The sequence below is a fragment of the Triturus cristatus genome, chromosome 1_2 (assembly GCF_964204655.1).
Source record: "Triturus cristatus chromosome 1_2, aTriCri1.1, whole genome shotgun sequence".
NCBI lineage: Eukaryota > Metazoa > Chordata > Amphibia > Caudata > Salamandridae > Triturus > Triturus cristatus.
Genome location: NC_140580.1, coordinates 711,394,058 through 711,466,146, shown reverse-complemented (window position 1 = coordinate 711,466,146; position 72,089 = coordinate 711,394,058). Strand labels below are relative to the sequence as shown.

The window sequence follows — 72,089 nt, the reverse complement described above, 5'->3', positions numbered from 1 at the left end:
AACCCGCAACCAGTCCTAGGATGATTGTTTCCAGTCCAGGGAAGACCTGGCCCGGCAGTTCGGGCTGGACCGTTCCCATTGGATGCAGGGTCAAGACTGATTTGCATATGGCTGGATTCAAACTGGAATGGCATGGGGAGCAAAAGAACGATGGATTCAGGCCCAGATCTCTGTACTGGGGTAAATATATGACATTGTTCTGCATTATGTCCATCAATTATTTGTTTTGCTCAGTCGTGGGTCCCGTAGTCTCCATGCCACTGGAGTCAAGCTATCCTGGCTGATGAGGCTTGAAACCCCGAAATCGGTCCTAGGATGCTTTATTTCAGTCGAGGAAGGTCCTGGCCTGGCAGTTCGGTCTGGACTGTTCTCATTGGGTGCAGGGTCAAGACTGATTTGCATATGGCTTGGTTCAAACTGGAATGACATGGGGAGCAAACAAAACAATGGATTTAGACCCATATCTAAGTCCTGGGGGGAATGTATGACATTGTTCTGCATTTTGTCCATCAATTGTTCTTTTTGCATTTGTCACCCCGAGTGGGACGGGTATGCCCAGATGTGGGTCCCGTGTGCTCCATGCCACTGGAGTCAAGCTATCCTGGCTGAGGAGGGGTGAAACCTCGAAACCGCTCCTTGGATGCTTGTTTCAAGGGAGGACCTGTCCTGGCAGTTCAAGTTGGACTGTTCCCATTGGGTGCAGGGTCAAGACGATTTTCATATGGCTGGGTTCAAACTGGAATGGCATGGGGAGCAAAAAAAAAGTGATGGATTTAGGCCCAGATCTCTGTACTGGGGTGAATGTATGAGATCATTCTGCATTCTGTCCATCAGTTGTTCTTTTTGCATTTGTCACCCCGAGTGAGACGGGTATGCTCAGATATGGATCCCGTGCACTCCATGCCACTGGTGTCAAGCTATCCTGGCTGATGAGGGGTGAAACCCCGCAACCGGTCCTAGGATGCTTGTTTCCAGTCCAGGGTAGACCTGGCCTTCCAGTTTGGGCTGGACTGTTCCCATTGGGTACAGGGCCAAGTCTGATTTGCATATTGCTGGGTTCAAACTGGCATGGGGAGCAAAAAAATGATTAAGGCCCTGATCTCTGTATTGGTTTGACTTTATGACATTGTTCTGCATTCTGTCCGTCAATTGTTCTTTTTGCTACTTGAGGTAGACATGGTGTAGTACAAATAATCACCAGAGTGCCTGACTGATGCACATTGTGAGGGTATCAGTCTTCACATCTCTGTGCAGTGGGTATATTGGAGCACATTGTGTTAATATAATTGGTGTTAAACCTATGGAGCTCCAGTAGTCCTCAATGCATGGATTCAGTCTAATTACCATGGTGTGGGCAGGTGGACAAATGCACTAGTCTGCATATGTATTGGCTTTGACATGTCAGCATCATGCCCCGTATAGCCCCTATGTTCCATTTCTGGGGTGCATTCATAGAATGCAAGGTATAAAGTCATATTGCTGCACTGTGTGAAAGTTCACATGCAGGAATGCACGTTGTTAGCAGCATACAGCCTATTACACTGCTCACCTACTGGTGGGCTAAGTTAGAATGGCTGGCACCAACGCTGTCAAACTGTAAACATGGTTCAAGTGTTCCTGCGTTATATGCCACAAAGTTTTTATACAGATGAGTACTTCAACATGCATACACTACTGAGATGCAGTGTCTCATTTTAAAATGTGCGCTGACAAATGCAGCCCTGGGATAGTGAGTGTACAGAAATATGTTTAAGTAAAAGTCAACATGGCATTGCTGCAAGTGTATACCAGAAGTTATATGTCAGATTTCTGAGAATTTATATGAGGGTAAATTGGTGAAATGAATACCAGTATTGTTTTGCAGGAGGTGGTTAACTGCCCTCCATCCATTTATTGGTTACCTGATACTGAGTAAGTTAAATCATCAATGTGTGCTGCCTTGTGTAACTCCAGATGGGTTATGCAATGCTGAGGCTACCTATCTGGACTGGCTTACCTTATCAAGTTTCAATATATGGAACATGTGTCCAATTTCCAATCAACACATCATCATGAGTGGTGTGACTCACTGTTCTCAATGATATGGTTGTAATCATATTGTGACTATATTTCCATATTGTACCTCTACACTGGCCACACTCAAATCTGTTTGCCGTGTTTGAGTTGGAGATGTCTTTGTATAGAAGGTATGGTGTCCATATCTCTATCTCACAATTTGGGGTTGGTCCGGACAGTCATATATGATCGTATAGCAATGTTAGTCTATTTTAGCGCATATCATGCACATTTGCAACTTGAGCTAATATGTATTTCCTTTACCTCCTTAGATAACATGAAAGATGACAAGGAGAAAACAATTACAATATGGAAAGAATGCTACGACCACATATCAAAGGCGTACAGAGAGATGGGCATTCTATATGAAAGGGTCACAACAGAAGTGTGGAGAAGTGTGGCTCAATGGTTAGAGCGGCAGACCCTGATGCAGAGTTCTAGCCCGGGACCAGAGTTCAATCCCCTGCCTCGGCGGGTCTTGGATTCAATTTCCTCTGACCTGATAATTCTCGCCTCGGTGCCTATACTAATCATGGGTCCCACGCTGCAACTCTGGGCAATAGCTTGCTTAATCTCCACAACGGCCCCAGCAGCGCTGGGATGCCTGTCTTCACCATGGGGGTGCCCAGGAGTGGACATTTCACAGGGAAAGGCCAGGAAGGGTTCCACAGCGGTATGAGTAAAAGCGCCAGGATACCCCCGTTGGGGGTGGCAGTGCGCTATACAAGTACATACACACAGAACAAGTACATACACACAGAACAGTGGGGTCCTGGAATTCTGGAAAGCCGCATGGCACAACAACATCTGGCGTTGAGAAATTTCCAAAGGGTGTCTAACAACAGCAGCAGCTGCCCCAACCACAGGCCACAGCTGGACCTTTTATTACCTCCCAGCAGCTACTCACATGGCCCAGGGGGCCCAGATGTCCGAGGGGATCACTTTTCAAGTCCTGCATTTTAAGGGACTTGAAGAAGATTCATTTGAGGGTGCATGATATCAGGCAAGAGCAGGCCAGCCTGCGTAAACTGATGGAAACTATGCAGGAGGTCATGGTGCAGATGTCAGTTACTATTATAAGACTCTCCTTCTGGACATTCCCCTTCCCATTTCTCTAAACTATATTTGTTTTATACTGTTATTAGACATAGTGTTAGTTAGGGTTAAGTATAGGTATAGTGAAGTTAGGTATTAGATGTTAGGAATTTTAGTAGGTAGCTGTTTTTATACTCTTAAGTTTTTATGTGGGTGGGGGTTTGATGTTTAGTGTTTTAAAAAAAGAAGAAAAAGTACCAAAACAAATATTTGTTTAAGTTTATATGTATAGTTAGTATTTGTTTAGGTGTAGTTGCAGTTTGTATTGTGCCAATCCATGTGTATTAAGGGGTTGGGGTTGATGTGTAACTTGTCATTTATGTGTAGTAGTTATGATAGTTTAAGATAAGTTTAAATAGCGTAGGCTTGAGTTAAGGTTAGTATAGGCTAGGTAGGTGTATGTAGTTTAAGTTAAGCTAGTGTAAGGTAGTGGTATGGTAAGGTAGTGTATACTAGGTAGGTGTAGGTTGTTTTGATAGATTTAATAGGAATACATATTTTCTACTTTCACTAGGTCATCTTCATTTCATTAATAAGAGTTGGTAGCCTTGAGTAAGTTGTGTTGAGTCTACAGTGTAGCTATTGACCTGCAGTCTTTGAAGGCAAATGTGCTTAGTCAAAGGCCTATGGACAACTGTTAGTCTACCTCACATTTTAGTCAAGTATGGAGCCTTTTCCAGTTTAGGCACTGTAAGTGGGCCTCCTTTGCTGATTTCACTCACATCATAACACAGGATGTCTCCTACTGTTGCACTATGTGTGAAAGTTATAGGGCAGGTATAGTTAAGATACTTTTGTCACTACAGGTAGCAGATCCCTGGCTGCGCTGGGACACACACTGGTACCTGCCACTACCACGCACACCCATGCATCATTGTGCAAGTGTGTCATTGTTATTGGTTAGTTACTAATTGTTAATGTATCCACACCTGCCGAGAGAACCTCCATCATCATTGGCATTGCCTGCTTGCTAAGTGTGGCACTTCATGCAGCTCATTTTGGGTAACTTTTTTCTAAGTTTCATGCCTAAAAGCCTCCCATGTCCTCTTCCCCTGGGGAGGTGTTGCATTGTATCTGGTTCTGTGATCTGACTCTTATGGAAATATATGTGTGTACAATGTACAATAAATGTAATGTGTGGTCGCACTAACACTCAACACATATGAGGCCTCTCAGGGGCAGAGGGCCACACTTACTCAATTTATCGCAGTGTAGTATTATTCACCATTTACCAGATTACACAGGGCCCCAAAAGAAAGCCCTTGCAATTCTTGCTTACTGACAATCAATGTATTGGATAGGCCTTCTGCATTCTTGTGGGGCACATGTGTGATGCTAAATCCTGAGGAATATGGACAAAAGTTTCTGGCTATTAATACATCCATGTACATTTATGTACTGTAGAATCTTTTCATTGTGAGCATTGAGGTTATCATATTAGGGTGATCATGCTGGCATGTTCTCTGAGCTAGATATATGTGGATGAGTGGAACAGTGATATGGCCTCACATGACTCACACAGCCCATGTATACCAGTAATTGTATGTGTGTTTAGAAAGAGTTTCTCACTGTATCTTTCAAGTAACTACAGCTTGTTGTCATACCCTGACATTCCATTGGGAAACAGCATACCCCTCTTGATGTCATTGCAGTGGATGTACCTCTTGTAGCTGCATCTCCAAAGGCAGCATGTGCTAGTGTATTTATCTCACTCTTCTTGAGATGCAAGTAAGTTGGTTATGATTACGCACTTCGACCATAGTATATGTAGTCCTTTCTTCAAATGCACATACAATACTCTGTGGTTTTGGACGAATTGGTGGTTAAGAGTGAATTTTATAAGAGATTGTAGGTTCCACACATTGTTTAAGGGGCATATAGATGTTTAATTTTGGGGAATACCAACACTTACTGAGGGCTTGGATAACCAGACAGAGTTTTGTCCTCTTCTCTGAACATGTCCTTAACATTATATGTTGTTATGGTTACTCTCAGTTTGTATTATATTGTTAAAAAAAACTCTTTTTAATTGTTTTATGTTTGGAAAAGATATGTTCAGTCAAGTTTATGTTAGTTCTGTAAATTATGTAATTGTCCGTCATTTTAATGTATCTTATATAAATGTTTTTATGTTTGTTACAGCCCTGAAGAAGTTCCGTTAATTATTTATATAGGAATGAAACGCGTTAGCTGTCGTTGTGTACAACTATGAAATAAAATTCAAAAAAAGAAAAGAAATATTTTGGACTTTTGTGTCTCACGTTCAGTGCACCTCCGTTTTGAAAAATCGTTTGAATCTGTCTACAGAGGCACCATTAGGTGACGGGTGCTGGAGTTTTTGTGCACTAACGGCCTGATAAGGCGGCATTTGAAGAGTGAGATGCCACCAATTATGTCCGTCACCTGTTAGCTTTTCTTGTTGTTAAAATTACCAGGCATGGTTAAAGCGTATTTACCTCATTCTGAACTAAAATATGAAAAGCTAAACAAGTAAATGTACACCACTGTGCAAATAAAACATATTTATTATGTACTATCTTGTGTTTTTGGTAAAAACTGTTAATCTGCATTAGTTTAAGCACAATCTACTCATAGATGTAATGCTGGATTTAAAAAAAACAAAAAATAAATGACAAAAAACATGTTCTCCATGCACACCAAAATTGAAATCTCTTCCCTTTTAGTAGTAATGGCTGTGAAAAGGTTGAGAGCTCTCTGAAGAGCAGAAGGCAGCCTGAGTGCATTTGTGCCATTTGGCGTTGCAGCGTGCGCAATGTAATTCATTTTATTTATTTATTTATGTACTTACCTCGCTGCGGCCGTATGCCAGAGTTTACTACCCCCCACCCTGCCCCTCCCCTGCCCCGGCCCACCGCCCCGCAGCACTCCCTTCAGGAGCCGCTACTGTCCATGTCGCAAAAAAATGGTGCTATGAAGTGCTAGGTTGTTTTTACGAAATGCTACAGCAATGCAGCACTGCGTCAAAATTCTTAAATATGCCCCTCAGACTTTTATTGCCATATGCTTGTCAATTTTCAGACATAAAGGATGGGATAGCACTTCAGATTAATTTATAGCCTAACTTGTAATATGTCTGCTGATATTTTTGGGGATGGCACTATTCATCGCAGCCAATTTTAACTAAAGCTTTCCATGCGTTATTTAAAGAATATTTTTTATTTATTTATTTATTTATTTATTTATAAGCTTTTATCCATACATACATTTGTTATCCGTGTTTGCCGCCGTTGGTCTGACATGGCATAAAAATAGTATAAGTACATTCACGGTCGGTTCCCCCATTGATGGCTATATGTTTATGAAGGGAAAAGGTCTAAAGTAGGAAAATAGAGCCAGATTGGAATATTTATAATAAAAGATTTAAGGGATCAGATAAAACAAAATTACCAGGCGTGGTTAAAGCGTATTTACCTCCTTATGCACTAAAATATGCAAAGCTAAACAAGTAAATGCACACCACTGTGCAAATGAAACGTATTTATCATGTACTATCGTGCGTTGTTGGTAAAAACTGTTAATCTGCGTTAGTTTAAATACAATCTACTCATAGATGTAATCCTGGATCCAAAAAAACAAAACAATAAAGGACAAAAAACATGTTCTCCATGCACACCAAAATTTAAATCGCTTCCCTTTTAGTCGAAATGGCTGTGAAAAGGTAGAGAGCTCTCAGAAGAGCAGAAGGCAGCCTGAGTGCATTTGTGAAACCCCTGGCTGTTTTCTCTGTTGTGCCAACAGTAGCGTGTAAAGTGCTGTCCACGCAAGAGGAATAGCGTGTCAAGTGTTCCCTACGGACCTGATATCATGGCCCTCCAACCACCCGCCCGCCTTCCTCCAGCTCTCAGGCACAGAAAGCCTGCTGCTCTTAAAGGAGCCGTGCCCCAACGAACACTAGAAGCAACATTTGAAAGGCAAGACGGCCTGAGCTTTGAAGAAGCAATATTTATTTAAATGGCTTCGTTCTTTGGAAACATGCTGCTTGCTTAATCGCAAAAGAAGGTTGTGACCTCCCTCAAGGTGATCTGGCAGTCACACATACTGTGAAAACAGTATTGTTACACCTACAAACTACAAAGTAGGAGATTCATAAAGAAATAAAAACAGTTCGTTAAACAATAAATGCTTATATAGATGGACAGACGGATAGCTGATAAATGGCTGGATGGATGGATTGGGTGGGTGGGGAGGTAGGTAGGTAGGTAGGTAGGTAGGTAGGTAGGTGGGTAGGTGGGTAGATAGATAGATAGATAGATAGATAGATAGATAGATAGATAGATAGATAGATAGATAGATAGATAGATAGATAGATGGATGGATGGATGGATGGATGGATGGATGGATGGATGGATGGATGGATGGATGGATGGATGGATGGATGGATGGATGGATGGATGGATGGATGGATGGATGGATGGATGGATGGATGGATGGATGGATGGATGGATGGATGGATGGATGGATGGATGGATGGATCGACCTGGGAAAGCATCACAAAAAAGGCAAATAAGCGCCCATAAAATGATCTAGCTGGCAAGAAGGCTCATTGAGTTAAATCCCCACTGCTAGCATCTGCTATGGTCATCTATGTCACATGCAAGAGCAAAACCAACCCAACTTTTCATCCTTCTCAGGTCAGTGAAAGCACCATTAGGTTGGGTAACAGAGACTGCTGTTGTTTGAAGAGTTTTGAAATAGCAAATGTCCTGGAGAGGTGCTCCATAAAAAAAAAGTCACTGTAATTAGGCACTGGGATAGAGTTGGGTACTTTTTCGATTCACCCATTAGACCACTTGGACAATCCCAGTGTGGTAGTAAAGCTTTGGTGATGAAGGGACCCCAGCATCGTTTGCAAGACTGCTCTGCTGCCAGCCTGGATTTCTATCTGGCCCCTTCAATGCAACAGCTATAAATGTAGTCACACTTGTGCACATTCTTAAAGAACAGTATGGGCGCATAATCCATGAATCTTCACTCTTACAAAAACTGAAGCAGATCAAGTTTGTGCTGTTTTTGCATTTGTATAGGGAGTGTAGGAAAGAGACTGTTAGAGAGTTGAAGGAGAAAAGTGAGTGGCAGGTTCACAAAGACCTGTACATTACTGCACAGAGCAGATTTGCAGCATTCAACACAGAGAACCTAGATCATTTTAAGGGTGCTTATTGGCCTTTTTTGTGATGCTCTCCCAGATCGATCGATCGATCGATCGATCTATCTATCTATCTATCTATCTATCTATCTATCTATCTATCTATCTATCTATCTATCTATCTATCTATCTATCTATCTATCTATCTATCTATCTATCTATCTATCTATCTATCTATCTATCTGTCTGTCTGTCTACCTACCTACCTACCTACCTACCTACCTACCTACGAATAATAATAATAACCTGGTATTTGTAAAGCGCGAAATAATCACCTCTAAGGGTCTCAAGGCGCTGGGGGCCATTGGGAAGATTAAGCAGTCAGCCGCCCTGGCCGCTGCGCCACACCTCTCCCCTAATACATGCTCATCTTAGAAATGTGGCCAATGAATAGGCAGAAATGGCCAAGCGGATATGAGAGTCACTTCTGCCGTGTTTACATGAATGTGGCCACCATGAAGTGTTAACGCTTTAAAGGCCGGCAAAGCTGAACCAGTTTTACTAATGAGGTGGTGTTGAAAAATGCCCAATTGCAGGATATTTGGTCACCGCGCTTTTTGTTTCTTGGGTGACATAAAGGAGTAAGAGGGGAAGAAAGAATGTAAGGATGGTGAGATAGAAGAGATGAGAGGCTTGTTGACTTTAAATGGCAAAAGAGGAAGTATAACATACATTTAATTACAGATTATTTGGTAAATCAAATTGGGGTCTTGAGGTAGTTCTTACAATCCTTTTTGTGTAGTATCTTTTTTTTGGTCAAATGCAATTAATTCGAGGGGGATTTTCTGCTGAACTATACAGGAAGAGAGACGCATGAGGACGGCTACCGTTCAAGCAGCAGGCAGCGTGAAGGTTAACCGGGCCTCTGCTTCCGTGACTAAACTCGGCTTTTCGCAAAGGAAAAAAAAAAGCTAGAGAGGAGAAATCCTTTATTCTCATGAAAGAAACATCAGTGCGAATCGAATCAGAATCCACCCTGGCCGCACGCGACACGCCATCGCACCACATCCATTTTTTATATCTCAGGCGGCGCAACAAAAAAAAAAAAAGACAGAAAAAATCGAGAGGAAACAGAGGCGGAGATTACAAAGGAAGAAGCAGCTTCAGAGATTAAGAGATAAGAGAATTCAAGAAATTGGCATATTAGGGTTAGACGTGGAGAGTGACAAAGGGAAAGAAGAAATAAAAGGAAGTGAGGGGACACAAAGAGGGAACAGGTGTGGATGAGGGAGTAGGAAGGAAAAGAGGAATAATGGATAGAGGGAAGTAGTTAAAGGAAACAATTGTAGATGCTTGCTGCGTACCACAAGGATCATTAACATGAAAGGGTTCCAAGTGTATCATACACTCCGAAAGCGGAGCCCGAGTTCTTTACAAAAGCCTCTACGGGATAAGGGCACACAGGTAGGAGATACCTTTGATGGAAAATGCGCTGACTGTGCAGTAACCCGACTGCTGCACACTTACAGCGCTCAGTGGATGTAGAGATGATTTTTGCAGGGCATAGCGCCGCACAAATAAATTAAGATAACATTTTCGCAGGATATTTCCCATTTAATATCCTACAAATCACTAAGGGTCTCATTTATGAAAACTGTTGCATCGCTGCGTGAAATTAGCGATGCATCAGTTTTCACTGCGCCCTCCTTGCGACAGGATGGATGCACCGTATTTAATGTACAGTACTCCATGTTGCAAGGAGATACAGACACGTCTGTATTTCTGATGTATCTGTAGGCGCAAAAGTGGCGCATTGATGGGGTGTGTCTGAAAACAGACACAACCTGCGTCAGTCTTACGCCGTAAGTTATTGACGCAGTAGCGTTCTAGAAGTGGTGCAGTGAAATCTGACAGCTTTCACTACGCCACTTCTACGAGGCTTTTTGTGGGGAACGCCCACCCTGCACACATTATACCTGATGCAGGTATAATGTAGCGCAGGGCTTTACAAAGTGACACATCTGCCTAGATGTGTCACTTTATATATAGGGCCCAATATGGCACATTTTTTACCCTGCCGTGTATCTCAAAAAGTGACACAACAGCGGCGCAAACGTGTCGCAAGGCCTCATAAATAAGACCCTGGTGCTCTAAAATGCTCTTGTGTGATGCACACCCTCACTGAGGTCAGTGAGCAATGTCTAGCACAGGATTTGTACTGCAACCACCCTTGAAAGACAAATTCCTATGTCTTGACAAATATAGAAGGTTGCTACATACTGGATGAGTGATACACTTCAGCACACGTGCAATGTGTGGGATTTTTTGAGAAAATATAATATTCTTCTTGTTACTATTTGCTTTAAGGAGGCATTATTTTATGACAGGAAGTCCAGCCTAGCCTTCTTGGGAAATTGAGATTTGCATCAAAACATTTAGGTGTTTGTACTTATCCGCCCAAGTGACACCACAGTAACGCTCCCTGAGTCCAAGCGCCACAAATCAGCACAATGTGCTTTTCGTGCTCAGCAAAGGGCACATGTCCAGCCCAAATTGCTGTGTGAGCTGGAAGGTAAATGCCATGCAGCAAATGTATACCGCCTTGCGTTGTTGTCGTTTTGCACTGGTGCAGGGTCTTAGTAAATCTGGGCCTTTGTTTTGATCATGTTTCCCATGGATATGTAATTTCTATTCTAAATAATTGTAATTCCCTAGAATTAAATGCTTTCCAACACTGACAACTGAAATAATTTCTAAAAAGACGTGGCAGGAATTAAATAAAGTTGATTATAAAAGAAAAGATATGTGGCATGAATACAGACCTCATATATTTGTGAAAATGTGGCCAATAGTGCATTAGACTGCACTATTTTGTCAATATTTTAGTTACAGAGACGCACGTTTTGCTGGGACACTCGTAAACGTTTCTAATTTCTTTTTGGAGGGCCAAGAATAGCTAACCTTCCCCGGGGATGTTGGATGTTCACCTACCTTAAGAATGTGTTGATTGAAAGGTGACTAAACTTTGAAATTTTCAGCATAATTTACCTTAAAATATCCAATCATTTCTATATTTTACTTTCTTTTATTTCACAATCCTGATAATTACACAGAGATTCATAGTCATGTGGAGCAGTGTCACACAGAAAGGGTATAATATTCAATATCATACACCTACTTAACTCACATGTGCCTCATGGCAATGACAACTACCTCAGGACATATGGAACCCCAAGCAAGACATTGCTAGAAGAGTCAATGTGCTTTGTACACACCCACCCACCCAAATGCACACAAAACCTCTTGTCAGTGAGAATGAACTCACAAAACACTGAAAGACAACTTAAGGATAAGCTACTCAGGGCTCTGAAGCATCCTCTTTCAGACTGAGGACTCAGATGTCCTCCCACAACTTTTTAGCCTCATGTGAGACCTCACCCTCGCACGTTATTGGGCAGCCATCTCTGTAGAATGGTGGTACATCCATGAGGCCAACAAGGAATACATGGCTTCAGACCTACATGTGTAGCCTGACAGCTGCAGCTTTTAACCTGCAGACAGGCCTGTTAAAATAAACCCCTTTTGAACATGAGAAACCTACTTATACATGTTAAGTAAGCCACCCATACGTTGGTCATGCAGTCCACGAGATAGGGTATTTTTTTTTGTATTTGAAAGAAGAATACTCAAAAACCTAAGATTAGCATGTTTCTGCAATGACTAGCCACAAAAAACAATTTTCCCTGCTTACGCACTGTGGCTTTCCTGCAAGACAATCTAAGGTACAGTTTAAATGCTAACTTTGTATCTTTAGTTTAGAATTAGCCACAAAGTCCATTTAAGCACTCTTTTGAATATTTGTTAAAATTCAAATTCAATGGTTAAGTTGGATTTTTTTATAAATATTCAGGAAAATGGCTTTAAGGAAGTCACAATTTTCCCACCTGAAGCTCCTTTAGACTGAACAGCATTAGTCTGCCTACAGATGGCACATCAATGTTTCATTTAATGAGGTGTCACAAATAAGGGTGGGCGTAGTTCGCGAAGTAGCACTTCGCGAAGCTACGCAAAGTGAAGTTCGCACTACGCGAGCTACGCGTAGCACTTCGCGAACTGCGAAGTAACATGTTCGCACTGTGCAAGATGTTGTTTTCAATGATTGCACAGTGCGGACAAGCAACCGGCACTGTGCAATCATTGAAAATGGCATCTTGCACAGTGCGAGCTGTAGTTTTCTGCTGCTCGAGTAGATTTTTACTCGAGCTGCAGCTTTCTCAACGCGAACTGGTAGTTTCTCATCGCGAGCGGTCGCGAGCATACGCGACCCCTCGCAATGAGAAACCTGACCTTCTCGCGTTGGGAATCTCGCCGGGAGGTTTATTTGCCATGCTCGCGATCGCGAACAAGGAAAAAGTCTCGCCAGGATGTCATTTTGCTTGCTCGCGGTCGCCAACTTGACGTTGAGGACCGCGAGCAAGCAAAAAATGACCGCAGCACTACGCAACACTACGCTACGCGTGTTCGCACTGTGCTACGTGCAGTTCGCGTAGCGCGAAGTAGCGCGAACTTCGCAAACTACGCGAGCGTAGCGTAGTGCTTCGCCCAGGCCTAGTCACAAACTGCTCTCAGAGCAGAGACCATGACCTGGGCCCAGCAGGATGGCTTGGGGGAGGAATGTGACCCAGCTTAACATAAGCATGGAAGCTAAGGAGGTTCTAGGAACATTGCTAACTTGAAAGGGATCGGGGGAGACCTTCACTTTTATAGCTCAGTGATAAGGGAATCCTATAGAAAAGGGGACTTCTGATCTCAGGATACAAATTATCCTCCTGGCCTAAGTCTCAGTGGAGGAGGGGTTTGGCCCCAGAATCAGTTTATACTAGTTGAGAGCAAGTGGACTGGTCATTATCCTGGATGCCCCTCCTAGATATGCCCCAGAATCCCCACGGGGGCACAAAGGCACTGACATGTTGTATTTGTACTGAGAATGTCATTGTTGGATGGTTTCAAACTAGGCAAACAATGTTCTGCAAAGGTTTGCCCGTGGGAACCTTTTAACCATTGGTCAGAGAGTGTCCAAGAGTCACCTCACCAACTGACTAGTGAATTGAACAAAAGCATCACCACACCTCAGCTCCTCAGAACACGTTTTGGGTCTGTGGCAGAACTGAAGAAGCTTGGACCTGATGTCTGTGACCTGTGTGATGAACTAAATGACTGGACCCACTCCCATGTATACTCCGAGAGTGAGAAGTGGACTGCAAACGTCAAATATTTGAACTCCTGTGTGGCTACTTTAACACAAATAGCAGCAGTAGGCTTTTTCCTGGAGTGGGTAGTTGACTAGGTGCAAGTGGGCCTAGACTGAACTGTGCTGGCGGCCCCTGATGAAGTGTGTCCTGTCTCTGAATGCAGTCCCTCAGGTCCTAGGAGCATCAGAAGTTACTAAGTGGAGCTCCTCCAAAAAGTTCGAAAAATTAGGACTTAGAAATGCTTTGACCTCTAGAGGATTAGGACAAACCACCGAAGACTGTCTGTTCAAGGTGCAACCTCATTAGGTAAGAAAATCCGATTGTGTCCCATAGGAGATGTTTGCCGCCTGAAAGAAGACTTTAACAGACCCTCATGGCTAAAGTATCTAGCTTCAGTGGAACCTGCCTAGCTACACCATCCAGGCTTGTCCCTCTTGAGGTGTTTAGAGCTCCACAAAGGTAGAAATCGTGACTGTGCGCAGGTGCGAAAAGTATCTGTCTGATGAAAGCACATCAGTGGGTATGAAATTTGAATTTTCCTGCTCAGAACCTTTCATGCCAAAACCAGTGGTTTCAGTGGGAACTCATCAAATGGCTATTTGACTTTGAGAGGACTTTTTTGGATAGCGGTAGAACCTCCATAAAACTCAGAAGGTAAAAACTTTCAATGAGATGATCCACTTGGTGGAGCCAACCACCACTGCATCACAGTCAGCTTTAAAATGTGACTATGTCCGGATCAACAGCAAACATTGACTTCTGGTGGGGGATTTAGCTTATCTTGGTGTTTTTGACTTTAGTCTTAAAATAATCATGATGGTGGATCTCATTATTGGATTTTAGTTGTTTTGGTGTTATTGTTCTTGTACATTTCTTTTTACTTGTGTGTATGGGACCCCTTGAACTGAATCAGACCAATGGTACCTTGACAGATTAGACCTGTGTATTCATCAGGGCTCTTTAGCATTTGTGCTGACTGAAGCGGTTGTTTCTCATTTTTACTGCATTGAGACAGAGAGAATTGGTTAAATTGAGGGCTTGGGATAATGGGATTGTGATGGAAGATAGGGAGAACATTTTGTGAGGGATTATGGGAAAGTGGGATACATGTGAGAAGAAGTTAGTGAAAAGTGAGGGCCCAATTTAGTAGCCATTTGATCTCATGTCGTGGTTTGAGAAGAACAAATCACAAGATTTACCACTGCTAAGAATTCACTAATGGTGACCTGACATCACTAAATCCTCTGACTCTCTGGTAGTATTCACCAACAACAACCTAAGACTATGTGGGAGAAACCAACACCCAAAGGTTGGGGAGTGGTTGTTTCAAGGTGTGTCAAGCCTTGAACGTGTGGGAAGACACACAAACAGGTAGCTTTGTGGGCACACACAAAGTTAGCTGCTACACTTTTCCCCCTGGGAATTACTGGAGATTTGCTCCTACGCAGGGCAGTTATAAAACCCTTTGGGGGGTTGTAAGGGGTGTTAAACCCCTATAAATTTCAAATGAGTGGAGAGGAAGGGGTTTCTCAGGAATAAAATAGCAATAGCACAAATGAGCTTGCATTTGACAGCCAACAATTGTTCATTGTACATTGTGCACATTTGTGCTTTGGCCCACTACATGTACTATGTAAAAATGAATTGACAATAATTACTGAGGGTTATGTCTGCAACACTTTTGAGACTAGTGGATCTCTCCAGACGCTTACTTGCATAATGTTATATATTCCCCAAAAGTGTAACACATAAACGTCCACATATAGTTTAATTTTTTGGTGATTCAGCCCCAAAGTTTTAGTGTGAAGATGTGTCTGTGTTTTGTACAGCAGCCAAGTACTCACGTTTACTGTGAAACATATTGAGCAGAGAAAGCCAATAACAGAAGAGGAATACAGGTTGAGGGAGGGTAGGAGAGAAATGAAGTTGGATAACAAATAATAAAATGAATGAAATGTGGGTGCTCTAGAAGACCGAACAGACACAAGAAGAAACGTGAACGGGAGACTGAAATTCAGGACGAACCAAAGAAACAACGGAAGATAGTAAAGGATTGTATACAGAAGAATTACACACAAAAGAAGAAATTACCAAAAGTCAAATAGATGGGAAGACCTAACGGAAGACGCACATACAAACACAAGAGGCACCAAAAGACAGACTAACATATATACAAAAAAATATAAAAATAAGAGAAGGGTGGTGTGATGAGAAGGGTAGACAGAGGCGAAGACAAACCGGGAGACATATGGACATGTTAAAAACAATATAGAACAAGCATTGTCAAAGCCAATAGGCCTGGTGTTTGCAGCTAGTCTTTTGGCTTTGTCAATTCTTTTGCTCATGGTTTTTGAAAAACGTTATTGCTGGGAGCCTAATGGACCCTCACCAATATAAAACAAGCATTTGCAAAGTTAGGTAGATTTGCCTTTGGGAACTACTGGCTTTGCCAATGGTTATTTGCCATTCTAAACGGCATAAAAAGCAATGCTTTTTGGCTTTTAGCTGGTACTGTTTAATATCAGCAGAAAAGGCACCATAACACAGTAGGTGTGTGCATGTGTCTTTATGCATGTGCTTGCCTACAGAATGATGACGGTGCCATTTGTTTTTTAACCTTTCTATGATCAGTCATTGAAACAAAAATAAATTGTAATTGCACTAGTGCTTGTTTGTGGAGGTCCAGCAACAATGAGGATAGGGTCGAAGCGCACATGGCAAAGAAAAGAACAACATGGAGCATGGGGGAAGAGAAGCACTGACGAAAGAGAGACCAACACGAAGCCCGGAAGGAGAAGCAGACAGATGAGAGAGAGCAACAAAGCACAGGGTGGAAACATTTAAACCAGAAAGAGCAACATGAGGAAGACAGCTTGAAAACACACATGCACTGTCATGGAGTGCTTAAGCAAAAAGAAAAAAGTTGTTTCCTAAACATGAGCAGTGGACGGAAGCTCCAGGGGAGGGACAAACCAAAAGAAGAAAAGGTAAGCCATAAAATAAGAAGCTAGAAAATTAGAGTGACAATAAAGCTTACTAATGGTAATCAATGGGGCTGACCTCAAGCCTCTGTAGGTTCCTGGGAAGCTTTTAGAACAGAACAACTTGTGCGGTCTGGTAGGCTCAACCTAAAAATGAATGACTGTGGGCTTGATTTATTCTTTGGCGTATGTTACTTACTGACTGGGTAAACATACTGCAACTTTAGAGATGTCCACTGGCCCACCGAACATCTCTTAACATTGGCCGAAATCGCCGACACAACATTCCATGTAAATGCATTAAATGTTTGACAGACTGTAAAAGTGACAGGATTATTTGTCAAACTTTTAACATGTTTTTATATTTTCAAAAACAAAACCACAAAGTGGTGTTTTGTTTTTGAAAATACAAAAACTAATGATCTCCACGCCATGGGAGATGTCATCATTGGTGTGGGTGTCATTTTGGAGTTTTCATTGCCCCATGCCAACAGTTTTTTGGTTCTAAATTGAGTGGTCGGTCGAATCGCCAGTCCTCCGATGGCCTTGACTCGGACGGGCCATCACAGGAGTATGTCAGCAATGGAGACGAAGTCGACTCTGTCCTGACATACTTAAGAATGGCCCTTCAGTTTGATGGAGAGGGTACCCCGTCATGGTTTGCGAAGGAGTACCCTCTCAGCCAAACTCTAAATCAGCCTCAATGTTGTCAATAAACTGTTCTGAAGTTACCATGAAACTCAGGTAAACTGGCAACATCTAGAATTTGCATGGCTGGGTACCCTATTACTTCAAAACCAAGTATAGCTAAGGGAGCTCACAGCTCACTAATTGCCCTTCTTTGAAGTAATGCGGTAAAGAAAATTGTATTGCAACTGTAAAAATGAGCTATTTAAATCTAATTATACTATGACAATTAGAAAAAATATGATTCACTTAAATATTTGTTCCTTCTTAATCTTAGTCTTGCTAGGCAATCTAAATATGAAACATCAGAAATCCTAGTGCCATAGTGACTGTGGTGTTGTTAATCCTTGCTTTTTTTCGCAACATGTTTGGCGGCCACCCAACCCTCTAGGTAGAACCAGAGAAAGATCTTTATCAAGGCCACTGTCACCCTCAGTGTTTTGGAGACTCATTGCACAAGCTTCCCTTTCATATTATGATGTGGTACCTACCACCACACCCATTGTGAACATGTTCACCCCACACATATAAGTCTATTGTGAAGAAGGGCAGCGAGCATTAAAAGTACCAGACTTAATATGATGGTAATTTGTAGGCACTAGGTCATCCTTTTCTCCCACTTTCTCAACTGGTTTGGAATCTAATTTCACAACTAATAAAACTGCAAGGGTAGGAGCACACGCCCAACAAGGCATAGCCCAACCAAGTTTCAAATGGAACAGACTGGACGAAGCCTGCTTCTTTCCTAGAAAAAGCACCCAGAGAGCAATGCTGGTGAGAATCATGCCAAATTGTTGCTTGACAGCTTTATTTGCTCTGGTGGAGTGGGCAGGATGCCCCTGAGGCATATCAAGTTCTCTAATCAAGTATGACTTTGAAATGCAAGAGACAATCAATCTGGTATGGGTTGTTCAGATGACTTCCAAGATTTTGACTAGGGAGAACTTCAGAGCTCTTGATTGTGCCAATCATCCAGGAGAGGGCAGACTCCACTGACAAACCAGACAAAATTTGGGCTTGGAAAATAATATTCTTGTCCAACTATTGAATCATTTCTTAGGTTGTGGCTGTCGGGAATGTAACATACGTGCAGAACTCTGGCAAGTGCATGCAGTGTGTGTGCATACCCAGCCATGTCCCAGACATTTATCACAGACAAAAAGCAGTGAGAGCAAAAACGGAATGGAATCTAATCCATGAAGTAATCTAAACGAAGTTTTAAGTGCATTTTAGTCCATCACTTTTAGCTCATTTGTGACATTGAGAAAAAAGTCTGCAAGCAACCCTCGATGTTTGAGAATAAAACCCCACATCTGTAGTCGCTTGCATTGCTGCTGAGATGAACAACACATGTCTGATTTGGCTGAAATGTCGCTTTTGTGGAAGAGCCTAGACTGATTTCATTAGAGCTCATCAGTATCCAATATAGCAGATAAGGTAAAAACAATGGAATGGAATGTGTCCAAACTCACTACCAGTGGTTCAGATTGTTTCATTCAATTCCATTCTTCACTTTTTTGTCATTTACATGGGAAAAACACGCTATTAATAGTTCAGGAGAAAGTTGGGAGACCATTCCTGATTTTGTTTAATCAACTTGTGTCGTCTTGCAAAAATCAATTCCTCCCCTGCATCTGATCTTTTAAATGTCATAGCTGGGAGTACTTGGAAAAAGACTAAGGGCCAGATGTATTAACATTGTATTTTACGAGTCTCTAATAGCAAATTTTACCGATTCGCTATTATGAACTCTCAAAATGTAATGTATGTAGGATTCGCAAATAAAATTGCGAATTCTATGCATTCCTTAATTGCGAATCGCAAATTGCGACTCGCAAATGAGGAATGGCTTCCCATTCATTTCTATGGGCCTAGAGGCCCATAGGAATGAATGAGAGTTGCATGCGCAATTTGCGAGTATCCAATAGGTACTCGCAAATTGCGTATGCAATTTCAAGGGTGCATGGGTGCCAAAAGGACACACTGTGTACCCCTGAAATATGCATGTGTGCACATGTGGCTCACAAACATGCCCTAAGGGCATGTATGTGCGCCACCTGGCACTTAGAAAAATGCAAACTTTGGCATTTTTTTAAGGATTTGCAATTTACCACCAACTTGAAGTTGGTGGTAAATTGCGATTCCTTAAAGCAGGGTTACAATTTGAAAAGTGCTTCCTGCATTGCATTTAGAGAATTGCGATTCTATAAATGCATTAGGAAAATAAGTAATCGCAAAAATTGCGATTCCCCATTTTGCGTATGCCTTTTGGGATGATACTTCCCAAAAGGCTTTTTCCCGTTCGCAAACGGGCCGATTCTGCGAATTGGCCCATTTGCAAACAGGAAAACGCTTGATACATCTGTCCCTGAATACTAAAATGTAATCATTCTGTTCAGCCCGAAAGCACATACAAGCAATTCAGTTTACTCATCTGAGTTATAGAAGCTTATATATTAATAAACTTCCAGTATATACTGCTTCTTGTTGTGATATAAGAAACCTTTACCACATTTGTGAACTCACTCTTGCTGGCTTCCCTGCCTACGCTCATCGACTTGTTTCAATCTGTCTCTGAAGTACACACAATGCATGTGTCTATGCCTATTTCTACTGAAGAGTGTTCACGTTTTGCTCCAAAAGTCCCTATGTAAGGAAGATCGGAGGACGTGGACGAGATTTCTGCAAGTCCTCTTTGCACTCGCTAAACAGAACTATTGATAGCAACTTGAGAGGATTTGGGAATTTAAAAAAAACATTTATTGATGAGAAAGACTACATCTAGTTTCTAAAGGTTTATTGGGGCATCACCAAGAGCCACATATTTCAGTCTACGTCTGTCCTTTTAAAAATCATCATTTAGGTGTACTATTCCAATCAAAGTAAATCAAGATTGGAACTTCCAGAATGAAATAAGGTATTAAAAAAACTCCCATGTCAGGAATATGAGGTCCTCGTGTCATGGAAAAAGTAGTATCAGCAGTCTTCACTTTACAGGTGAAAAAATGGAATATATGTCTTTGCATCGAATGTGCTACAACGCATTCCATTACAACGCGGTCACTACAACGATGCGTTGTTACAACGCGAACCATTACATCGTAAGTTTTACTACACCTTGCTGTAGGGGGCGCACTGGACTTACGAATAGTATAATTTACTATTCCAAGTCCAGTTTTTGCAACAGCACGGAAGGTGTTGGCCTGTAAATCCAACACCGTCTGCCCCCTACAGCAAGTCGTTGTAATGACTTGTGATGTAATGGTTTGCGTTGTAACAATGCGGATGTTGTAACGACCGCATTGTAATGGAATGCGTTGTAGTTCATTCGATGTAAACGATGTCTCCCAAAAAAATGTAGCAGAGGAGGCATGGCTATTAACTATCATGGAAATATGACCTTAACTTCATTTAACAATTGCTTCCTCACTTTAACTTCTGGTGGCATCACTACTTGAACTCTGGTTAACTTCGTCCAAGCTGTTCTGTGTCCTGCGTGCCATCTGTATGAGACACACTGTGCCAGCGGCCCTAACTCCTCCGGTGCCTCACAGCTAGCCACTGAGAATTTCATGTGTCTGGAGATAACGTCTCACCACACCCTCACCTCATGCGAGCCATCCCCATGCCCCCCTCCTACCCTTGACAACCCGCCAACATGGATGCCAGACCTTGCCACCGTTTCTGTAAAAGGAGGATACACTTTTGTCATCTTAGGCAACTCTGGAATATTCCACAGCACACTAGCCAGAATCTGCCCTGCCCCTGAGGCTGCAGAGAACTGTCACTCAAGTGTCAGAATGAAAACATGCAAGCTGATGGGGAATAAATGCCCTGGCACATAGGGCTGCGAATATCTTTGTCCAATGTCTTTGCAGGAAAAGGACCTTTATCTTTACATTATGAATTAAGCATTCAAACACCGAGCACTTTATGGAAGCACAATCTAGTTGGTGGGAGGAACAGGTTGGGGGGATGCAATAGTGGTTGGAGTGGCATGAGGAGGAGAGCATCATGAAAGCTTGGGAGATCCACACAAGGGAAAGAACACACAGGGGGCACAGCAGAAGTACATGAGGGAAACAGCAATATAGAGCGCTGGAGGACTGAGCACATGGATGAGAAACAACACCATGAAGCCCCGGGGGCGTGAGAAGCACATGCATGAAGGAGAGCAACACAGATCCCAGGGAAAGAAGCACAAGGAGACAGCTGGAAAATTCATGCACTCTCAAGAAGTGCTTAAGAATAAAAAAAGCATTGCCCTAAAAGTGAGTGGTGGAAGGTGACAAGTAAAGAGGCTATGCTCCAGGGGAGGGATAAACCTGAAATGGACAAGGCAAGTCATCGAATTAGAAGCAAGCAAATGAGAGTGACAATAAGGCCAACCAAAAGTAGCCAAATGGCTGGGCTTTTCAGCCCCTGTACGTTCCAGGCAATCTCACAAAAGGTCTATGGATTTGAACTAAAACAATTAGATACATGCACAAATAATTCAGTCTTAAAAAGTACACATCGTCATGGTAGTCACTGGCATTTATGGGACCTACTTTGTGTGTGGATGTGCTCTTTGTGAAAGAGCAAAATGCTGTCACTCACAATAAAGGTAGCCTACGGCTAAACTGGAAAGACCCATTGCCCCATGCTTTATGCTGTAATAGGCGGAAGAGCCATGTGAATGACTCAACCACAAGCCAATGGCTAAAGAGGACTGTCTGTAAGCCCATATAAACAAGTGTATCATCCAGTGCTTAATTTGCACCGGGGCTTTCCGGTGCTAAGCACCGGCACTTAATTGGTATCTGGTGCTCGGCACCGGCACCTAATTGTCAACACCACACTTAGAACAGTCCACCACATGGTGGCACCGCTCATCGAATTTAGAGATGAGCAGAACAATGGTAGTTTTTGGAATACAATATACAGTAAAATTGCTAATACCTGCCTCCCCAGCCATTCCTTTAGCTTTGGGGACCTGGAATAATCTGAACTGTCACATTTACATGTGAGAGAGATGGTTAGTAGTTGTTTTGGCAGCGATGACAAGGCCGATGTGTGGTGCAAGGTGCAGTGGCCTCCTGGGCAGAGCCCTGGCACTTAATATTTTACAAATTAAGGACTGGTATCATTCATATATTTTTGGGAAAGTCAAAAGGTCTTGGCTAGTGCCAGACCAAATAAAAGAACAAAACGTATATAAAAGAGAGGGAAAAAGAGTTTGAGACAGACAGAAAGAGATAGAAACGTGGATGAATAGAACTTCCGAGGTTGCTGATGCCATAAGAAAGAGCACTTCACAAAATGAGCTGCTGTCTGAGGGTGACACAAAGAATGAGATGAGACAGTGATGACAGCCTGTAAGAGTCAGAATATGTGTATATAGCAAATATTTCTGTGTAAAGCTCCACCGTTTTCTTCTTCGCTATAGACGATGGAATAACTTTGTCAGCAATCTCACAAGATGTCATTCGTATAAAGTGTATTTGAGTTTGAACTTTGGAGCACAGAAAGGGATGTAGAAATCGATGCAGCCCGAGGTATAAGGCACAGATAGGAAGGGTATTAAAAAAGACTCTCAGCTGAGAGCACAAGAGGGGGAAGATGAAGGAAAATGAAGACATCAGCGGAAGACATGCAGACAAGCTGAGGAATAGGTGAGAGAAGGGGAAGAGAGCAAGTCAGCAGAAACTGATTGTTTTGGCATTGTTTTCTGCAAACATAAAGCCGTCTCTTAACTGCTTGTCACTTTCGATATGCTCTCATTTCAGATCTTCCTCCGTGACATCTCCATGAAAGGGTTTCCCAGCAGGGCGCTCTGAGTCTGCACACACAGAATCCTTCAAAGCTAAGACCAAAAGCCTTCCCGCGTCTTCTTGTCTTTCACCCTGCTGCATCTGAGCTCCACACCACATCACCTGGCCCAACCTCCAAGTTCACCCGTGCAACCTTTGCTTACAGCTGGGCTGCACTTGGCGCGCACCTCGCCCCCTTCGGCCCCAAAACACACGCCTGCTCTCTCACTTTCCCTCTCTATCTCTCTCTCCCTCTCTGATTCTGTAACTCTCTCTCTCTCTCCCCCTCTCTCTCTGTACATCTCTCTCCCTCTCTCTCTCTCTGTACCTCTCTCCCTCTCTCTCCCTCTCTGTCTCTTTACCTCTCTCTCTCTCTCCCTCTCTCTCTGTACCTCTCTCCCTTTCTCTCTCCCTCTGCACCTCTCTCTCTCCCTCTCTCTCTGTGTATCCCTCTCTCTCTCTCTCTCTCTCTCTTTCTCTCTCTTTGTACCCCTCCCTATCTCTCTCTCTCTCTTTTTCTCTCTGTATTTGGTGTAAGTATATGCCTTCTGCATAAGGTAATACTTTCTACAAAGTCCTTGCATTTTTTTCTAAACACATTTGTTTAACTGTAAACTACAAATACATAGATTAATATATTAATATTGACGCATGGTTTCTTTTCTAAACTGGTCTGGGAAATACTTGTACTTCAATAAAGTTTACGTTGTATGCTTACAGTATGTTTATTTAAATCATAGTACAGAGTTTCATGATCATTAATATCTTTAGCCTAGTTTTCCAAAGCCCCACAAAGGTTAAAAAATGAACATACATGAACACAACAATGTCTATTTCTCTTTCAAACGCCAATAGACTTTTTATCGCAAGTGCACAGCAAAAACTGTTATATCACTTTAGAGTGCACCAAAATTGTACAAGAAGATAGCATTTAGTCTCGTATAATGTGGGCAATCTTTTCTTTAAATATTTTTGGGAAATGTTGTATACAACACAGATGTTTCTGTATGTTAACATACTTATGTTTTCTATACAAAGTGGAGGAGAAGGCCTGCTTTTCAGGCACGTTGTAACGTTAGCTTACTAGAGAAGAAGGGTTTTTAGGTCGAGCCTAGCGCAGCGCGCATGCCCTGCGCTTTGGGAGGCTTCTTGTGAGCACTCCAAACTTCCCCGAAACTTCTCTGTATGCGTCTGATAACTCCCACACATTTTATTGGCCTTTGTGTGTGGCTTTCAATAATGGGAGCGAGCAGCGGCGCACATGGTGGCAGCTGCATTCCTCCCTCATCGTGGCTCATGTTACTAATTAAACACAGCACGGTTGCTTTCACTTTCGCCGCTGCGCTTGTTTAATTATTTTTTTGGGTTGCTTGCTCCCGCCCCCCACCTTTGTGTGTGTCTCTTTTTACAAACATGCATTCGTAAGAGACTGCCCTGGCCCTACCAGCCTTTCATGGATAGCAATACATATTTTATTAAACTGTGTGTATTGTTGCTACAAACGCGGTCTCTTTCATTTTTGTGTGCCGCGCTTGTTCAATTTGTTTGTTACTTTGCTCCCGCCCCCCACCCGCTGTCCATGTTCACAATGCTCCCACCCCACTCCCGTTCTCCGCATTCCGTTTGTGTGTGTCTCCTTTTTACAAACACACATTTGTAGGAGACTGCCCTGCGTAGATGTTTGAAGCTGGGGTGTGATCCACCAGTCCCCCACTAAGGAAGACTTTTATAAGCAGGAACGTAACATGTAATGGAGTGTACCAAGCCCTACCAGCCTTTCACGGATAGCAATACATATTTTATTAAAGTGTGTGTATTTTTGCTACAAACGCGGACACTTTCAATTTTGCGTGCCGCGCTTGTTCAATTTTTTGTTACTTTGCTCCCGCCCCCACCCGCTGTCCCTGTTCACAATGCTCCCACACCCCCCGTTCTTCACATTCCCTTTATGTGTGTCTCCTTTTTACAAACATCCATTCGTAGGAAACTGCCCTGTGTGGATGTTTGAAGCTGGGATGTGATCCACGAGTCCCCCACTAAGGCAGACTTTTATAAGCAGCAACGTAACGTTTAACCAACTGTGCCCAGACCTCGCAGCCTTTCACCCCCTTTGTGTGTGTCTCCTTTTTACAAACACGCATTCATAAGAGACTGTCCGGCGTGGATGTTTGAAGCTAGGGTGTGATCCACCAGTCCCTCACTAAGGCAGACTTTTATAAGCAGGAACGTAACATGTAATGGAGTGTACCCAGCCCTACCAGCCTTTCACGGATAGCAATATATATTTTAATTGTGTGTATTTTTGCTACAAACGCTTTCGCTTTTGATTTCGCTTGCCGCGCTTGTTTACATTTTTATTGCTTTCCTACCGCCTCCCACCTGCTGTCTGTGTTCACAATGCTCCCACCCCCCTCCCGTTCTTCCCATTCCCTTTGTGTGTGTCTCCTTTTACAAACACACATTCTTAAGAGATTGTCCTGCATGGATGTTTGAAGCTGGGGTGTGATCCACAAGTTCCCCACTAAGACAAACTTTTAAAAGCAGGAACGTAACCCCCCACTGGGGGTCAAATGTGATTTCAGAATGTCACCAAAGGTGATTCCATCTGCCTAATGTAAATATTTGTAAATTACACCATGGTATTTAGTAGTGTGTGTACAATAAAAGTTTGTTTCATTTTTAAATAAAAAAATACTAACTGACAATAATTTATTGAATATTATTAATGCATACTAGTGGATAGTGAGTACTAGCCGACACAAACTCCCCTGAATAGGCCTTGAACTATACTACTCTGAAAGAGGCAACTGCTACAATTAGGTGCTAGTTTCCCATTAAGGAGATCATTTTCAACATATTGATTATGGAAGCCTCAAAATAAGCAAAATAAATTACCCCTCCCAATGGCGAGACCTATTTGTTATGCCAATGCTTGTTGTCCACTTTTTTGAGTGCTTACCGCTGCACATGATGAGCTACAACTGCGCTTTAATAGCAAGTATTGGCAAAGCCAATCGGTCTCGCATCTGCAATAGCTATTGGCTTCGCAAATGTAATTTAGCCATGTTAGACAGCAGCGTGGCTGTTCAGCATGCTTAGAATAAAGGTTTGTAAAAAAAGTGCTATGAAGCGTCTAGCCCTGGCATAGTGCTTTTTCATGCAGGATGGGCAAGCAAGGATGGGGGAAGAGGTGGATGGACAGGGGCAGCAAGCAACACAGTGGAGGGGTGTTAGGTAGGGGTGGGCGGAATTTGCGGAATTAACCTCCGCAAATTATCGCGAGATTGCAGAAAATCTCCGCAAACACGCCGGAAATATCGCGAAGATGCGGAAGTTTTTTGCCGCCTGTTCGCGGTATTTTTTGCGTGTTCGCGGGTCGCCAACTTACCCATGCGGTCGCTCATGGGCGCGGCCATCTTGTTTTCACTTGTCCCGCCCTCTGGCGTTGTTTACTTCCTGTTCCGGGTCGCGCAATGCATGTTCGCGGTCGATATTTCCTGTTCGCGATCGCTTTTACTTGATCGCGTTGCTTTTTGCTTGCTCAGGGAGAAAATATCGCGCGAACTTGCCCACGTGGTCGCAACGGGCGCGGCCATCTTGTTTTCCACTCTATTGCATGGTTCTGGGGCCTGATTTTCAATCCTCCCTAAATCTTTTCAATCCTTTGTTTATAGCCACTTTTTTCGGATCTTTATTACTTATTATTTCTCTAACTATTTTCCTGCCTCTATATTTTTGGTTTTTGTGTACCTTTTTTTTTGTTTTTTAGCTACTTTTTCTCTTTGTATTGCCTGCTATTTATTTCCTTTACTCCTTTATTTATTTTACCTTTTCTTTCCCGCCCCGTCCCCAGAACCATGTCCAAGGGCAGGGCTGTTCGCCGGCGCAGCCAGAGCCGCGACCGCCTTCCTTGCGGAAGGCGGCGCCCACAAGGGGTGCATGCACGGGCCTTATTTGGGGAGGCGGAGTTGGCTGCACTAATTTTCTTTGTGCAGCGCCACCTCCCCTCAACCCTGGCAGCAGGTGGCAGGCCTGGGTCCGGGTACGGCCTCCGGGAGCGTCGGCAGCGGTGGGGGAAGGTGCGCCGGGCAGTGTCTCGCATCTCTGGGGTCCGGCGCACCCAGGCACAGCTGACGCACCGGTGGTCCGACATCCTGGACCGTGAGCAGGACCTGCTGGACCTGCTAGGAGTGGAGGTCCCGGGGCTTGGTGAGTACCTATTTAATTATTACAACTTTGTGTCTGTTCTTCTGCTCTATGTTATATATTGCGAATATCTTTTTTTCCTTCCAACCAGATAGAATGTTGCTGCTTGCAATACATTCCAGGTTAATAATGTTTAAAAGTCTTCTGTGATTATGACACAGGTGCTCTTCTGCGCTACTACTAATCTTACTTGTTTGCAGCTTTGCGTTTGCGCTTGCTTAGCGTGATTCTTTACGAGTTTATTTTAGAGAAATTAAGTTACGTAATGCTACAGTGACTCATGTCCACTCCTTACTTTGTCCTGTCACTAATAGATAGGGGCGGATTGATACATAGGTTTAGGTACTTTGTATGAGCTTCTAATTGGTTAGTGGTATGCGTGATGCCCCCTCACTCAGTTACGTGACGTGCTGCTAGTACGCCAGTCTTTAGAACCTTTCTAGTTTGTTCAATGAGTGGAGGTAGGCTTTGCAGTTACTTAGCAGTAGCAGATGAGCATCAATCAAACCAAAATTGTGTATATACAAAAAATGTAGTCATGTTAATGTGTCCTCCATGATTGGATCATACACATTGTTGAGGAATACAGTCGAAATGCATACTTAATGTACAATTGGCATGCCTGGAATAGGTGGGCTAGGTTGGGTGGTAGGTTGTACTAATACTTAGGCTTACTTGTAACTTAGTTTTCTGGAATCAGAATGGAAGAATGGATTACTGTTGATAAATAGTAACTTAAGTAGTCGAACTGCGAATCCCCCGATATTACATGTTGACCAGATGAGATCGGTCAATGTAGTTATTGCAATTGTTTACATTAGTGTTTTTTGACCGTTGTTGAAAAAAATTGTATTTGCTTAAGTTGACACCATCCATCAATGTTTGTCTTTCTTATATCTTTCCTGTTCATCAGCACCCAGGGGCAGACGGGCAGGGACTGGGCAGTCGGCGGGACAGGAACACCACGAGGAGGACACCGCTGAGGGCTCCTCTGCTGGCCCCAGTAAGTCTTCTTGTTTTTAATAATATTTCTTATTCCATAACTTTTACTGCCCCATTTCTCCCGAACTATAGTGTGTTTCCAAATGCTATTTTTTACCACCAATTATCCTTCGATCTGTACGGTTTCAAAAAGCTTATCCCTGCCTCCGCTATGATGACTGAGTACTACTACATACTATCAGTCTGTCTGTCTGTACTGTAGTAGCTAGTCTTGCCCAGTGCCACTCTTTGTGAAAGGTTGTAATATAAAACTCATATTCACCAGTAGCTCGTACAATCCGTTGGGTCGTTGTCTTGTACTACTTTTTACTCTTGTTGATGTTTAGGCTTTGAAAATTCACAGCAACAGCCCTACCAGATTTCTTAATATTTTGATATGATACCCTATAGGACATACAACTGTTGTAGGGATCTTGCACATACATTTGCACCAGAAAATAGGATGTTGGTGATGGTAGGTTGGACCTTCCTTGCACACCTCAATCAGAAATTCCGCACCCACCACAATTCCACTGCTTGACTATAGTACTGTCTTGTCATACCTATTAGGTCTCGGAACCCTCCCCCCAAGACAACCAACAAGTAGACAACCCAGAACATTAACACACCCAACCTCTGTCGTGGAAGCAATTCACATGCACACCCTTACTTTAATTTGCTCAATCGTGTAAGTTAGTCCACTCCACACCAAATACCACAAAGTCTATGTAAGTTTAAAATTTTTATTTCAATTTGAGAAGGTCTGTACACTGTTATCTTAGCAGCACCAACCGGCAAATCAATAACATTAAAACAAAATACATTGTTACACTAATACAGTTGGGAATTAAATCATGATAACTGAAGTGGTGGAAGGCAGCACCACCATCCCATAGCAATTTAGTTTATATACATTTATAAATGAAGATGTGAGTGAAGGGACCCCTCACCTCAGAAGAACCTAGTACTGGTAGTTGGTGCATCGTTCAGAAGCTCTGGTTCGTAGAAGCGAATCTTGCGTCTGTAATGCGAAAAAAGGAAATGGTGTGCGTTAGTATATTGCAACTTGCAAGCATTTCTCAGCCGTGCCAAAAAGTGTAGCATCTATGGATAAGCAATATGGACTAACAGTAACAGTAGTACACCAGTTCTTCCTAAAAAAGTGGCTTGTTAATGTTTGTTGACCGCCTGTACGCAGCGCGTAGACTAGACAGTAGCAGTGTGAGGCAGGTCATGTGGGCTCAAAGGTGTCTTAAGAAGCTGCAAGGTAAAGGTAACGTCACATGTGCATGGCTAGGGCTAATCAAGCAAATGCTACAATGATCATATAACTTAGTGTCTACTCTACTACTACCTGATTTGTACTAGTGATTTATGTTAGTATTAACTCATTTTTCAACCTTGCTACTGATCAATAGGGGGGAGGTGTATATGTTGCCTAATAAATGTGTAATGTTTTCTAGGCGCACTACCGACCACCATTGCTGGGGCCAGCGAAGGCGACGCAGAGGGCGAGGATGCGGCAGTTGCAGATAGCAACGGAGGGGGAGTGGCAGCACCAGTGGCAGGCGGTGGTAAGTTAGATTCATAATCTTTAACTATTGTTGAACTTGACAGCACACTCACTGCAAAGGTGTACTGTATGTATATGTATACTGTAAAGTTGTGAATTAGGGCCCCATTAGGATGGTGGGCGTATTGCCCCCGCCGGGCTGGCTGGAATTCACTGCCGTCACAGCAGGGGCAAACCTCCCGCCATCCCTGTAGAAAATATTCAGACATGTCTAGGCGGAAAAGGGTTCAATATGGCGGTGGTGTCTCTCTCACCACACCGGCAGCCATATAATCTGCATTTTGGAATGCCTTTGCGTGGCGGCATTACCGTCCGCCACGGAAAGGCATGCACACATTGCAGAGTATGCTTGGGGGCCCCCATGGAGGGTACCTACCGATGCTATGGTACCCCCCGACTTTCAAAGCAAAACGTGACAGGCTCCGTGCGAGGCCCGTCATGTTGTGCTTGGAAAAGCAGCACAACATTTTAGCATTGCTTTCAGCGTCACTGTGCCGGGCGCATCATCCTAATTAATTGTCCCCACGGGACCCCCACCCTTTTTAGCAGTCGGATGGCGGGCGGACAAAGTCCGCCCGCTATCCGATGTCGTAAGTAAGTATGAGTTCTTGGGGACGTTTGAAGAGTGAACTAGAAGACTAGAATTCCCTTTAATTGGTATAGGACTAGGAGCCAGAGTATTGAGTAACCAATGGCCTCATCTATCTGATTTCAACTCCGCTTTGAAAGTTTTATGGAGAAGAGCACCTGGTGCACTGTTCAACTAAAAAGTGTAAGACAGGTGGAAGGAAGAAGGACGGGCGACATTTAAAATGTTATGTACTACTGTGCTTTATTTTATAGTGCTACTCTACCATGCCACTATGTGTATAAATAATTACCTTGTCCTACTGTTTTATTAAGACTATATTTTACAATTGTCTTGTTTTTTTCTTTTTGATACACAGCTACTCCGAAAATCAACCGGAAGGAGTTGGCCGCCAAGGCACGGCGCCGGAAGCTGGAGGCAATCCAGCAGGAATACCGGCGGCTGGTGGTCCTAGCCGAGGAGGAGGAGGAGAGTGCAGCAGCAATTGAAGCCTCCTCCAGTGCCCCGGGCCCCAGCCACCGCCCTCCAGCGGTACGGCGCCACCGTCTGGCGGCTGCCCGCCGCCACCGTGCCATCTCCGGTGCCCCCCCCCCACTGTGGTTGCAACTGCCGCGGCCTTAGACGCCGCGTCGCCCATTTAGAGGACCAGATTCGTGTCCTCCTCCAGTCCCGCCCCACCAGTTAGTCCCTGTCACTGCCCCTTTTTTAATTCCTGTTTGTTTCCTCACTCGTTTGGGCGTTCTCTATTTCTATGGACAGTCGTTGGGGTTAGGGAGGGGGGTGGGTCAGCTTTTGTGGGTTTAGTTTATTTGTTAGGGTCAATTAAATATATTTTTCTATGTTACATGCAATGTTGTTAATGTTTTGTAGGTGGGGTAACTGTTTTACATCACACTGTTTCTTTGCTGGTGCATGGCCGCCCATAGCGTGTGTTTGATTTCAATAATTTGCTGACTGTATAAGACACAAACAGATAGATGCGACACACCTCACTCATTGACTGGTCCTACTATGCATTCTTTGGAGTGGTGTTTGAAACTGACATCATTGACAACATGTCCATTATTGATTCTGCCTCCCCCAAACTTCTCTCTTACCGGTGCTTGATGTTTATGTCCAACTGTGGCACAGCACTGGCTGCATGGTGAAGATGGTTTCCTTTTTCATACATGCCATGATTGGGGTGGTGGTGGTAGTATAGTAGTAGTATACACTGGCAGGGTAGCAGCATTTCCAAAAAAAGAAAAGGAGATAGTCAATCGCCTTTGAGAGACTGTTAGAGGAGTAGTTGAATGAAGTACATCACAGAATTTACCGAGCAACAATTATATGCTCAAATATTTGACAAAAAAAATGAATGCTGGATATTATGAGGATAGCCTACTAGACAGAGTTACAAACTATAGTTTTGTCGACTTGGCTATGCCTACAGTCTAACAGTTAGTGCTGTATATGAGGAATGACAACAAACAAATCAAATCAATGCCGGCAATTCATGCTGAGGTATATGTTCCTTTGTTAAATAAAATAACCTGTGAAATATCCTACTCATGGGTGGGCAAGCAGAAGAAGATCATCGCTCTGCATTGAAATTGAAGTAGTGTTGCTTTCACCACATCCGCCCCAGCAAGTGTGTGATTAAGTATTGGTGTACATTTAATTTAGTTACACCTCGACAATAAGTCACACAGCCCGGGGGAAGAGGGTTAGGGTCCGTTGATTGGATGGGAAGGGGGATTTTGGGAAAGGTTTGACATAGAAAAACAGTATGCATACATAGACAAACAAACGACAATCATTGAAGACTACCATACCATATCCATTCCATATGTTAAGGTATAAAAAAGGAAATGCATGCATGATGAGACCCGGATTACATACACTTCTATTTCTTGTTCTGTTCCGGCCTTAAAACTTTAACAGATAGCAAATAGAAATTTTAAATATTGGTAGTGAAGAATCGTAAACACAGAGCAAACGTAATGATGATTGATAATAACAACTCCAAGAACACACTGTTGTAAAGAATGTATACAAGATATTAATCAAATTATTTAAAAGAAGTGAAAAGTGGATACTGTTACTGTGTTATCCTGGTCAAAAATGTGGACTGGTTTTTTGCATCTCGGCATTCCTCTTGCTCCTCTCGTCCATCAATCTTGGGTGTGTCGCCTCACCACTCGCCACTGCCCGGCTGGAATAAAAAGGTGATTGATTGGTAAGGTAATTAATATGCATTGTAATGTTTTACAAAGTTTTGGACAAGGCCCGGCCTGTAATTTTAGATTGAAAACCAAAGGGGATATTCAGAAAGAAAGTGAAAACAAATGCACAAGTGATGGTGTAGTGCAACAAGAACACTTTCCGAGGTGGCATGTATGCATATGCATCATCTCTACTGTAGTCTGTTTCCAGCATAGACCTTCAACAGTAACAGGAGAGATCAGGCCCACAGTGCTTACCATTAGCACATCCTACGTTAACACTTTAGAGTCCTTTTTTTTTTTCTCTCAAAGAGTTGGACAAACGCAAAGCACATTATCCATTCCAGACATAGCATTTTACAGTTAAAGTTAGTAAAATCAATGCACTGCAGTCATCCCACCGCTACACTCTATTCAACTTCTACACAGACATTTGGGTGTGCTGTGGTTGTGGTTCACGTGTTTACCTTTAGGCTTTTCCGTTTTATGCCACTCATGAAACATCCTCCTGACTTCATCATCAGCTCTGATACTTCTACTGACTGAAGATCGGCCTGCAGTACAAGTGTAATTTTTAGAACACAACAAGAGTAGAAATATAAATATTACTGACTTGAGTCATTCTTTATTGTGTACAGAAAGATAGATTAACACTAGTACACTTTGACATCATTCACTTTGTGCACAACAAACAACGCAAACACAAAGATCAATAGCTCAGAGTCAGGTGTCCAATGCATGCCATTAATTATCATCATTTATTACCTGTTACTTCTCATCTTAAGTTAACGGGCCGTCTCTTTCGCCATCATCATGACGGACGGTGCTGTTTAAGTCACAGTCATTTGCATTGCGCAGCAGATTGAGTGAGTCCCCTTCCTGTATTGAATTAAAAGCAATGTATCACCAAGATGCAGGAGAAGTACACATTTCTTGTTTGCCAGAAGAGGAAAATTAGTAATTACTAGTGTGTTCTGTAGAAAGTTGATTAGTGGCAGTGCACAATTACATCAATTCATGCGAAACACACCACAAAATCTACATCATTCAGTCTGCTATTCTGCGGCCAATGCATGGCATCAATCATTACCTGTTGCATCTCATCTCGTTAACGCTGCAGGCCGTCTCTTTCGCCATCATCATGATGGACGGTGCTGTTAAGTCACAGTCATTTGCATTGCGCAGATTGAGTGAGTGCCCTTCCTGTATTGAATTAAAAGCAATGTATCACCAAGATGCAGGAGAGAAGTACACATTTCTTGTTTGCCAGAAGAGGAAAATTAGTAATTACTAGTGTGTTCTGTAGAAAGTTGATTAGTGGCAGTGCACAATTACATCAATTCATTCATGCGCAACACACACAACAAAATCTACATCACTCAGTCTGCTTTTCTGCGGACAATGCATGGCATCAATCATTACCTGTTGCATCTTATTTTCAGTTAATGGCCAGTCTCTCTCGGCTCTGAAGGAGGATAGCTATAGAAGTCATCAGATTCATGGTCCACTTGTTTTGGAAGGACGAGGAAAGTTTGAATTTGTTGTTACCATCATCCAATCATCATTCATGAGGGAAATGGAATTGACCAGGAGATGCAGTATGATCGAGCGGAGGAGCTGGATTCTGAGGACTGTAGTGTCAAATGGCAGACACCTGAAACTTGTATCTTAAATTAGAAGATTAGAAGACGGTGATAATGCATTGGTTGCGATTCACAAGTTTATAACCGGAACAACAGACACAAACAAAGGGGGAAAAAAGGGAGGAAGACAGTAAGTGCGAGCCTAATTGTCAGGGAAGTATAGCTCGTCCTCAAACTCTGGGGGATCGTCCAGTAGTAGGTAATCATCTGACACAATACTTCCGTCACCTGAGCCGCTGTCCTCATCTTCCTCTGTTGATTCATGCATTGTGTAATTCGGTGGTATGAAGTGCTGATTCATTTTGATCATTGTTAACCTCTCCACGTTTTTGGGAGATAGACTGGTCCTTCTCAAGGTTACAATGGAACCAGCAGCACTGAAAACACGTTCGGAAGAGACACTTGCGACAGGGCAAGCCAGATAGCTTATTGCCAGCCTGCTGAGCTGTGGCCATTCAGACCTTTTCCTATACCAATACTGCACTGGGTTTTGATCAACGTACACCTCTGTTGGGTCGTCCAGATAGGCCTGGACCATCCGCTCAATGTTCAGGGTTGCTGCTGGTAAGCTTTTGTGCTGTTTTTTCTGTGCATCAGCACTGTGCTTACGGCCCATCTTTACATACCAATCTGATAATGATTGTACTCGGCTGAATGATCCAGTTATTGTTTTTGTAGTCGATGGTGATGGTGAGTGTTGCGATTGTGAGCCAACCGCACTGCCCTCAGCCGACGAAGTTGCACTTGATTCTGCATGGCCTGCTTCAGTATCAGTACTTGTTGTGGGTTGATGTGGCGGGCTTTTAATTAGCAGCCCTTCGTTTTCAAACTTGATGGCTGCTTCAGCTATACAACTTTTGTAGCGGGCAACATCAGTGTCGGAAAAAGAAAGGAATAGTCCTAATTTTGCACGTGGATCCAGAATTGTGGCACAAATGTAATGGTCTTGTGACAAAATTTTATTTTGTATCCTTACATTTTCTGATAAGCGCCTGGATAAGCTCTCCACCAAGTCATGGGCTTGCCTTCTGTCCTCTACACCTTTGTAGGATTCAGACACATTATTCAGCTCATGCTCTAGCATTTGCAACAATGGGATCGCTTGGCCCATTGTACAGTCCTCCTTGCTGACTTCACGTGTGAAGACCTCAAAAGGAGACAGCATCTCAGTCAGGCATTGAATTAGGGTCCATTGCTCCCTCTGAAGGGTCATGCCTTTAACACTAGCATCACTGCTTCTGTACCAGACATAATCATTGAGTGACCTGTGCTGTTCGTACAGACGATCAAGCATGTAATACGTTGAGTTCCAACGTGTTGCCACCTCCTGGATGAGTGCCTTGACTGGCACCCTACGCTCACGTTGGAGGATCCTCAGCTGCTTCCGAGCTTTAAAAGAATGGCTGAAATGAGTGCATATTCTTCGGCAGATGGACAGTAAATTGCTTACTATGGGTTCTTTTTTCAGAAAGTCTTGCACTATAATGTTTATGCAGTGTGCCAAACACGGAACCCTGAAATAGGAACCAAGTTCCATGGCCTTAAGTACATTACTGCCATTGTCTGTGGCAACAAAACCAATACCAAGCCCTCTGGGCTGCAGCCATTCCAAAACCTTGGTGCGAAACTCTTCTAAAATGTTTTCAGCCGTATGAGATTTCTCCATGGCGAACATGGCTACAGTTGCATGTTTCCGAGTACCTTCAAAAATCGCAGCTGTGTCAACAACACCTCGTGCAGATAGTTGATCTTTAACCCCCACAAAAGAGATCCAGTGTGCAGTGATACACATGTAATCTGTGGCTTGGCAACTGGTCCACATGTCTGTTGTCAGGTGGATATTGTGCACAGCACTCTTCTGCAAAGCTTGTCCAACCAATTCCAGCACATCATGATGTAGTGCCGGAACAGCAATTCTTGCGAAATAGGACCGGCTTGGAACTTTCCATTTCGGGCAGATGGCAGACACAAATTCAAGGAAACCCACCCCTTCCACAAATGAAAAAGGAAGAAGGTCCAGCGCTAACATTTTAGCCAGCTTCGCATTGTACAATCGTGCCGTTGGGTGGTTGCGTTGGAACTGCCCCTCCAACCTAAACATGCTGTCAATGGTAGGCTGGCTTACTTTCCTTAGTGGTGCCATTAACCCACTAAGGCTCAACGACACAGATTGTCTCATTGAGGTACTCGCCGCCGGTCGCCTTGGTGTCTCACCCACACTCTGAGTATGGCTCTTACTGCGGTGCCACTCTGATGTTACTGAGGAGGATGTGGGCGTTACCACTGCAGTGACTGCACTACTGGAGACAGGGCTAGAAATGCCTCCCTGTTCTTCACCTGCCACCACAATAATATCGCTCCCTGATTCCTGACCAACTTCAAAGGGTTTAGTTTTCCTACTTTCTTTTAACTTAAGTAGGTGATCCTCCCACACAATAGTGTGGTGTATTCTGAGATGACTTGCTTGTCCTCCGGTACCATAGTTTGTACCAAGCTTACCACGCCGAACACCTTGCCGACAAATTGCGCATATAGCAATGTTCTCCTCCTTGGCGCTAACAGAAAAGAAGTCCCAAACTGGGGAGGAGAACTTTCTGGCACTGCTGGATGTGCCACTTTCAACACCAGATGAACTTGAGGGGGTCCTTGAAAATATGTGACCCTGTCCACCTACACTGTGACTTTTACTACCACTTCCTACTGAGGTGGTTGAGCTGGATGTAGGTCCCTGCCGGGCCTTGGAAAATATGGCAGCTGGAGGTAGTGGTGGTGTAACCTGTGTTGGTGAGATCCGTGCTGCATCCCACTCAGTAGCAGCCTTTCTGGATAGGGTTAGAATGTCGGTCTCCAATCCCTTTGGGGCGGGAGTAATGTGCGTGATGACTGGCTCGTCTTCATCAACATCATCACCCCCCTCTTCTACATCTACCTCCATAACTCTAAGTTTTTCTGGGACCTTCCTTTTCAGAAGCAATGTCTTGTGGCGTACTTCACTCTCAGACCGAGCTGGTGGGACCCAAGTGTCATCACGATCATCAGAAGCGGGGCTTGAAGAAGAAGATGATGGACTAAGCCTCCTTTTCCTTGCTGGTGGTCTGGAAGACAATAGATGTTCTGAAACAGTGGTTTGACTTCGCTCCGCTTTGTCTGCAGGAAGCTCGATTTCCTGAAATGCCCCTACGTCAGGAGCAACAACTACTATGGTGGGCTGTTGTGGCGGCTGCTGCTGTTCTGGTTGCGGCGGCTGCTGCTGCTGTTCTGGTTGCGGCGGCTGCTGCTGCTGGTCTGGTTGCGGCGGCTGCTGCTGTTCTGGTTGCGCCGGCTGCTGCTGCTGTTCTGGTTGCGCCGGCTGATGCTGCTGTTCTGGTTGCGCCGGCTGCTGCTGCTGTTCTGGTTGCGCCGGCTGCTGCTGCTGTTCTGGTTGCGCCGGCTGATGCTGCTGTTCTGGTTGCGCCGGCTGCTGCTGCTGTTCTGGTTGCGCCGGCTGCTGCTGCTGTTCTGGTTGCGCCGGCTGCTGCTGCTGTTCTGGTTGCGCCGGCTGCTGCTGCTGTTCTTGTTGCGGCGGCTGCACACTGATCTGCTGAGTTTGTTCCTGCGTTGAACTTGATTGTGTACTACTTTGCGGTAATGACATTTCTTCAACATCGCTGCCCGTTAGTAGACTGGCTACCTCTGCGACAGTAAAGCCCTTGGGCCTAGGTTGGTGGGGTTGCTGGACCGCTGTGCTGCTCCCAGCTTGGTTCCCGGACAACGCTTTGGTGCCAAAAAAAACCTTGGCCGGCACACCACCAGTCGTGGTTAATGGCACTTCCTTTTTCTGTTCCTTCTTCTCACCAGCAACTTTCTTGGTACTGGACCTGGTACCTTTCTTTGGGGCCATCTTATTCCGACGTCAGGCAGGAGGCAGATGCACAACAAGTTCTGGTCACACGTGGGCGTGATGCGCAGCAGGACTTCTGTCTGGCTGGCAGTACAACGGGTAGCCAGGTGATGCCGATGACACCTCCTACTCTGTCTTTTGTGCACCTAAAAGCAAAGAAGACAGGAGAAGAACATCAGTGAAATGTTGCATTTGTTTTTGTGGTTCAGTTACTTAGTACTGTACTAGTGCAAACAAAAGATAGTCTAGCCATTTATGAATTTTTTTTAACTAGAGCTATGTTATACTACTAGTACTGTGTACAGCCACACTACACTCTCAGGAAGGTGATGTCTAAAAATTCAACAGATCACATAGAAAACACTTGATCAATAAAGCTGTGGCTACCTGCTCTGGTAGCAGTGGATGAAAGCAGGCCTGCTGGCAGACAAGGCCAGGCAAGCTTGCAGGCCTAGGCCTCAAAATGGCCACCAGCCACATGGAGAGCCCCAACAACAACAGCAAGGCCACCCCAAAATACACACTTCCCCAACTCAATCCAATGCCATCCATGCCCAAAATGATGTCTAAAATCAACAGAACACACAGAAAACAGTAGATTACTAAAGCTGTGGCTACCTGCTCTGGTAGCAGTGGATGAAAGCAGGCCTGCTGGCAGACAAGGCCAGGCAAGCTTGCAGGCCTAGGCCTCAAAATGGCCACCAGCCACATGGCGAGCCCCAACAACATCAGCAAGGCCACCCCAAAATACACACTTCCCCAACTCAATCCAATGCCATCCATGCCCAAAATGATGTCTAAAATCAACAGAACACACAGAAAACAGTAGATTACTAAAGCTGTGGCTACCTGCTCTGGTAGCAGTGGATGAAAGCAGGCCTGCTGGCAGACAAGGCCAGGCAAGCTTGCAGGCCTAGGCCTCAAAATGGCCACCAGCCACATGGCGAGCCCCAACAACATCAGCAAGGCCACCCCAAAATACACACTTCCCCAACTCAATCCAATGCCATCCATGCCCAAAATGATGTCTAAAATCAACAGAACACACAGAAAACAGTAGATTACTAAAGCTGTGGCTACCTGCTCTGGTAGCAGTGGATGAAAGCAGGCCTGCTGGCAGACAAGGCCAGGCAAGCTTGCAGGCCTAGGCCTCAAAATGGCCACCAGCCACATGGAGAGCCCCAACAACAACAGCAAGGCCACCCCAAAATACACACTTCCCCAACTCAATCCAATGCCATCCATGCCCAAAATGATGTCTAAAATCAACAGAACACACAGAAAACAGTAGATTACTAAAGCTGTGGCTACCTGCTCTGGTAGCAGTGGATGAAAGCAGGCCTGCTGGCAGACAAGGCCAGGCAAGCTTGCAGGCCTAGGCCTCAAAATGGCCACCAGCCACATGGCGCGCCCCAACAACATCAGCAAGGCCACCCCAAAATACACACTTCCCCAACTCAATCCAATGCCATCCATGCCCAAAATGATGTCTAAAATCAACAGAACACACAGAAAACAGTAGATTACTAAAGCTGTGGCTACCTGCTCTGGTAGCAGTGGATGAAAGCAGGCCTGCTGGCAGACAAGGCCAGGCAAGCTTGCAGGCCTAGGCCTCAAAATGGCCACCAGCCACATGGCGAGCCCCAACAACATCAGCAAGGCCACCCCAAAATACACACTTCCCCAACTCAATCCAATGCCATCCATGCCCAAAATGATGTCTAAAATCAACAGAACACACAGAAAACAGTAGATTACTAAAGCTGTGGCTACCTGCTCTGGTAGCAGTGGATGAAAGCAGGCCTGCTGGCAGACAAGGGCAGGCAAGCTTGCAGGCCTAGGCCTCAAAATGGCCACCAGCCACATGGAGAGCCCCAACAACATCAGCAAGGCCACCCCAAAATACACACTTCCCCAACTCAATCCAATGCCATCCATGCCCAAAATGATGTCTAAAATCAACAGAACACACAGAAAACAGTAGATTACTAAAGCTGTGGCTACCTGCTCTGGTAGCAGTGGATGAAAGCAGGCCTGCTGGCAGACAAGGCCAGGCAAGCTTGCAGGCCTAGGCCTCAAAATGGCCACCAGCCACATGGCGAGCCCCAACAACATCAGCAAGGCCACCCCAAAATACACACTTCCCCAACTCAATCCAATGCCATCCATGCCCAAAATGATGTCTAAAATCAACAGAACACACAGAAAACAGTAGATTACTAAAGCTGTGGCTACCTGCTCTGGTAGCAGTGGATGAAAGCAGGCCTGCTGGCAGACAAGGCCAGGCAAGCTTGCAGGCCTAGGCCTCAAAATGGCCACCAGCCACATGGAGAGCCCCAACAACATCAGCAAGGCCACCCCAAAATACACACTTCCCCAACTCAATCCAATGCCATCCATGCCCTAAATGTGATTGAAAATGAAATATATTCAAAAAACAAAAGGAACAGTTGCTTCATCATGCACACACACACCCATGAGGCCATGCCCATGGCTAGCTCGGGCCTACTACTACAACCCACAAAATTAAAATAAATTAAAAAAAAAAAAAAGGAATGATGATAATTAATTATCAAAAATAAATTGTAGTTACACAACAACTGCAATGCCCACAATCAAACACAACAACCACTTACTTGTAAAATATCCTATTCCAAAAATCCTGAAATCCAATTGCAATGATGCAGCAGACAAAAAGAGAGATCTTTCCAGCTCCAAATCCAAAGGCAGAATGAGCAGGAGATGGACAAAGCACTGGGAGGAGCCTGCTGGACAGGAACAGGAAGTTGGAGAATCTGTGTCACTTCCTCCCTCTCTCCACTTTGTAAAAAAAAAATGACTCCTGGAGTCCTTGCACAAAAAAGGAAAGCCAAATGTGAATGTAAGGAGTTCTTTTCATCCAAAATCAGTATTTGCAGATGGTTTCATGCTGCTAGAGCCGATATTCCTCTCCAAATTGTAAATTTTACATTGTTGAGTTCTCCAGCTTCACATTACTTCCGCCGGCGTGTCGAAAACGATATGATCGCGTTCTCTTCTTTGTCCCTGTCGCGTTGGATATGACGTGTTCGCGGTCTCTTTCTCCTGTTCGCGTTCGATTTCATGTGCCCGCGTCCTCATTCTCTGGCTCGCGATGTAGAATGACATGTTCGAGATCTCAATCTTCTCATACTCGCGCGGTGCATGATCGCGAGAAGAAATACCTGATCGCGCGACAAATGACGTGATCGCGTGAAAAATGACTTGAATGCGGCCGCGAACTCTCGCGAGACAGCGCAAAATGGCTACCAAAATCCAACATCTCGTGGAGAACGCGACCGGGTCAAGAAAACTTGTCGGAGAACGCAGGGATTCAGGTAAGGCGATCGCGCGCGCGCGAGAATGTATTGTTTTACAGCGCGAGCAAGAAAAAAATTATCGCTAAGCTGCGGAATGCGGAAATTTTGACATTTTCGCGCTTTCCGCGGAACGCGAGAATGCCAAAATATCGCAACTTCCGCGAACGGAACGGAATTTTGGCCCAGGCCTAGTGTTAGGGAGGGAGGAGCAAAAAGCAACATGGAAAATGGGTGGGTAGGAGAGAGAGAAGCAACACGGGAAAGAAGAAATGGTACCTCTATCCTACTGTGAGCAGTGGATGGACACAAATCAATTGGAATCATTCTGTTCTTCGTCCATTATCCAGAGAAAGAAAAGGAAATTACATCTGGCACATGCTGGCCAATTAGGAGGCAACAAAGAAGAGAGACAAGACAATAAAACAAAATAATAGGAAGCAGTGGGCGGGCTCCAAGCCCTTTACTGTAAACAATGCTCCTCGCAGTGTCAGTGCATGTGCTTTTAGCAGGTGAGACCTAAAATTGACCTTCTGTAGTTCCTCAGACCTGGGACCAGAGAGTTCCTCTTTGCTTTCAGCAACTAAAATGGTGACATTTCTTAACTATCCTTCATAACAAGTACAGGAGCTGGGTATAGAGCCCCTCCACACCCCATAGATTACCATATATTAAAAAGGGACAAAAGTAACAGTGTTTGGGGCCGTACCTATTTCATGATGCATATCAAAATACACTTAACATCAAATTACACACATTTAACACATTGAAAAAGAATAAAGACAAATCCAACCTATAAAGTCTTGAGACTAATACTATAAAGGTCATGTAAATCTGTGATTACTAAATAAAATATAAGGAATGAGCCAGTATGTGAAAGTGTACTGCTAAAGCAAGCTATGAGCCCACCATGATGGATCACATCAGATTGTGTGAAGTGTGATAGTGATGCCAACCTTTTTAAATGGATAATGTCAAATAGCTACAAAGAACACTTCATGCCACTTCCATATGCTTAGGTACTGAAAAGGAGACAACATGGATAGCAGTTGATCTGTACACCTGTAGATCTCCCCCCACCAGTATCTGCGCTTATGAAAATTAATCAAGAATTGTTATACCTACTTTCTTCTGTTAAAAAGATAGAGCCCACAACCCATGAGAAAATGATCATCGATACCTCCCTAAAAGAAGAAAGTGGACAGAAGTCCAATGTATCTGCAAGCTTTGGTGCTCAAAGCAAACCCAAGAGTTTCTTTCTCCTGAGCTATGTCAGGTCATGAACTAGCAGAGATTGAAATCATACAACGAAGATTCCACCAATTGTGCCCTATAGCATTTTAAGTTTGGGAAGACTGCCCCAAGTGTACCCTACACCTTAGAGCTCCCCAGGGTGATGTACAAGAATAAGAGATAATTTTTGTTTTCTGGCCTAGTAGGGGCCCTTAGTTTTGATGAAGAAATGAATACTGCTATAACCAAAATTGACTTCTCTTCCAAGTGGGATACCGTTAATCATGATAAAAGAGTGAAACCTTTGTAGGGGAATACTAATCTGTAATTTGCTATTTATCGTATATTTGTCAAGACAATTCAGGCTAGTATTCAAGGAAAAAGCATGTGGCAAGGCTTTAAAACCCCCGGTGAAGTGGGTATTAAAGCAGCATCACCAAGGAAGAAAAGTATCCGTACCCAGGAGCCACAGACTTTGGAAGTGTCATGACAGGAACTAACAAATAGGTTTCCACATCATTGACATTTGAGCTAAACAATATCTGAAATAAAGCATCCCAGTCTAACACAGCGATTTATTCCAAACCGCTCTGTCTCCTGCCTATTTGTTCCATATCTCACAAGAGCAATCATGCCCTTGGAACAAGACAGTAAAGAAACAGGGGTTGATATCTTGGGCTGCAAGGCTCATTCAGAGAATGTTTAATTCACCTTATCAAAGGTGGATTTGGGGTGTGGGGGTGATATACATAAAATAGACGAACATCAGCATAGTAATACAACTTTAGAACTCATATAAAAGGCTTGGTCAGTAGTGTTATCCATTTCTGAAATGCCCCTCCTGTGTGTTACTAGGGCTATTGTTCTACACAAGTCAGTGCTTGAATAATTCAAGGAATATTAGCAAAACTATTTTAAAAGGTAAATCTTTCAGGGGAATATGGGAGTAGTTACTCGGGATTTCCCAAGAGCCTTTCGTGTAGACTGGTATGATTAAGACTCCTTTCCGAGATTAAGAGCCAGGCATGCACTCACTGAACTATCGCAGTTGCCAAACTATGAAGCAGGAGCCCAGCTCACTATAATAGAAATCTGCCAGGCCCATATTGACTTTATCCCCACAGGGAATTAATGGCCAAATCTGTTTCCCTTAGAATAAAGTGGTGATTGGTGGATGCAAGAACTCTGCGAAAATGTGGCCGATGCCTTATTCATCCTATTTAAGGTGCAACGCTGGCTACACACTTTAAACAGGGTGTTAGACCTGGCACCATTGGCGTGGGTCTCCCTTCGATTTTTTGCTGTTGCTTTGGGCACTTTGGGCACTTTGCCACTGCTGTTCAGTGCCAAAGTGCAACTGCTCCCTATTGTAAATTGTGTAATGGATTAGTGATTCCATGGTTGGCTTATTTGATTTACTTGTCAGACCTTCGTACAGTGCACCATGTGTGCCCAGGGCCTGTAAATCAAATGCTGCTGGTGGGCTTGCAGCACTGGTTGTGCCAGCCACAGAAGCCGCTTGTAAAATGAGGCTCAGGCCTGCCATTGAAGAGCCTGTGTGCAGTCTGGGACTGCCATGTAGACTAGGAACGTGCACACACTTGCCAGTCCCTAAACCTTCCCTTTTCTACATGTCAGTGACCCCTAAGTTAGGCCCAAGGGCAGGGTGCGTTGTATGTGAAAGGCAGGACATGCCCTGATGTGTGTGGCCTGTTCTGAATTACAGCCAATTTCGTTTTTCACTATTGCAAGTCTACCTGCTCCCATAGGCCAGAATGGGCAGTTTGATTATAACATGTTATAATCCTAAATGACCCAGGGAACAAGGTAGAAATTCGAGTTTAGTATGTATGAACTCAGAATGTTAAAATACATCTTATAGTGTGGGTGATTTTTATATTCTGTGTTTGAAAATACCACTTTTAGAAAGTAGGTATTTTCTTGCCTAACCATCCAGTATGCCTCTGCTAGGTTTATGTATTCCATGTCTGATTTGTCAGTGACAGGGAGCTGGAGAGGGCCTTGGCTCCAGCAGTCTGATGGGTCAGGACTGGGCTGAATAAAGAGTAGGGAGAGGAGACTTCCTTTCACTTGCCTGAGTGTTCATAAAATAGAGAGTAGGGGGAGGAAATTTCCTTTCAGCTACCTGGGCTAGGTCTGCTTTCAACAATGCTGTCTCCACCTCATGCCAGGAAGCTGCACCAGGGAGAACAGAACTGGTTTTGGCTGGGCACAGACACCCTCTGCCTTCAGAGGACAAAGGATTTTGCAGTATAAATATTGGGGCCCAGACCCCAGAACTTTAGATCACTTCTGGGAATCAAGACAAACCCCTTGCCAACGAGAGAAACCAAGAAGGCTGAAAGAGGAGACTGCCCCTGTGCTGTTTGCTGTTCGGGGTTGGCCTGCAGTGGTTACTTATTGCCAAGGAAAGGAGAACAGGAGTTTTGTGTATACTTTTACTATCTTGTGGAAGATCGCCAAGGGCTTGAAGTTGAGCTTGCCTCCTGTTCTGAGGTCTCAGGGCCACAAAGACTTCACCACCAGCTCCCCCTGAATTCCCTTGCTGGGAATTCTACCTGCAGTGAGTTGCCTACTGTTGTTTTGGGCCCTCTGGAGACTGCGTGACGCTGGTAGCTGGAAGGGTGACGCAACAAGGATGAAGCATGTTGCTGCCGCAGCAGTTGCTGTTGCATCGCCGAAGAAGCGTGCCGCCACCGCAGCTGTTCGCTGTCGCATCGCAGAGGAAGCGTGTCGCATCACCGGAGAAACGTGCCGCCGCCGCAGAGGTTGCCGTCGCATCACTGAAGAAGCGTGTCGCAGGGCCTTTCGCAGCTCCACAGTTCAGCAATTTCGCAGCACGGCCGTGGGGCGTGCATGCATCGCTTCCAAGTTGTCGCATCGCATCAAAGACACCATTTTGTCGCATCGGATCATCGCATCGCATCGAGGCGCCATCTTATCGCATCGTAACCAGAACGCAGTAACAAACTGACGCATCACCTCCTCTCCAGTAAGGAACTGACGCATCACCTCCTCTGCGCTGCAGTAAGGACCCAAGGCATCACCTCCCCCGAAGCAAGGAACCAACGCATCACCTTCCCTACAACCCATTTGTTTGTTTTGCGTGACGCATCCAAGGTACTTTGAGAGTAAAGTGTCACATTTACCATCTACATTGAACTAAGCTATTTCTACCATTTTAAAGTCATATTCTTGATACTGTATTTTGGATTTCTGTTGTTTGGTCTTGTGTTAAGTCTGGTAAAGATGACTTATTTTTATAAACTGGTGTGTTGTTCATTTGTAGTGTTTTCACTGTATTACTGTATGTGCTCACAAATGCTTTCCACACTGCCTCTGAGATAAACCTGTCAAGCTACCAAGGGGGTGAGCATGGGTTATCTAGGAGTGTATTCCCCTTATACTGGCTAGAAGCAAGGGTCCCTATTTGGACAAAGGTGCAACCCATTACCAACTAGAGACCCCCATTTCTAACACAGGGCAGCTGAGACATTGGTTAGTGTTTGGCTGGAGTCCTGCAGCCGCCAAAATCCAAATAACCTTGGGTATTGACACACAAAACAATTTGTAAAAGTATGTTCTGAGATAGAATCTGCGGCTTGAATATGCTTGTGCCATTTTTTGAATTCACAAAGTTTTCCCAGGTTATGAAAGCAGCACCAGTCACAGGTTTTAGATGTGCTTCTGGAGAAGTCATGCGAAATGTTGATGCTTTGGCAATTTCACAATGAGTTTTTGCACATACCGTAAAATACGGCACTGGAGAAAGGCAGTGCAGCTGTCCAGAGTCGCATTTTCTTGTTCCTTTTTTTCTCCATATTAAATCATTTTTCCCTCATGGAGAAACTCCTTCCAGTAAATCCCCACAACATTTGGGGATGTTCCATTAAACTTCCCAACCTAGAAAGGTATTTATTTTATGCCCGAATGCTGTATATCTTTGCAGGGTGGGAAAAGTTCAGAGAGGTACTGGTAAATGGTCATAAACATACTTGTTTCTGGATGTTCTCAAACTTAAAGTACAAGCCATGCCTTGTTTCACCCTCTTTCTGCCTTTCCATGGGATTTATTCCTGTGTGACATTAGAAACCTCAGGGTAATAGAGGATCATAGCAAATAGGTCAATACTTGCAAGGTCACTTTTCATGAATGCCTTGCAGGTTTAAATCAAGCAATTTTTGGCAGTTAAAGCACTTTTAAGATAGAGAATGCCATTGTGAATTCAGTCTTGACCCTGGCAGTTTTTTGCTGCCGCAGTTAGTCATATACCTTCGGGTCCTCTTCCTGGGCAGATAAGTGATGCAAAAGCGTTTTAAAACCATGTATGACCTAGGATATGTGGCTGAATCATGTGGGTGTTGCAGCTACTCCATCCAGTAATCAGTCTCCAAACCAATCTATTACACCCAATCAATAGTAGATATAGTAGATTCCAGGTTTTCTCATCAACTCTTTACTCTTCTCTAGCCAAATGTATCCCCTGATGTCCATAATTCCCTCAATCAATCAATCAATCAGAGAATTGTAAGCGCGCTACTCACCCATGAGGGTCTCAAGGCGCTCGGGGGGGGGGGGGGGCTTCGCAGATCTGTTTAGCCGAAGACCCAGGTCTTGAGGGTCTTCCTGAAGGTGTTCAGGGAGGGGGCGCATCTGATGTCTGCCGGTAGCTCATTCCAGGACTTGGCTGCAATGTGAGAGAATGATCGTATCCAGTCCAGGGCTGTTCCTTGTATGCCTGTGTCATGTAGTCTGGCGACTAGTGTGCGGTGGGAGACGGTGTCGAAGGCCACTGATAGGTCGAGTAGGATGAGGGCTGAGGAGTGGCCTTGGCCCAGGAGGGTGCGGATGTCATCTGCGGCAGCGAGTAGGGCGGTCTCTGTGCTGTGGTTGCTTCGGAATATGGATTGGGATGGGTTAAGGACGGCGTTCTCTTCAATGAATCATGTCAGTTTCCTGTTGACTGTTTTCTCTGCAACTTTGGCTGTGAAGGGGAGGAGCGAGATGGGCCGATAGTGCTTGAGGTCGGTGGGGTCAGCTGTGGGCTTCTTGAGCACAGGTCTGACTTCTGCACACTTCCAGTCGTCTGGGAAGGTGCCTGTTTTGAAGGTGGTATTGATGGTGCGTTGTAGTTGGAATGCGCTGGCAGCCACAGCTCTGTGGTAGATGTGAGGGGGGCAGGAGTCTGTGGGGGCCCCCGAGTGGATGCTTTTCATGGTGGAGGTGGTGTCTTCGACCGTGATCGGTGTCCAGTTGGAGATGGTGGGCTGGTTGGTGTTTCTGGGGGGCAGGGGGCCGTCTATGGCACATGGTGGATGTTCGATGGAGTTGTCGTAGAGGTTTTTGATCTTGAGGTGGAAATAGGTTCCAAGCTTGTCACAGAGGTCTTGGGATGGGGTGATGTCTGTGGCTTCGCTGCGTGGCTTGGTGAATTCTTGAATGACACTGAAAAGTTCCTTGGAGTTGGTGGAGTTGTCCAGGATTTTGTTGTGGATGAAGTTCCTCTTGGTGGCTCTGATCTGGTTGTGGTAGTCCGTCATGGCATCCTTGTAGGTGGTGTGGTTTTTGGTTGTCTTGGTGTTTCTCCAGTTCTTCTCCAGGCGTCTGCAGGTGCGTCTGGCTTCTTGGAGAGTGGTGGTGAACCAGGCGACTTTTCTGGGGCGTTGTCTGTCGGGGTTGCGTACCAGGGCGAGCTCGTCTGCGCAGTCGGAGATCCAGGTGTGGCGTTCTCTGGCTGCGTCGTTTGCGTCGGGTGCCCAAGTGTGGTTGTCACGGGTGAGGGTGGAGTTAAGTTGCTCGTCGGTAACCCTGCTCTAGTTCCTTCATGGTGGGTGTGGGGCTGGTTTGGGTGCCTTGGGTTTGTTGATGGGGAAGTGTACGCAGTGGTGGTCAGTCCATGGCGGCTGCATTGTGTGGCTGAATTGGATGCTGTTTCCTGCCGCGAAGATGGAGTCGAGGGTGTGTCCTGCTCTGTGGGTCGGTGTGTTGATGAGTTGTTTAAGTCCAATGCTGGCGAGGTTGTCACAAAGGATAGTGGGGTTACGGTCACTGGGGTTGTCGAGGTGGAAGTTCAGGTCTCCAATGAGTATGTAGTTTGTTGAGGCGATGGTGTGGGGTGCGATTAAGTGAATCACTTTGCAGTCAAGTAATTACGAGCTGATAACAAGGTCACTGACTCTTACCTCACCTAGGAAGATTACCATGAGATGGAAAAGACTAACTTGGGAGGGCACTGGGATAATGGTAACCCTATCAATCCTGTCTGTCACACCATGCCACATAATCATATTGGTAAAAAAATAGATGTTGCTAGATTGGATTCCGGTTCTCAACGTAGGTGCTGGTGTCTTTCAATCTTTAAAGTGACTGGTCCGGGGGAGTGGCCGTGATGGCGGACGAGGAGGACGTGTGCCTCAGTCCCTCCGGCACTGCCTGACCACCTCCGCTGACCCCCTAAAGAACAGCAGAAGTGGGGCAGAAAGTTGACGGAACCTTTGGGGCAGCAGGGGGGGCTCAGATGACACAGGCGAGGCCCTGTTGAGACCAGGGAGCGGGAGCAACCACCAAGCCCTGGGATATGAGCGGGCTGCAGAGACCCCTACGTTGACTCAAGTAGAAGCATGGTGCATCCGAAGGCCCTGGTCGTAATCTTGTGACCCGGCCACCGAAGTGTAGCTCCACATCATCACAGGATCGAGATGCGGTGAGAAGAGGCGGGGCTGCTCTGGGATTGAGACGCGGGGAGGTGCAGGAGCAGCTATCTCGAGGAGTCCAGGAGGAGTCGGCAGCGGAGGGCAGCCAAGTGGTGCAGAGAGGTGAGGCCTAGCCTGTTGAGGGGCCTAGCGTGGGAGTGTGGCAGGCGACTCAGGAGGGCACTGAAGAATCAGAGGAAGAGGTCCGCCATGGGAGAGCTGGAGGATCCTGCTGGCTCATGTGAACGGGAGAGCACTGCAGAGCCTGACATTAGATAGCTTGAATGGGCTGGCAGAACACACAAAGAGAGGCCACCCCAGTGCAACCCTACAACGCCCAGCCCTGGGAGAACAAGAAAACTGAGATCTTGCCCGTGTTGCGGGCCACAGCTGAAGGCGAACAGACAGGGGGCCAGGTGAGACCACTCCAGAGAGGAGAGGAAGGCCAATGCAAGAGTAGTGGAAGGAGGGCTGTCATCCCATAGATGACAGCGGGTACTGGTTGGGAGAGAGCTCAGTGCGACAGACAGAGCCGAACTTGTGAGACAGCCCGAATTGTGGAGCCCCACGTTTCTGGAGCCTGGAGAGGCATGGCCACTGCTCCACAACAGCAGGAAGGCAGTAGCTGTCGAAAGCAGACAAGTGAATGCTACTGAGCCTGGGGGGGTCCTGTGGAGGGGCCCCCGCTCTCATTGACCGGCTGGGTTGGGTCCCACGACTCCGAGTGTTGAAGAGGAAGCTAATGACGCAGGGGGCCGGAGGAAGCCCCGGCTGGCGGAGCTGAGGGGGTCTGAGCTACGTGATCCGCTTGGAAGACTGGTGGCCTAAGAAACAAACAGAACATGCTTGATGGGCCTGTGGGACCTCAGTGGGGTGCCCGTTGCAGCACGTGGGGTGCTTTGGCTCCTGCCTGAGGGGCCCGGGCATGTCAGGGTGATGGCATCGGCAAGGGCCAAGAAAGGAAGCTCAATCAAGGACATGCTGATTAAGCCACTGGGCTACCTGGAGGAGGAGCCCCGGGGGGATGAGCAGGGCCACTTCACTGGCAGGGAAAGAACTGGAGGCCCCTGTCATGAGGCCTTACCTGGAGCTATTATTCTCAGGTTTGAGGGATGACTTCCTAGCAGTCAAGAGAGATCTGACAAGCGAGTTGTATGTGGTTCAAAAGGTCACAGACATTGGTGACAGGGTGGATGCCCTGGAGGGACAAGAGACCTCCCGGGATGAAGAGATTGAACAATTGCAAGAGGAAATTATCTGATTGTTGGACCAGCAAATAGATTTGCAAGCCCACGCAGAAGATTTGGAAAACCGCTGAAATAATATAAGAATATGAGGTGCCCCTCGGGAGGCGGAGGGGATGACATAGAAGCCTTCGTGGTGGCCCTGTTCGCTCAGATCCTAGGGCAAACACCAGTGTTGGAGAACCAACTAGACAGGATCTGCAGGGTGGGTCGATGGGGCCCTGGCTCCGCCCACTCACTGGACAGCCTGACTTGTGTTCACAGCTACTTCCTAAAAGAACGGATACTAAGGGTGGCCCGGATGTCAGGGTCCATCACATTTTAAGGTCAGACCCTGCATCTATATCAAGAACTCGCGGCCTCTACCCTTCAGAAGAGGAGTCAGTTTTGCCCTGTTAGGACCTTTCTGCAGGATAGGAAGGTGTCCTATGCTGTGGGCACCCCTTCCGAATGATCTTCTGCTGGCAAGGCCAACTCTAGCAATTCTGTTCCCTGGCAGCGGCATGTGAGCTGCTACAGATTGATGTGCAGGGGGAGGAGAAACCGAAGGTGAGATGGATGGCCAGAAATCAGAGAGCCTCTGGAGATGGTGATAGTCCCCCTATGGTGAGGAGTGGGGGCAGCCTGGGCCAGGCGACTATAGCCTTGGCTAGGAAGGCCGTGCTGGAGAAGCTTATGGAAGGCTCGGCAACCAACAATCCCACTTGATATGTGGTACATTGCTTCAGGAGGTGTTGGTGGAGGAGGTCGGGCACCCTGGGATGGTGGGAGTTGGGGGATCGCAGAGGACTTGGCCACGACCACTTACGGAGACTATTTCACTAGTCAGGGAATTAATCCCCCCTTTCCATCCCTGATTCAGGGACTTTTGGGATTTTACTGTTTTTATTAGGGGGGTTGCTGCTATTACGCATCCACACATATGGTGCAGCTGAAGCATTATAATGTTGGGGAGGGAGTGGGAGAGGAGGGGGACCCAGGAGGAAGCCTGAGAAGTTCCAGTAGCGCCCCATGGCATCATGTACGAATGGTGAGGGTCTTGACCCTCAATGGTAAGGACCTGAATAACCCAATTAAGAGGAGTGCCATCCTGTCATACCTTTAACACTCACAGGCAGATGTTTGTCTCCTTCAAGAGACGCATCTTCAATCCAGAGATTGGCATAGACTCAACTCTAGGGTGTTCCCCCAACAGTACTTTTCCTCCCTACCTCGTAAGGCGCTGTAGTGACACTGTTGTTTTCACAATCATTTTGCTGGAAGGTAGGACTGAAGATAGCAGAAATTGAAGGCCACCTTCTGGGTTATCGTATCCACTTATGTTCTCACTCTATAGTCCTGGGATCCATCTACACCCTCAATGAGGGTCAGGAACAGTTCTGCACGGGGCAGTGACAGATATGATAGCTACGCAGGACAGCTGGGTGGTTGTAGGGGAGACTTGAATATAGTATTTCACATTGATTTGGATCGCTCGACACAAAGGCAGTGGCCAGTGGGGGCTATCAGTTCAGGGGGGACCCTCTGTTTACAGGAGGTGGGAGTGCAGGACCTATGGCTGGCAGCATATCCAGGGGCACCGGACTACACCTTCTACTCCCATGCACATAAATCCTATGCAAGGCTGGATTACTTTCTAGGCTCTTGTGAGGTACACACAGTCATGTGCTTGGTGGAGATAAAGTCCTGTTCCCTGTCGGGTCATTCTGTGGTCCTGTTGGACCTCACCCTCCCCTTGCAAAGGCAGACGCCTCACACCTGGCATTTAAGCGAATCCCTAATTCACAGACCAGAGGTGGTTAAGTAAATCAAGGGGGCGATTGGTAAATACCTGGCGGTCAATGACACAACTGACAACCCGATTGCAATGGTCTGGTATTCCATGAGAGCAGTCTTGTGGAGGGTACTCATTGCTGTAGCAGTGGCAGACAATAAAGCGAGGCGGGATAAGTGCAGACAACTACATACCAGGTACGGGAACTTGAGCACATACACCATCGCACCGAGGCTCCCAGGGTGTGGCAACAGTTAAAAACAGCTAGGAAACAGCTGACAGGGTTAGATTTAGATAGCGCAGAATACTCGATCTTATGCCTCAAACACTCCTTTTATGTGGGGAGAAAGAATTGTGGCAGGATGCTGGCGAATAAACTTGAAGGGGCTGCGCCAGGCAAATGTGACCAATGCATTGCTGTCGTCGGAGGAGAGCCTGGTCGAGGGGGATGAGGTGGCCATGGAAGATTCGGGTCCTTTTACAGAGACCTTTACTCAGCACAAGATCTCCCTTTACGGGACATCTCAAGGTATCTTGAGGGGGTGAATGTGACATGCTTAACAGCAGGCCTGGCGGGAAACCTAGATCAGCTGATCCGGATTGAAGAGGTTATCTCAGTGATCTCCAGGCTGAACCCACATAAGTCACCAGGCCCAGATGGCCTTACAGTGACTTTCTATAAAACTTTCTGCATCTCTATAGCCCCTTTTCTCACCAGGGTCTTTAATTTGATTGTGGGCTCAGAGACGCTCCCTCCCTCAAGGATGGAGGCCTCAGTGCTGGTCCTGGCAAAGCCTGGCAAGGATAGGCATCAGTGTGGAACTTATCGACCCATTTCACTTTTAAACGTTGATGCAAAGCTGTTCACTGGAGTTTGGGATGGCCTGTCTGGCGCCCCTCAAGCCAGTTCTGGTCAATCCCAATCAGGCAAGATTTATTCCCAACAGACAATGCTCATATAACACTAAGACGATTCTCCACTTAATAGATAAGGCTGCTCACTCCCAACACAAGACTATGCTCTTCTCCATTGACACTGAAAAAGCATTTGACCGAGTTCATTGGTCTTACCTAACTGAGGTTATGGAGCACTTTGGCATTGCGGATCGGTTCTGTTCCTGGGTACTCAGTGGCTACGGGACACCGAGAGCCACCGTCTGGGTTAACTGCAGAAGCTCGGACAGCTTTCCCATCAGGACGGGCATGCGGCAGGGATGTCCCTCTCCTTCTGCTATTCTCGTTGTACATGGAGCCATTTGCACAGTGTTCGAAACGACCATAGGATTACAAGTATACACTTTGGCAGAGAAGAACATCTGATCACACTATCTTCGGATGATGTAATAGATACCCTAGATAACCAAAGGGAGGCTCTATCCCACCGTCTTTTCGGGACAATCTTGGGATTCCATATCAATGTTGCCAAATCACAGGCCCTAAGCCTCAGAGTGGCCCCTGACACCTGGGAGTATTTAACTCAAGCTCACTCAATCCGATGGGCTCCAGGACCTATCACATACCTGGATATCCAGCTGGCTCCATCTGCTCGGGAGGTGGTAGCTCTCAACTATCGTGACATGGTCGGGAGGGTACGGTCAGACCTAGCACGCTGGCAGTTATACTCTCTCTCGTGGATAGGGCGGATCGTGGCTCTGAAGATGACTGACCTCGCAAAGATTTTGGACATATTCCCGACGTTACCCTTATGGCCTCCACCAGAAACGTTACAGACCCTGCAGAACCCCTTTCAAAATTGTTGTGTGGGTGGGTCGGCGATCTCGGATGAGAAGCAAACAAAGCTGGTGACCACCTGAGGAGGGCGGTCTGGGTGTCCTATGCCTCTCACCCTATTTTCAAGCTGTGCAGCTTAGGTACCTAGTCGAATGGCCCACGCCTGCGTCCCAAAAGGGGTGGCTAATTATGGACAGGGCCATGGCGGGGATGGCCTAATGCAAGGTCCCCTTCTTTGCCAGGACATCACCGCCCTTTGAACCTCTATCAATCCGCAGTCACTGCGCCGACCCTGAGGGTGTGGTACATGGTAGTGACACATAGCAGCCTTTCGTTATTCCCGTCTCCCCTTACCCCTGTGGTAGAGAATAGGGATTTCACCCAAGGCTGGATAGCATCTCGTTCGGTGCATGGTGGAAGTCTGGGTGCAGATCAATTGGCCATTTTTTCAATGAAGAGGGGCCCATCCCATTCGAGATGTTGAGGGCTGAGCATGCAATATCAGAAGGAGAACGATTTAGATACACCAAGATACGACATTGGCTGATGCAGCCACTGGTGAGGGAAGTTGTGCAGCATCATTTGACCAAATTTGAAAATGGCTCCTCAGGAAGGACCCAGATAGGTTCCTCAACTCCGAACTATATGGGCTGCTGGGGCTGGGGGTGTCATTTTTGAAGTTCCTTGCTCAACGCTGGTGGGAACAGGAACTGGGTCGGCAACTATCTCTGGAGGAATGGTGGGACATTCACTACCGGACGCAGCATACAGCTTCCAATGCATCCAGCATAGAAAAAGCTATGAAAATCACTACATATTGGTATCTCACCATGGTTGGGCTGCAAGAAGGGATCCTGGAGATTGAGGATAGATTCTGGAGAGGCTGTGACTCCCGGGGGACCCTGGTGCAGATCCTGTGGGAATGTTCTAAATTAACTCAGTTTTGGGAAGAAATCCTGTCTGCTATAGGCACAACATTTAACACCCAGCTCCACAGGTTTCCCTCATAAGTTGGGCTGTGCCTCTATAACTCATTAACATATCCATTTAAATCCAAACTGGGCATTGGAGGCAGCGCACCAATCGATTCTAGCACTGTGGGGAACAGAGAAGGGATCAGTGCTCCGAAACTGGCTACATCGCATCTGGCACCTCTTTCGAACTGATAGGCTCTCGATGACACTTAGGCAACAGGGTGACACATTTAGGGAGTCCTGGCAGCCGTTCATTGCCCTGCTTTTCCAGGAATTCACGTAATTGACTTGTCAAGGGTACTTCAAATCGCTGCGCCTGACCGTGCCGGCGGAATTACCGTGGTAGGAGGATCCCCTTTATAGAATGTTTGCTATGCTCGTATTTAGACAGTGACACTAGCTGGCTGGGCACCTAGGGTGGGAAGGTTGTCAGGTGGGAGCCAGGGGGAGTTCTTTTAAAAGTTGCAGTGATGCTGGCCATGGCTCAATGTTGACGCCATGCTGGCAGAGTGCATAGGATGTTTTGTATGCTTATTGATGCAACAATAACAATAAATGTAAACATAAAGTGCCTGGTGCAAGCAAGTAGAACAATATGAAACTTTAAGCTTCTGAACTGTATGCTGTAGCGTTTTTGATAGTTAAGCCTGCTCGTGGGGGGACATCCCACCACTGATCCTTCATGTCTGTCAAAGTTAAAATTCAAACACAAGGCATGAGGCTCCATTGGACAATTTTCTGTCACTCAATTTTACCAACCATGTAATGATGGAAGTGTGAGTTGTCCCTGCTGGGATTCAAATTTGTGACAGTCAGGGCAAGTGGTAAACTCACTGATTCATCTTTTCAGCTGATGACGCACACCAAGTATTTCAACTCTCTTTACATGTAAGATTCCGGCTCTACTCTTGGAAAGCTGCCAGAGTCACGGTTTTTCGAGTTTCAAGCTACTCACATGGGAAGGGATCTTCACATGCATACATTGACATTGTGTACATCCACATGCATGGAAAGCCCTCCCAATGGTGCTATTTCGAGTTGAAATTTTGTTTTCCCACAGGCAAAATATTGTTCCTCAGATTGAATTCCCTTTTCAACTTTTTTAGGTGTTGCATACCCATCCCCACTATTGATAAATCTTTACTCCTGCCCTTGACAGAATAATGGGGCATATTATCAACAAACGGCGTTAAAATTATGGGATAATGGGCTTGATAATATGCCCTTGAAAATTCCCATAGAAGCCCATGCTCTGGTGTCAACATGGGCTTCTATGGGAATTCTCTGCGGCATATTATCAAGCCCATTATCGCCGCTTTAACAGCAGTTTTCTGCCGCTAAAGCGGCGATAATTTTAACGCCGTGCTTGATAATATGCCCCTACATTTCAAACCATCCCCGGGGTGGGACTGAGTCAGATAAAGGTTTGTGAATACACACAAACATGTAGGTGTGTAGAGAAAATCTACCCATGGTAACTCTGTCCTCAAATCCCCACTCCCCCAGGATGGGAACAGATGTACTAACGCCTGAGTATAGGTGAGTAAAGATTTTTAGAAATGTGAACACGTTTAGTGAATCTAGAGGTATGGTAGTACTCATAAAACTACTAATTGTACTTTCTAATCTATATTAGCTCGTGCAAATAGCTCTAGGCTTGCATTTTACTAAAATAGCCTTCAGTAGAATTAACAATTTCTGAAGTTTATATTTAATAATATCATCAAAGCCGAGTTTTGAGATTAAAAATTAGACCTTTCCATTCAGACCCTTCTTGGAAATTAATGTGCAGCTTCAGCATAGGTTTTTACATTAGTAGTACCAAGACTGTCTCGCTGTCCAGAAGTGACTCTCCAAACATCAATATTTTTGTGACTTACAAGCAAAAACAGACATCAATACCAATAATTCTATAACTGAAAGTGTAATTTTTAAAACTTTTAAAACAACGCTCCACAGTAATAATGAATGTCTCTATAGAGGAAATATATGTGAACCCCCGAGCGATGCCTCTGACTTAAGTGACCACGATTAGACGATATATAACTGGTCTGCAAAATGTGATGAAAACTGTCTTGCGAAGCCCAAAGGAGCTCACTGCTTTTCAAAAATGTCATGAATGTTTCGTTGCACTATCACTGGATCGTTATTCTAAGGAACTTGATGCCAATGTGTACTGTTTTCTGTTCAAAATTTCAATAAAAATATTTACGAAAAAAAAAAAATGAATGTCTCGAAACGGAAATGTACTGTCAAAATAAGTTCTAATGTGACACGTGGCTTGACGCTCTAATAGTACATTTATAATGCACGTTCACCTTGAATTTTAATTATATAACATAATGAGATCAAGTAAAATTTTAAGTTATGAACAATTATCACACGATTTTATATTAACAGGGACAAACCCTCAACTCCATTAGGACCTTGATGACCTCACAGTGTACAACAAAGGTCCCATGGGACTCATTTATAGTTTTCCCATTCAGAGCCATGCTTGGTAATAGTATCAATCAACATAAACATGCATCATGAATATAACAACTATTTGTTAAATGCACAGAAAGTTGCATGAGCCTCTCCTTTATCCTTTAGAGAAATATATTTGTCTCAACAAACAAAATAGTGATATAGTATAAGTGATTATAGTGCCGATGGTGCAGTGCTCAGAAAGGTGTAATATTATATTCAGAATTACATAAAAGCACTCAACACTAAGGGGGATACTATCAAGAAAGGGCGATAATTATCGCCAACCTAGGTTAACACAATTATACATAACGCCATCTATTGCGGGAAACTAACGCCCTGTTAACGGCGTATTCTTAACACGCCGGCAACAGGCGATAGTTTCCCAACAACGCGTCAAATTTCCACGTTAAAATTACCAGGACGCCGATAAAAAAGGAAACCCGAACGTGAAAAAAGCTGCAATGGGCCAAACAGCGATAAAAATATCAGCGACAATCAGCACCAGGCTTGCTATTCTCACGTCAGAAGGGAAAATTCACCATAAAAGCTGCAAAAAAAACAAACAACTGAGAAGCACCATGGAGGAAGCTGGAGCAACTACAGAGGCCAACAGAACCTCACAAACCCCCGGAAGACCAGCCAGGGACCTCCGGGAAGGAGAAGGGCAAGGAGAAGAAGAGGAACCAGCAATTCAGACAGCAGGAAAATAAGATCCTGATTACGGAGGTGATAGAACACCACCAACAACTGTTCATCACCTCCACTGTGTCATTGGCAACTAAAAATTTAAGATGGCAGTCCATCTTGGCCACGGTGAATGCAGTCGGAGTGAAGAGAAGGGAAGTGGATGACTACAAGAAGCGCTGGAATGATGTGAAGCGCAAAACCAAGCTGAAACTCGCTAAGAACCGGAAAGCCGCAATGCAGACTGGAGTTGGGAGTTCAGCGCCACAGCAAGAGCTGGATGAGATGGAGGAAAGGGTGTCCACAGTCATCAGTGGGGAGACGGTGGCAGGAGTTGGGGGACCAGACACTGTGAACCCTGACCAGACCTGACTTGGGGGGACGGGGGAGATGGGCACAATGGCACACATGCACAATTAATTATAGCACAGTGCACATCCACAATTACTCTGGATCATGTCCCTGATCTCCTTGGCATACTGCAGCACACATAGAAACAGCAAGTAGGCACCCATTGACAATGTGCCCAGAGGGGGCCCTCCCCACACATCACTAATCTCACAACAAACCCATGCACATGTGCTGAACCCAGCAAAGCTGGGGGTCCATGAGCCACACTGACAATGCAAGTGACACTGCATGACGATTAGCATGGCTGAAGTCCAATCATCATGACATGGTGAACATCCGTAAAGGAGCTGGTCACACTCTGACACATCCACGTGCACAAACAACCCCTGACGTCAACAAGACATCTGCAGACAAACCATGCCCAAGTGTTCCAACTCCCACCAAGAGCCCAATTTACCTAAGTCTGCAACATCTCAGCACTGTATGAGCACAGAAGTGAAAGGCACACTGCCTGAAAGGGAGAAGGCCTAGCAAAATCAGAGCTGCAGGGTTGACACACCCACAATGCAGCACACACACATAAGAATCAGAGTACATCAACATTGACAACAATGTGGTACAAACTGCAACACTTTCACAAAAGAACAGAGGACACAACTGCTGCTGCTTGTGTGTAGAAACTGGCCAATCACATTTGGCATAGCAGGAAATTGTGAGATGATAATGTACAAGTACAACCTCACATCCCTGATGGTGTAGAAATGTCCACTGTCCCGCATCAAATAGGCATCTCCTCCCAAACAGTCACAATGTACATTGTCATGCAGTCTGTTTGTAAACTTGTCCAATGCGTGAACATACATGGAACACACTGTTAAACTGCATCCCCCTTTACATTGCAGAGGGAGAATCAACACCTCCTGCAAAGCGGACCGTACATCTCTTCACTGATGATGAAGAGGACCTCCACACCATCGACACCGCCGCCCTCCAACAGCTCATGGACACCCTCAGCACCCCACCCCCAGGAGGAGGCCAGCCAAGCTAGATCGAGGAGACCCCACCCCCTGCACAAACCACACAGCAGAAAGCACCCACCACCATGGCTGTCTCCCAGGACCCCCACGACCAACACATGGCATTCCAACGTCATGTGTTAGAGGGCAATAAGGAGATGGCTGATCAGATGCGGGTGGGGTTCGGCCTCAAGGCAGCCAAACTAGATGCCATACGAGGGTGTCTAAGTCCCATCCGGGCCCACTTACAGTCCCTAACGGACACCCACAGTCCGCTCCATACTCTCCAACAAGCCATGGCTGACATCGCAGGAGTCATGACTCTGAGACAAGAACAACTGTCTAGTCAGAGTGGGTCGAGGGAAGTCACCCGGGAGTTGGGACACATGTGGAGGATCATGGAGAACATGGAGCGGATGCAGGCAGAAAGAATGCCTGCCACAGCTGCACACCAGCGAGATGTAGCTGGGATCTTCCATGCCCTGCAGATATTCATCATGGCATTGCTGTCACAAGGTATGGCGCAGATGAATGCTGCTGCTACTACTCCATTCACATCTTCGCCCCTGAGGTGTCAGTGCCTCACAGTGCGGCAGATATTCCACCTCCGGCCCCTGATGCGTCAGTGCCACATGGTGCTGCAGACAAAATACCACCACCCACATGTGAGGCACATCACACATCAGAGGACGATGATGTGGATGATTCTGTCTTTGTGGTAAGAAGGAAGCGGTGACATTCATCTCCGCCATATGGTCCGTTTCAGCTTGGTTCTGCCCTCCGCATCATGTCCTGGAATAACACCTTCCACTGTCCCCCGATACACTCTGCAACACTCACTGAGGCCCTCAATGTGGACTGCCATATTTGTTTTGGTTACCAATGACACAGCAATTAGACTGCGAACTGAACTCTTCCTCTTCCGATGAACTTGTCAATCCCTAAAGGACTCTGGTTGGCCCTCCACGGGGCAACAATGAAAAGTGGGGTTTGCATGGCCATGTACTGGTCCAGCTTCAACACTCCACCGAATTTGATTAAAGCATTCTAATTCACACAGATGTGTCATGTCTATGATCAAGCAAGTATGCGATTGAGGCAAGGCCTTTGGCTTATGCTGCGGCAATGAAGATACAAACACAACAGTTGGCATGAATGAGCCAAGACCGCAAGCGGTCTTGCGCTCCTTTATTTATCCATTCAGGCGAGCCCGCCCTCCGGGTGCATGCAACATTGTTGATTAAGGTCCGGGTGGCACAGACAAACTACAACAGAGACACATGCCATAGTTACGATTGTGGCCAGCCGAGAACTGAACCACTCCCAGAGCCCAGAGCCCAGAACTGAACCATTCCCAGAGCCCTGGGCCATTTATTCACACTCCTAACATGCCTACGCTTTCCTCCTCTTTCCATTTAAAACTCTCACCACAGAGATTAGGAACTCTTTTGCCCAGGGCATGAAAGCAGTGGCTCATTGGATGACCTCCAATTATTTACAATGTAATGTGGCTAAAACGGAGGTGATGCTATTTGGGGAGGCTAAACGTCTGTGGACACCAGACTGGTGGCCTCAAGATCTTGGGCCAGTTCCTGAGCCCAAATTGGTGGTGAAAGACTTGGGGGTGAGGTTGGGAGCTTTCATTGAAACAACATTGTAACCAAGTGGTGGGCACATGCTTCCACATCATTGGGCTGGTCAGGAAGGTGTTTCCTCTACTCCCAGATGCAACACGAAAGACCCTGGTGCAAGCGTTAGTGTTGAGCAGAGTTGATTATTGTAACGGCTTGCTACTATCTGCCAACGAAGGAGTCATCTCTAGATTGCAGGTTGTTCAGAACACTGCTGCTCGTCTTGTACTAAACGCACCCACTCGAACAGCCTCCAAACCTTTGCTGATCAAACTTCACTGGTTACCAGTGAAACAGAGGGTTAAGTTTAAAATATGCTGCATAATACATAAATGCCTGATGGGAATTGGCCCGGTCTATCTGGCCAATAAGTTCATCCCATATGTCCCTACACACTCCCTTAGATCCGGGGTGGGAGCTCTGTTATGTGTCCCCAGAGCTAGGAAAACAAGACAAGGGTTTAGAGCTTTATCCGTGGCGGGTCCCACGCTATGGAACAGCCTTCCCATAGAGATCAGACTGCTCAGAGAACATTTTCCTTGTAGGAAACGTCTGAAAACTTTCCTCTTTCAAGTTTAGGATATTTTCTGGTTACATTCTATATGGCTGTTATTTGTTCTTGAGGCTGTTGGTGCTAAAGGGCGTGGAGATACTCCTTAGGGAGTCGATTCTAGCGCGGTACAAACACGCAAATAAATAAATACGCGTGTGCTGCGGTGCTGGGATGTCATGCCCTTCGGAGTACATCTCCAGATGTTCCACCCAGGCTTTGCAGTGGCCTGCCTGGGACTGGGGTGCCCCCGTGACTGTGAAGGGCTCTAGTGGCCTTACTGAGGACATGCTTTTGGCTGCTGGAGGTGGACTTGTTGGGTAGCCCCCGGGACGATGACTTGCGGTGCACTGAGGTAGGCCCACCTGAAGAGCTGAGTGGGTGTGCAGCCTGCGATGATGCAGTAGGCTTGGAGGCTGGACGGTGACTTGTGGTGCACAGAGGTAGTGGCACCTGAGGCACTGCGTCCGGCAGGGGCCTACCACCACGTGGCAATGACTTGCGGTGTACTGAGGTAGGCCCACCAGAAGAGCTGAGCGGGTGTGCAGCCTGCGATGATGCAGTAGGCCTGGAGGGGCGGAGTAGAATGTATTTGTCTGAGACCTGCTGGACCGCAGTGTAGGCCGGAGGGAGCAATCAGCACACACAGAACTCCGTGGTGCGGTGCCGCAGGGTGCGCTGGGGGCCTATTGCATGAAAGCCAGCGATCTGCTGAGGAGGCTGCCAAGCTCACGGGCCTCGGGCTTGAAGATTACACCGGCACGTGGTGGGCCCTGTTGGAGACATGCCGGTTGTGGCAGGCGAGCAATGAGGCCTGGGTGCGCAGGGGAGGGCAATCACCACTGGGAGGGTCTGGGGACCAGCGGGCTGGGGTGCAGCAGGTGCACAGGATCACGCAGGCACCACCGGTCACGGCGGTGGCCTCATGGCAGGGTGAGGGGCGCTGCCCTGGCAGACACGCCCCTGCAGGCAATGACATGATGTGCGCTGGCGTAGAAACCTTGCTTGGTCGCCGGCTGTTCCTGCGCAGTGTGGGGGAAGTGAAGGTGCTGGGGTATCAAGCTGATGATGGCATCCAAGACAGGTGTGATGAACTTTGATAGGGCTGGCTGTGAGACTCCTCAGATTCTGGCAGTTGTTGGTTGGAAGGTACCAGGGGCCAACAAGTGCAGCACAGCCAGCAGCTTTGTCTGCGGAGGGATGTTGGTTGTCCGCTGTGTTGGTACCATCAGCCTGTGGGCAATGTGGGTCAGGATGGGGAGGATGGTTGTCCTTTGGAGCCTGTAGTGGGCAATGACATCCTCTGGCATTAAGTGTCTGAGGCTGGTGCGTTTTCAGAAGGTCCGCTGTCTTGTTCTGCGCTGCTTCTGTGGTAGTCCGGGGGGTGGTCCTTGGGGTGGGGGATGTCCTGGGGGTGTTGGCGGTGGGTGTTGTGGACCTCTAGGGTCTCCAAGCTGTGTGATTAGTAGCTCCATGGCATCTGTTGGTCATCAGATGTGGCTCTGGGCTGGGCTCCCTTTCTACTACAGGTTTGCGTTCTACTTAAGACCAGAAAAAAGCAGGTCTTAATTCCCTGCTGCTAATGTGCCTTATCGCCTGTTTTTGGCCCGCATCACCGATCTGGCTGGTCGTTGAGATTATCACGGTTATCGTGTTTTTTTTGGATGGGGATGCCTACTCTGCATATGATTAGCGTTTGTTGTCGCTGTCAGCCTTGGCGATGATTTTAGCGGCAGCTATTGCAGGTAAACTAACGATGTCGGCAGTAAGCGCAGGCTTGTGAATAGGGCTTTGAATCTATCACCACTTTTGTGGCAGAAAAGTGACACTAAATCAGCGATGAGTCTTTGCGAATATGCCCTTAAGAGTTGCTGTGTGCTTTCTAAACAACAAGAATACTACCTACAGTCCCTTGGAGGTGTTCTTGACACTATGCAACTACACACAAAAGGTGTGGCCAATCTTTACACCAGTTCCTACATTCTGTGCATATTTAATGCAAGCGGAAATCATTAAAATAAGTGTCACTATACTTTGTGACCGGTCTTAAATACTACCTAAGATATATACAACTTCCTTTTTGGCAAAAACTGCATCTGAATACAGTAACAATTGTGCATTGTATACTATGTAGAACAGAAAAGTCATACAAAAGCATGATCATATTACAAATATCAGATGTGCTGTGCTATAAACTACTGAATAGCATTACAGTTTTGTTGCAAAATGTCCTATCCCCATAAAACAAATGGCAACAAGCCTGGTGCATGAGGATCAGATTGCAAACCTGCCAATGTTTATTAAACCTGTCAATGTTTTTTGCACACCAATGGGCCTGCAAACACCGTCTTCATTTTGAGATGCAACTGATCAGATTAAGCAGTCGCATTACAAAAGGATTATTCTCTTGGAATGGCGAAAACCCAGGACTCATTAATACATATGAACTGGGAGACTTTTTGTGACTCCTTGTGAATGCCTGTGATTGCAGGGATGAAGGGACAAAAACCCTCCATATCTCCACTGGCACTCACTCCATGCACACATGTGTTTTTTAAAGCAGCCCCCTTTGAACAGGGGTTGCTTTCAAAAATAAATGTTGGCATTCAGTGAATAATATTTTGGGGAGACTGCTGTGCTACCTTGGACCACTGCCTGATCTCTTAGATGTCAATTGCACACATTCACAAGGTGGAAGCCGTTCCTTAGGAACACCTTCCATTTTGGGAATGGAGATCATACCCTTTAGAGTCAGTATCAGATGAATAGCTCTTGGCAAAAAACGTTGTATTATAAATCTAAATTGTGAAATAAATAAAAATCATTAGATAACAACGCTCCACAGTAATAATGAATGTCTCAAAACAGAAATTTACTGTCAAAATAAGTTCTAATGTGAAATGTGACACGTGGCTTGATGCTCTAATAGTAAATTTATAATGTACGTTCTCCTTGAATTTTAATTATCTAACATAATATGATGAAGTAAGATTTTAAGTTATGAACAATTATCACACGATTTTATATTAACAGGGACAAACCCTCAACTCCATTAGGACCTTGATGACCTCACAGTGTACAACAAAGGTCCCATGGGACTCATTTATAGTTTTCCCATTCAGAGCCATGCTTGGTAATAGTATCAATCAACATAAACATGCATCATGAATATTACAACTATTTGTTAAATGCACAGAAAGTTGCATGAGCCTCTCCTTTATCCTTCAGAGAAATATATTTGTCTCAGCAAACAAAACAGTGATATAGTATAAGTGGTTATAGTGCCGATGGTGCAGTGCTCACAAAAGTGTAATATTATATTCAGAATTACATAAAAGCACTCAACACTAAGGGGGATACTCTCAAGAACGGGCGATAATTATCGCCAACCTAGGTCAACACAATTATACATAACGCCATCTATTGCGGGAAACTAACGCCCTGTTAACGGCGTATTCTCAACATGCCGGCAACAGGCGATAGTTTCCCAACAACGCGTCAAATGTCCGCGTTAAAATTACCGGGACGCCGATAAAAAAGGAAACCCGAACGTGAAAAAAGCTGCAATGGGCCAAACAGCGATAAAAATATCAGCGATAATCAGCACCAGGCTTGCTATTCCCACGTCAGACGGGAAAATTCACCATAAAAGCTGCAAAAAAACCAAAAAACAAACAACTGAGAAGCACCATGGAGGAAGCTGGAGCAACTACAGAGGCCAACAGAACCACACAAACCCCCGGAAGACCAGCCAGGGACCTCGGGGAAGGAGAAGGGCAAGGAGAAGAAGAAGAGGAACCAGCAATTCAGTCAGCAGGAAAATAAGATCCTGAATACGGAGGTGATAGAACACCACCAACAACTGTTTATCACCTCATCTGTGTCATTGGCAACTAAAAATGTAATATGGCAGTCCATCTTGGCCACGATGAATGCAGTCGGAGTGAAGAGAAGGGAAGTGGATGACTACAAGAAGCGCTGGAATGATGTGAAGCGCAAAACCAAGCTGAAACTCGCTAAGAACAGGAAAGCCGCAATGCAGACTGGAGTTGGGAGTTCAGCGCCACAGCAAGAGCTGGATGAGATGGAGGAAATGGTGTTCACAGTCATCAGTGGGGAGACGGTGGCAGGAGTTGGGGGACCAGACACTGTGAACCCTGACCAGACCTGACTTGGGGGGACGGGGGAGATGGGCACAATGGCACACATGCACAATTAATTATAGCACAGTGCACATCCACAATTACTCTGGATCATGTCCCTGATCTCCTTGGCATACTGCAGCACACATAGAAACAGCAAGTAGGCACCCCTTGACAATGTGCCCAGAGGGGGCCCTCCCCACACATCACTAATCTCACAACAAACCCATGCACATGTACTGAACCCAGCAAAGCTGGGGGTCCATGAGCCACACTGACAATGCAAGTGACACTGCATGACGATTAGCATGGCTGAAGTCCAATCATCATGACATGGTGAACATCCGTAAAGGAGCAGGTCACACTCTGACACATCCACGTGCACAAACAACCCCTGACGTCAACAAGACATCTGCAGACAAACCATGCCCAAGAGTTCCAACTCCCACCAAGAGCCCAATTTACCTAAGTCTGCAACATCTCAGCACTGTATGAGCACAGAAGTGAAAGGCACACTGCCTGAAAGGGAGAAGGCCTAGCAAAATCAGAGCTGCAGGGTTGACTCTCCCACAATGCAGCACACACACATAAGAATCAGAGTACATCAACATTGACAACAATGTGGTACAAACTGCAACACTTTCACAAAAGAACAGAGGACACAACTGCTGCCGCTTGTGTGTAGAAACTGGCCAATCACATTTGGCATAGCAGGAAGTTGTGAGATGATAATGTACAAGTACAACCTCACATCCCTGATGGTGTAGAAATGTCCACTGTCCCGCATCAAATAGGCATCTCCTCCCAAACAGTCACAATGTACATTGTCATGCAGTCTGTTTGTAAACTTGTCCAATGCGTGAACATACATGGAACACACTGTTAAACTGCATCCCCCCTTTACATTGCAGAGGGATAATCAACACCTCCTGCAAAGCGGACCGTACATCTCTTCACTGATGATGAAGAGGACCTCCACACCATCGACACCGACGCCCTCCAACAGCTCATGGACACCCTCTGCACCCCACCCCCAGGAGGAGGCCAGCCAAGCTAGATCGAGGAGACCCCACCCCCTGCACTAACCACACAGCAGAAAGCACCCACCACCATGGCTGTCTCCCAGGACCCCCACGACCAACACATGGCATTCCAACGCCATGTGTTAGAGGGCAATAAGGAGATGGCTGATCAGATGCGGGTGGGGTTCGACCTCAAGGCAGCCAAACTAGATGCCATACGAGGGTGTCTAAGTCCCATCCGGGCCCACTTACAGTCCCTAACGGACACCCACAGTCAGCTCCATACTCTCCAACAAGCCATGGCTGACATCGCAGGAGTCATGACTCTGAGACAAGAACAACTGTCTAGTCAGAGTGGCTCGAGGGAAGTCACCCGGGAGTTGGGACACATGTGGAGGATCATGGAGAACATGGAGCGGATGCAGGCGGAAAGAATGCCTGCCACAGCTGCACACCAGCGAGATGTAGCTGGGATCTTCCATGCCCTGCAGATCCTCATCATGGCATTGCTGTCACAAGGTCTGGCGCAGATGAATGCTGCTGCTACTACTCCATTCACATCTTTGCCCCTGATGTGTCAGTGCCTCACAGTGCGGCAGATATTCCACCTCCGGCCCCTGGTGTGTCAGTGCCACATGGTGCTGCAGACAAAATACCACCACCCTTATGTGAGGCACATCACACATCAGAGGACGATGATGTGGATGATTCTTTCTTTGTGGTAAGAAGGAAGCGGTGGCATTCATCTCCGCCATATGGCCTGTTTCAGCTTGGTTCTGCCCTCTGCATCATGTCCTGGAATAACACCTTCCACTGTCCCCCGATACACTCTGCAACACTCACCTTGGCCCTCAACGTGGACTGCCATATTTGTTTTGGTTACCAATGACACAGCAATCAGACTGCGAACTGAACTCTTCCTCTTCCGATGAACTTGTCAATCCCTAAAGGACTCTGGTTGGCCCTCCACGGGGCAACAATGTAAAGTCGGGTTTGCATGGCCATGTACTGGTCCAGTTTCAACACTCCACCGAATTTGATTAAAGCATTCTAACTCACACAGATGTGTCATGTCTATGATCAAGCAAGTATGCGATTGAGGCAAGGCCTTTGGCTTATGCTGCGGCAATGAAGATACACACACAACAGCGGTCTTGCGCTCCTTTATTTATCCATTCAGGCGAGCCCGCCCTCCGGGTGCATGCTACATTGCAACATTGTTGATTAAGGTCCGGGTGGCACAGACAAACTACAACAGAGACACACGCCATAGTTACGATTGTGGCCAGCCGAGAACTGAACCACTCCCAGAGCCCAGAATTGAACCATTCCCAGAGCCCTGGGCCATGTATCCACACTCCTCACATGCCTACGCGTGTGCTGCGGTGCAGGGATGTCATGCCCTTCGGAGTACATCTCCAGATTTTCCACCCAGGCTTTCCAGTGGCCTGCCTGGGACAGGGGTGGCCCCGTGACTGTGAAGGGCTCCAGTGTCCTTACTGAGGACATGCTTTTGGCTGCTGGAGGCGGACTTGTTGGGTAGCCCACCGGGACGATGACTTGCGGTGCACTGAGGTAGGCCCACCTGAAGAGCTGAGTGGGTGTGCAGCCTGCGATGATACAGTAGGCTTAGAGGCTGGACAGTGACTTGTGGTGCACAGAGGTAGTGGCACCTGAGACACTGCATCCGGCAGGGGCCTACCACCACGTGGCAATGACTTGCGGTGCACTGAGATAGGCCCACCTGAAGAGCTGAGCGGGTGTGCAGCCTGCGATGATGCAGTAGGCCTGGAGGGGCGGAGTGGAATGTATTTGTCTGAGACCTGCTGGACCGCAGTGTAGGCCAGAGGGAGCAATCAGCACACACAGAACTCCGTAGTGCGGTGCCACAGGGTGCGCTGGGGGCCTATTGCATGGAAGGCTGCCAAGCTCATGGGCCTCGGGCTTGAAGATTACACTGGCACGTGGTGGGCCCTCTTGGTGACATGCCGGTTGTGGCAGGTGAGCAATGAGGCCTGGGTGAGCGAGGGAGGGCAATCACCACTGGGCGCTGGACGGGTATGGGGACCAGCGGGCTGGGGTGCAGCAGGTGCACAGGATCACGCAGGCACCACCGGTCACGGCGGTGGCCTTATGGCAGGGTGAGGTGCGCTGCCCTGGCAGACACGCCCCTGCAGGCAATGGCACGATGTGCGCCGGCGTAGAAACCTTGCTTGGTCTCCGGCTGTTCCTGCGCAGTGTGGGGGAAGTGAAGGTGCTGGGGTATCAAGCTGATGATGGCATCCAAGACAGGTGTGATGAACTTTGATAGGGCTGGCTGTGAGACTCCTCAGACTCTGGCAGTTGTTGGTTGGAAGGTACCAGGGGCCAACAAGTGCAGCACAGCCAGCAGCTTTGTCTGCGGAGGGATGCTGGTTGTCCGCTGTGTTGGTACCGTCAGCCTGTGGGCAATGTGGGTCAGGATGCGGAGGATGGTTGTCCTTTGGCGCCTGTAGTGGGCAATGACATCCTCTGGCATTAAGTGTCTGAGGCTGGTGCGTTTTCAGAAGGTCCGCTGTCTTGTTCTGCTCTGCTTCTGTGGTAGTCCGGGGGTGGTCCTTGGGGTGGGGATGGTCCTGGGGGTGTTGGCGGTGGGTGTTGTGGACCTCTAGGGTCTCCAAGCTGTGTGATTAGTAGCTCCATGGCATCTGTTCGTCATCAGATGTGGCTCTGGGCTGGGCTCCCTTTCTACTACAGGTTTGCGTTCTACTTAAGACCAGAAAAAAGCAGGTCTTAATTCCCTGCTGCTAATGTGCCTTATCGCCTGTTTTTGGCCCGCATCACCGATCTGGCTGGTCGTTGAGATTATCACGAAGTGGTGTTATCGTCGTTTTTTGGATGGGGACGCCTACTCTGCATATGATTAGCGTTAGTTGTCGCTGTCAGACTTGGCGATGATTTTAGCGGCAGCTATTGCAGGTAAACTAACGATGTCGGCAGTAAGTGCAGGCTTGTGAATAGGGCTTTGAATCTATCGCCACTTTTGTGGCAGAAAAGTGACGCTAAATCAGCGATGAGTCTTTGCGAATATGCCCTTAAGAGTTGCTGTGTGCTTTCTAAACAACAAGAATACTACCTACAGTCCCTTGGAGGTGTTCTTGACACTATGCAACTACACACAAAATGTGTGGCCAATCTTTACACCAGTTCCTACATTCTGTGCATATTTAATGCAAGCGGAAATCATTAAAATAAGTGTCACAGTACTTTGTGACCGGTCTTAAATACTACCAAAGATATATACAACTTCCTGTTTGGCAAAAACTGCATCTGAATACAGTAACAATAGTGCATTGTATACTATGTAGAACAGAAAAGTCATACAAAAGCATGATCATATTACAAATATCAGATGTGCTGTGCTATAAACTACTGAATAGCATTACAGTTTTGTTGCAAACTGTCCTATCCCCATAAAACAAATGGCAACAAGCCTGGTGCATGAGGATCAGATTGCAAACCTGCCAATGTTTATTAAACCTGTCAATGTTTTTTGCACACCAATGGGCCTGCAAACACCGTCTTAATTTTGAGATGCAACTGATCAGATTAAGCAGTCGCATTACAAAATGATCATTCTCATGAAATGGCGAAAACCCAGGACTCATTAATACATATGAACTGGGAGACTTTTTGTGACTCCTTGTGAATGTCTGTGATTGCAGGGATGAAGGGACAAAAACCCTCCATATCTCCACTGGCACTCACTCCATGCACACATGTGTTTTTTAAAGCAGCCCCCTTTGAACAGGGGTTGCTTTCAAAAATAAATGTTGGCATTCAGTGAATGATATTTTGGGGAGACTGCTGTGCTACCTTGGACCACTGCCTGATCTCTTAGATGTCAATTGCACACATTCACAAGGTGGAAGCCGTTCCTTAAGAACACCTTCCATTTTGGGAATGGAGATCATACCCTTTAGAGTCAGTATCAGATGAATAGCTCTTGCCAAAAAACGTTGTATTATGAATCTAAATTGTGAAATAAATAAAAATCATTAGATATGCACTAAAGCCTGAAACACTATTATAGACTGGCTTTTAACAAAATAAAATTCTGCCCAAAGTCAATGGCAAGTTTCAACTCACAACTAGTACAAAAACATTGAAATCCGCCATAAAAATTATCATGGATATTTAATTTCACAATAAAATGAGTTCAAAGTAAAAATAAAATCTACTGTTCACAAGACAAAATGGAATGTCAGAATAAATGCAAATGTCTCAGCAAACGTATTTTATAAGCTATTGGAAGTCACTCACAATCTGGATGTGACCTGTGTCTGAGCTGACATAAAACCCAAATAACCTGACTCATGATAGCTAATCAATCAATCAATCAATCAGTACTTATAAAGTGCGGCTATTTGCCCAAGAAGGCATCCATGCACTATGATGCGGGTATCTGTCGAAGAACCAGGTCCTGAGTCCCTTCCTGATGTGCGTCAATGAGGGAGAACTGCATAGGTGGATGGGAAGGGCGTTCCAAGACCTGGCCGCGAGGTGGCACCTCAGCGACCTATTTCTTGACGAGGCGTCAGTGGCAGTCACTGCTTCAAGTGTCCAGGCAGCAGAGAAAAGAAAGCACCACTGCCACAGCTGCTGCAGGTGGCCTAGACTTGCATCCAAATCCAGCACATCCATCCATGCAGTCTGCACCCATACCCACTGCACAGTGGTCCTCCTCCTTTGCAAGATACTGAAAGGCCTGGATGAGGTAAAGCAAATATAGAACATAATTTCCAAAGACTGGTCAATAGTGAGGGGCACCTTTATTAGAAAAGGGACTGAACTGTTGTGGGTGGGACAATTATGGAAGGGAATGTTTTATTAGGATATTTTTGGGGAATTTAAGAAGGAGTGGGCATGTTTTGGGTGGTGCACGTGCAACATTTGAGTAAGGGGTAGTTGGATGCTTTTTAGACGATACGGGGTGCCTATTGTGGGTTTTTAGAGTAGGACTATTGGGGAAGGGGTAGTTTTAACAGTATGGTTTTTGGAGGGTGTTGGGAGGGGGAGTGCATGTTCTTGGTGGTAAAGGTAGGATAATTAAGGAAGGGATAGTTTTATTTGTCAAGCTTTTGAAGGGTTTATAGATGAGGTGGGTCTGTTGTGGATGGGGTGGTATGATAT

The 72,089-nt window shown here is 45.8% G+C and overlaps 1 long non-coding RNA gene across 1 annotated transcript; it reads left to right on the top strand.

Moving 5' to 3' along the window:
- The first annotated feature begins 26,759 nt into the window (after positions 1–26,759).
- On the top strand, positions 26,760–31,039 carry LOC146867878 (uncharacterized). The gene is made up of 3 exons (XR_014966158.1): positions 26,760–28,178; positions 29,620–29,730; positions 30,677–31,039. It is a non-coding gene; the product is annotated as an uncharacterized LOC146867878 (long non-coding RNA).
- Positions 31,040–72,089: the final 41,050 nt, after the last annotated feature.